General features: G+C 38.5%; 5 protein-coding genes across 7 annotated transcripts; 4 read left to right on the top strand and 1 right to left on the bottom strand.

Annotated features, from left to right (window-relative positions):
* Window positions 1-2,218: 2,218 nt before the first annotated feature.
* tax1bp1b (Tax1 (human T-cell leukemia virus type I) binding protein 1b) lies at window positions 2,219-20,771 on the bottom strand. Of its 2 annotated transcripts, XM_032557937.1 has the most exons (18): window positions 20,649-20,771; window positions 16,717-16,910; window positions 12,442-12,544; window positions 10,748-10,938; window positions 10,490-10,648; window positions 9,494-9,642; window positions 9,295-9,385; window positions 7,327-7,512; window positions 6,915-7,166; window positions 6,551-6,721; window positions 6,341-6,413; window positions 6,003-6,121; window positions 5,768-5,893; window positions 5,169-5,255; window positions 4,513-4,711; window positions 4,291-4,439; window positions 3,214-3,299; window positions 2,545-2,966 (listed from the first exon to the last, which is right to left on the bottom strand). In XM_032557937.1, the coding sequence occupies exons 2-18, from the start codon at window positions 16,891-16,893 to the stop codon at window positions 2,768-2,770; spliced, it is 2,517 nt and encodes an 838-aa protein (XP_032413828.1). In that variant the 5' UTR covers window positions 16,894-16,910; window positions 20,649-20,771; the 3' UTR covers window positions 2,545-2,767. The 2 variants fall into 2 exon arrangements, with proteins under 2 accessions (XP_032413829.1, XP_032413828.1); XM_032557938.1 differs by lacking the exon at window positions 5,169-5,255 and having other exon boundaries at window positions 2,219-2,966.
* A 2,689-nt stretch (window positions 20,772-23,460) lies between these two features.
* On the top strand, window positions 23,461-33,884 carry hibadhb (3-hydroxyisobutyrate dehydrogenase b). The gene is made up of 8 exons (XM_032558914.1): window positions 23,461-23,588; window positions 24,040-24,200; window positions 24,302-24,411; window positions 24,501-24,622; window positions 31,806-31,939; window positions 32,129-32,205; window positions 32,299-32,455; window positions 33,228-33,884. The coding sequence occupies exons 1-8, from the start codon at window positions 23,519-23,521 to the stop codon at window positions 33,384-33,386; spliced, it is 990 nt and encodes a 329-aa protein (XP_032414805.1). The 5' UTR covers window positions 23,461-23,518; the 3' UTR covers window positions 33,387-33,884.
* Window positions 33,885-39,870: 5,986 nt separating this feature from the next.
* On the top strand, window positions 39,871-43,457 carry hoxa13b (homeobox A13b). 2 transcript variants are annotated; one of them, XM_032554909.1, is made up of 2 exons: window positions 39,871-40,614; window positions 40,776-43,457. In XM_032554909.1, the coding sequence occupies exons 1-2, from the start codon at window positions 39,984-39,986 to the stop codon at window positions 41,015-41,017; spliced, it is 873 nt and encodes a 290-aa protein (XP_032410800.1). In that variant the 5' UTR covers window positions 39,871-39,983; the 3' UTR covers window positions 41,018-43,457. The 2 variants fall into 2 exon arrangements, with proteins under 2 accessions (XP_032410800.1, XP_032410808.1); XM_032554917.1 differs by having other exon boundaries at window positions 39,874-40,602.
* A 2,521-nt stretch (window positions 43,458-45,978) lies between these two features.
* On the top strand, window positions 45,979-48,012 carry hoxa11b (homeobox A11b). Its single transcript, XM_032555840.1, has 2 exons — window positions 45,979-47,000; window positions 47,768-48,012. The coding sequence occupies exons 1-2, from the start codon at window positions 46,274-46,276 to the stop codon at window positions 47,998-48,000; spliced, it is 960 nt and encodes a 319-aa protein (XP_032411731.1). The 5' UTR covers window positions 45,979-46,273; the 3' UTR covers window positions 48,001-48,012.
* A 3,711-nt stretch (window positions 48,013-51,723) lies between these two features.
* Window positions 51,724-55,346, top strand: hoxa10b (homeobox A10b). The gene is made up of 2 exons (XM_032554426.1): window positions 51,724-52,741; window positions 54,751-55,346. The coding sequence occupies exons 1-2, from the start codon at window positions 51,967-51,969 to the stop codon at window positions 55,023-55,025; spliced, it is 1,050 nt and encodes a 349-aa protein (XP_032410317.1). The 5' UTR covers window positions 51,724-51,966; the 3' UTR covers window positions 55,026-55,346.
* Window positions 55,347-56,588: the final 1,242 nt, after the last annotated feature.

Below are 56,588 nucleotides of genomic sequence, written 5' to 3'. Positions count from 1 at the left end.
GCTATAGAGAAATTAGGCCACGCCCACCAAATTTTGTTATGAATTCCTGTCGGTGAGTGGATAAGGATCCATCCTAGTGAGTTTGGAGCAGCTGGGCCCGAAATTGTGGAATTCAGAGCCAAACGTATGGCAACGGCGTTACAGGTCACTTCGCCACGCCGCCACGCCCACCTGCTATGTCAAAGCCGGTCAGGGTTGGAATCCTCAACACACCAACATGTCTTCTGTCTCTGGACACAGTTTCATATTGATGAGGTCAAAGGGCTAAGATAGCGACCGTTCACAGTAAAACATGACACTTCCTGTTCTCAGGGGGCGTGGCCTAAGTGATGTCATCATTTGACCATAGGGTATTGTAGGGCACCCGATGACGATCAATCACTGAAAGTTTGGTCCCTCTATTTGTTTTTGTATAGGAAATATAAGAGTTTCGTGTTTCATGGCGAGTAGGTGAACTTTGACCCCTGCTAACCCCCCTTCAACATGCTCCAAAACTCACCAATTTGATAACTTTAAATCAAACATGCCTTATGATCAGACTGACCAAGTTTGAAGTCGATCAATCGAAATCCCTAGGAGGAGTTCGATCAAATACGAAGGCTGTAAACGTCAAAATCGAGGTAAAAAATGGACGTTCAATACAAAATGGCCGACTTCCTGTGATAGTTGGCTTATAACATTAAATGTAAGTTCTGAGTCTTTTGGTGAGCTCTACATGTGTACCAAATTTCATGTCTCTACGATGAAGTACGTTCATACCATTGTGTCAACAGAAAATTGCTAGTTGCCGCCGTTCAGCAATTTTTTTTGCGATTTTTGCGACAACCTTAAAATTCAAAATTTTTAAATTTTCTAGTCGCCACCGCCAAGTTTGGTGAGTTTTTGAATATGATAAAGCCCCCAAAAAGGCGCCTCTTTGGGGGGGCAGAATCGTAATAATAATAAGAAACAGTACAGAAACAATAGGCCTTCGCAGCGCTTTGCTGCTCGGGCCTAATAATAATAATAATAAACAGTACAGATACAATAGGCCTTCGCAGCGCTTTGCTGCTCGGGCCTAATAATAATAATAATAATAAACAGTACAGATACAATAGGCCTTCGCAGCGCTTTGCTGCTCGGGCCTAATAATAATAATAATAATAAACAGTACAGATACAATAGGCCTTCGCAGCGCTTTGCTGCTCGGGCCTAATAAACAGTACAGATACAATAGGCCTTCGCAGCGCTTTGCTGCTCGGGCCTAATTAATCTCAGAAGAAAAGTACGAGTAAATGAGGGGTTGACTTTTGTTTAGTGTAGCCTAACTTTGCCTTCAGAGTGAACTAACGAACCCTCCGACGCTGGCGTTTGAGCTGTGCTCTTCTAAAAAGCTCAGAAAGTCTCCTTCCTTTATGTCTTTCATTTCCAGGACAGGTCATTACTTCAGCGCTCTCCTTCCTAAATGAGCTCGGCCTCAAAGGAGCTGCCATTTCTGGAAAGTGTTTGTTTTTTCCTCGTTTTTGAGGTGAAAGTATTTGTTCGTGCTGCTGAACTGTCCGCCGACAGTCATCGTACGTGTTTATCCAACCAGGCCGTCGTTTCTACACATTTCTATTTTCGTATAGGACAGAGTGTGAATAAATTGCCATTCAGTTTGTGCTGTGCCTCCAAACCTTCTTGGTGCCACTGGATTAAAACCTGCACATCCTAAATAAGAATGAGAGATCTGTAACTTTTGAAAGAACTGCGGCTGTGCTGTACCGTCAATATATAAATAGTATACAGTGGATGTATCATCACCCTTTAAAGTGTTAAATTTATTTTTGTGTTTTTGTAAAGCAAACAAAAAAAGCATATGTACTGTATTTCTGCTGCTTCATGAAAACTTGGTATATTTTACAATAAAAGTTCACCTGTTCCTCCGACTCCTGCTCATTAATTATCAGACGGTGCAATTTCAAAGTAATTTTATTAGTTTATTTAGATACATGAAACTCACTAAACTAATGAAACATCTTAATGAATGAAATAACTTAATAGCTTCAAAGAGAAAGAAGGAAAATTAACAAAAGCTGAGCATGCACTGATTAGCTGTTGATATGAAAATAAGAGACAATCAGAACAACAAAAAAAAGGAAACCTAGCTAAATAAAATCTACATATTACACAAAGTATTAAGGCGGTCACAATATTGCCTTAAATTTTTCTAAAATAGATGATCTGATGATATACTGTATATTCTTGTACAGGTATAGTTACTTAAGATTTCTCCCTGACTGAATATAGTGCACCGATGCTGCTTTCTATGACAGCTGACCGATGACCTGTACAGCGATGATGAAGGAGGGGAAGCATATGTTCGCATGTGTTAAATGTAAGTTTGGTAAACACGTCTCTTTTTCCCTGACTCGTTACATCCTGCAGCGTTACAGATCTGAGAAAACCCATGTCCATTCGAAATCAGTAAGAATTATAGGGTAAAACAGTCTTCTCTTTCCAAATCCTAAAAGAAGGGAAACATTTAAAACGGTAATTCAAAAAAAAAGATTAATTCGCAACTGATTTTAAAGCCCTGTGATACACGCTAAATAATAACATTGTCTTTTTTTCTTTTTTTTTTTTTTCAAACGTCACCTCAGAGTGGATCTCCAAGTTAAAAGAAAGCAAAAGTTAGGATAGCTCTACAGAGAGGAGCCGAACACCACTACATGCAGAAGAGAGCTTAAAGTGATTCTTTTTCAGAGGATGGCAGAAAGTCTGCAGACTCCATTGGTTTTCAGTTTCTTTAGTCGAAGTTGAGCGGGTGCCCGTCGAAGTGAGTGAGCACGTGGTTCTCGAACACCTTCTGGTCGCAGTCCAGGGGGAACTGCTCGCTGCACATGGGGCAGATCTTCCAGTGGCTCTCCACGTGTTCCTCGAACTTGCTCTGGTCGTAGTTGGGTGGGAAGATAACCTCGCAGAGCGGACAGCGTTTCATATCCATGCTGTGGGCGGCGGGGGAGAGGGGGAGGAAAATAAAAAGACAGCGGAAGAAGCAGGGAGGAAGAGAGCGCTCGTGTTAATGGAAGTCGAGCAACAAACAGGAGCACCGGCTAATGAGGAACGTGTGTTTGATGCAGAGTGGGTGGCCTGCTCATCGACAACGGTAACACAAAGGGCGGCTATGTTACAGAAGCCGAGTGAGGCTAGGGTATGGCAAACACTAAAACTTAGCGGGAGAAGGTTTGTTACCTGGAGTCAAAGCAGAAGGGGGTTTGTCCATCATTCACAAATGAGCTGCGTGTTTCTGTTCCTAGCGGCTGTTCGTTGGTGTTAACCTTGAAGGGGGGAAAAAAAAAAAAAAAAAAAACATAAATATGAAAAGAGAATCAACAGCAATAAATAAAATGCCTACAAAATAACTGCTGGACACTAGAGTCACTTCCAACGTTGCCAACTTGCTAACTTTGCGTCATGTTGCAGCCACAAACTACTGCGTCTTGTTAGGATGTTTTACAAGAAACCAACATGGAGCAGTTCACATTTCTGAAGTTAAAAGAAAAAAGACATGTTTTTCAGTCAGTCCAGTCTAGCCAGTAAAATCAATTTTCCCCAAAATCGCCGTTTCAAGTTTTTTTTAAGGAATGTCTCAAGTTTTTGTGAATTCCTCTTTGCAAAATGGTTCAAACTTGGAGCCTGAGTTCTGCCAAGAGGCCAGCTGTGAACGTTGTTTTTCAACTTTTGCCAAACATTCTCAGACAAATTTAGATCTGAACTTTTATTAAGTTACCCTCAACTCAATAATAACCGGAACATCATTAACTGTAGTTCATATTCCAACTTTTCATTAATTTCCTTTATTCTGCTTCTACAATGTTGTGTTTTCATCATCTAAAGCTCTTTGAATTGCCTTGTTGCTAACATGTGCTACACATTTAAACTTGTCTTGCATGTAGGCAAATATGTTTTATCTTTTGGTCTCATCTGACCAAACTCCATCAGTTTGCCGAGACTCTCCCACAACTTGTGCCAAACTACAACCGGGACATCATCTTCTGGCGGATTTCTTTCAACAACTGGAAAGAAACCAACACTGTAACACTTTCCTTCCTCTTCACAGTCATTTATCATTTTGGCTCGGTTTATTAAATAAAATCCTATAACACATATTGAGGTTTGTAGCTGTAATGACACAAAATAAATTTTTGCAAGTATGGTAGGCAACTACTGGGATGAAATATGAATTAGGTTTTTGACCTAAAGTGCCATGCAGAGGACTTGGACCTCTGCTTTTCGGTATGGCGTGGCTAAAACAGACGAGAAGCTCACATTGTTGTTTTCCTCTGCCTCTTCATGTCCTTCTGGCCGGCTGAGGTTGCGGGAGGGCTGGATGCAGACCACGTTGCTGTCCCAGGAGGGTGGGCCTACGGGGGGCAGCTTCAGAGGCTGATCATCTGAGAACTCCTCCTCTGTCTCATCTGCAGACATAATTCAACCACTTTAAAAAAATAAAATCCCACATACTTTTCTAAAAAAAAAAGAAATATTCACCTTTTGAGTCTGAGATGGAATAAGGGTTCCCAAAGTGTAGTTTGCTTGGACTCTGAGAGACCAGCAGTGGGGTCGGGGTGTCCTGGACGTAAGGGACGGGGTACTGAAGAATTAAAGGCACACTGGTCTGGAGGTTCTCCAAGCTGGTTTTCTCACTGGCCCCTTGATCGCCCTTCTTGCCGCTGCTCTTCTGGAGCTCCTAGGGAAAACAAAAGCAGAATTTAAACTATTTTGCACCAAAAAAAACAATAGTGATATGTCATTTTTATTTTCTGCCCAGAAGCCACCTAGCTGTTTTGGGAATATGATGCAAGGGACCTTTTTTTTTTACTTCAAAGCTAAGCTTAGTTAACAGCTTTATTAAAGAAAAGAAAATCAATTTTTTTATGATTAGAACCGTTTTGTAATTAATGAGGTCAAGCTAATTGACTGTCTAAACCTCAAATGGGGTGATCCCACCTCTTTGAACATTAGCAGTTTTAGGCCTGCCAGGACCTTACTGTGGAGCAAAGCAATGAAACAGACAACATTTAATTTGCTTCTACAATTAGTGGTATTTTATACCCAGACGAAATGGCTAAGAGAAAACGTTATATTTTAGGGAATGTTTGGAGTGGCAGGAGTCTATAAAAGAGAAAATGAAAGCTGTTACTAACCCCCTCCAGTTTTTCCTTCTCCTTCACAACGAGTGCAAACGAGTCCCTCAGCTCCTTCAGCTCCCGACCCTTCTCAGCTACTTGACTCTGAGGTAAACAATGGACACAAAACCAAAAGGAATGAAAAGACCATCTTTTCTTACACTTAATGCGCTCCTGACTGAAAAATGTCTCGCTGAAATACAGGCAGGCTTCGGCATGTGACATTAATTGATCACAAGCATAAACGGCTTCCTTTGGCCGCGGCCTGATTTACGTTCGATACTCCTCAAAGCAAAACAACCTGCTTGGATTCTCCTGAGACACTAAGCAAATATCCGCCTGACCCCAGCCAAACACAGCATTAGCAGTGCGACTAAAAAGGATTCCTCCGAGCCAAACCTCGCTTGTCTCCAGAGCCTGACATAAACAGCAGTAAAACGCCGTCTAACAGATAGGCCGGCTCATAAACAACGCTGTCAGAACAACTATGTTCAGGGGGGGAAGAAAGTATCAAAGTCTCGATCCTTGAGCAAGACCAGCCATGGACGCCGATAAAAACAGTCGAGTCTGAAGACCAAACTGCTTTGAAGGCACCAGCGCCGCGCTCGGAGCCTGACCTTATAACGGTCCTCTGCGGCAGCCAGTTGCAACTTTAGACTCTCGTTGGTCTTCAGCTGCTCCTTTAATTTCAGCTCCGTCTTGGCCAGCTCGTCTGCAAACAAGCTGCTGCGCTCCTTTTCCTCCTAAAAGGCAACAGACACTCATCACCCTTTTTTGTTTTTGTCACACTTTGTCCTCTCAGGATTAGAGGACCGTTGCATATTTTGCGCAGAATGCAGACACATTGCTTACTATCAGCATCTGCTTGCATTTTCTGTATTTGTCATTTCTGTCTGAAGCTTCTCTGCTGATGCCTTTGAGCTTCTCTTGGATGATGGCCTCCAACATGGGGTCAGCAGAACCTGGGCTGCCTGTAGAGACGAGAATACAACCAAAATATGTAGATCTCTTCATTTATTACGGTTTAAAATAAAATGATTGCTTTTATGACTGAAAAGGCTGGGGGGAGAAAAATCAAAGGACATAAACTAAGACAGTAAACTACTGTGGCCTTTTCTAAGACATTTACAGTTTCTATGATAAAACCATCTACTTCTTCCATACAACCAGACAGAACTGGACATAAATACCCGGCACCGATGTGTCTGGACTCCCTGATGCAGGGATTGTGGCGACCTCTTGTGCTGTGCTTTTCCTCACTTCCTATGAACAGCAACACAAATGAATGTTAAAAGAAGGCAGAGCGTAACATAACATCTTTAAACCGTCTTTAATCCGTAAACCGAACCCATGTTCTGTTTACGGATAAAGCTCGGCGGCTGGTGTCTGCTGGAACCTACCCCCTGCTGTTCACATAGTTTGAGGACTTGTTTTTGCAGTCGCTGGCATTCCTTGTACTTCTCCTTGTAGTGCTCTGCAGCCATGAGCAGCCGCAGCTTCAGGTCCTCCACCTCTCTCTGCAGCTCTGCTACAACAGCTGGGTCTGTGCTCGCTTCCTCCTCCAATTTGGCCTGTTTTTACAAAGACGAGAGAAGAAGAAGAAGAAGAAGAAGAAGAAGAAGAAGAGTACCATTAAAACGACTGCATGAAAATAGGGTAGGAGTCGAAACTGGTCAGGAAAAGCCTGATCGGCTAATTACTGAACGAAAGTCATTGTCTAAAATTATTTAAATGAAGGCCTGTGACGGAAACGTTCATGCTCACCGCCTCCTTTTTGGCGTCTGCCTTCATCTGTTCGACTACGAGTTCCAGGTGGACACACTGGGCCTGAGCTTCGGCCTTGGCCTGGCGCAGGGCGTCCGCCTCGAGCTTCATGTGGTAGAGCTCAGACATGGTGCGATCTCGGGCGCTGGAGGCATCCCTCAGTTCGGCGGCCAGCAGAGAGGACTGCTGCTGGTTGGCCTGGAGCTGATCCTCTTTCTGCCGCAGCTGCTCCTTCAGGGCCTTCATGTCACCCTGGTACAACCACATGTTATTGTCACATTAGACTTTTAGGTCTAGCAGAGGTCTTAAAGTCACTATATAGTAGTTAAATATTAAAAGGCATCATCTTCTACCGTTGATGCTAATTTAAAACTTGGTAAAAAAAAAAAAAAAACAGTCTAGTAATTCATACCAAAGGAGAAACTTTGGCCAGGATTTCTTTGTACTGTTTTTCCTTCTCTGTGAGGCATGCCTGCAGGCGTCCCACCTCTTCTTTGAACTGGGCAATGGTGTTTTCCTTGTTTACATCCACGGACTTTAGCATCTGCAGCTCTGCACTCAGCTTAGTGTTTTCCAGCTCCCGGTTTTTCAGGTGAATCTGATGCGAGCACAAAGAGAAATATAAAGGAACAGAACACACACACAGTTTTTTTTTTTTTACTTTTTAACCTTTTGCCTCATTTATAAAAACACAAAAATTTAACATTTCAAAATTTCATGCTTTTCCAGACTGAAATTTCTGCAATTTTATTGTAGCTTTTCTAATATACAGAACAAAAACTTTAAACGATTGGGTTTTATTACCTGAGTTCAACAAATTACTAAACAACACAATGCCTAACTAGGCTTTCTGATTCACACCTTGTGAGTCTTTTTCAAACTCATGAATTTGCTTTGCTTTCCTATTCTCTCTATGCTGTGGTTATCACAGCTGCTAGCACACTTTTTCTACCACATTTTCTTTCCACTAAATATCTCATAAAGACGCTTGCTTGAAGGACTCTTGGGGTGCTTTCACAACAACCCTATTCAATCAAACTCTGATCCATCGGCCGGTTCGTATGTGGAGGTGGGAATGCATAATCGAACGCTGATGCAGACCAGAAAAAAGTGAAGTCTGAGCCGCCTAAAAGTCTCGGTTCGGTTCGGTTGAAGTGAATTCTGGTGCGGTTTGAATGCACATGTGAGACTGCGCGTGCAGACTGCAAGTGAGCATCTGCTTCACTGCGCCCCGTTGTTGTGTAGATCAAAATGGAAAATGCCTTTACTGGGATTAATGTTTTTATTGCTCTGAGGTAATATTGTAATTTCATGAGCAACTTAAATTTTGAAGTTTCTCATGAGTTTCAAAAGCTAAACACCCTAATCCTCAAAATTAGCATAAAAACCACTGGAATAAATAACTGAATTATTGAAATTAATTAACATGGATTATAATCTAATTTTAGACATTTTGTCTCGTAAAATCTTGATTGGATTATCCTACTCCAAGTTAAGATTCTTTAACGGTACAGTTTGTGATTTGCTTGGCACCTACGCCAGGCCCAGTCTAATGGCCACAGTGCTAATTTAAACTCATGATTTAAGATCATCCAGAGACCTTTCCCAAAAAGAATTAAGAAATAAAAATGCTGAATTGGTCTTCTTTTTATTTTTCAATAAGTGCCCATTTATCTGTGTTCTGCTAGTTACTAAGCTAAAATCGGAGTGAAAAGCCTTTTATTTCTTTTTTCTTATTTTCAGAAATTCAAGGTTTTAGATTAAATATTGGACACTCAGAGACTTCTTCCACGCTCTACTTTCTTCTGGTTAGACCTATTTGGGTTTTTCAAGACTCCGTCAAACCCCTGCTAATAAATCAAATGTTGTGTGACCTCATTAAAAAGAAACAGAGATTAAGATAGGTTTTAAAATTGTCCTTCGGCAACATCCTCTGTGTGATGGTGCAAGCTAAATTAGATATGAAGGTTTTGGGCTCCATTTCTGTGGCGACACTACAGTATGTGGCCCTCCCACTTCCTGTGGAGCACCCACCACAACACAGGACGCACAAACACCAGACGGACCGGGAGACAGAATAAGGCATGCCCCGTTTAGACTCAAATGTTCCACTACACAAAATTATTCAAAGAGCACAAAGTGGAAAAACAGGAAAGAATTGGGAAAAAAACAAAAGCTAACGAAGGATGCCTCCAAGTCTGGCATGTCTCAAATTACACAGCAAATGATTTAGAAGGTAAAGCTGTCACCAAGTGTTTTTTTTAAACAAACCAGTAGGGTGATACAGATATATCTGGCTGAAAAGTTACTTAAGCTCATTTTATGTAAATTTTGATATTGTTATTTCTAAAGTTCAATTTTTAAAATCATTAAACATCACCTTGTAGAGTTCCTTCTCATCTCTCTCATTCTTTACGTGAGATTCAAGAGCCTCTTTCTCTAGAGCGACTTTCTTCAATCGATCTTTAAGGCTAGATGGAAAAAAAAAAGACATAAAAAAATTAGCACATATTAACGAATAACGGAAAATTTTGGGGTGTATCCATTCCAAAAATCTGAATTCGTCTTTAACAAGCCACCTGTCCAGCTCGGTTTCCTTTTGAAGTCCCTTCTGTGTGACTCCAATCAGATCCTCTTCTAACTGTATGATCCTGGCCGTGGCATCCTCCAGTCGCCTCTTGACCTCTTCCTTCTCCTCCTGAAGGGCCTGAGACGAGTGCAGCACCTCCTGGGAAACAAACCACCAAATAAAAAGAGGTTGGACACTTGAACTTGTTGATTTGCACAATGGCTAATTGAAATCGTACTTATAAAAGCTACGGTGGGTTTTGTGCCAAGAGATAAAGGATCTAAATGGGTTAAAATCTGAAATAACAGAGTCCGTTCCATGTCTGGCTTTGTCTCAAAAGGTTTGGAAAATGCTTGTACGGCATTAAAATTTACTGTCGTTGAAGTCTAAATCATAAAGAAAGTCACAGCTCCACGTAGAGTTTTTTGAACTCTGAAGATGAATAAAAAAAAAAAGCAAAATAAATTTTTTACAATTTGCTTATGAGAAGAGTTTTGGGATCTTTATATTCACACCATATAAAAATTTCATATAAAAGTAAAGCAATAAAATTAACAACCACAAAATCTGTAATCATATTTACATCTGTAAAACCTTTAAAACCAGCAGATTTATGACACACAGCGGTACACCAGATTATTACTGACAATGCTCTTAAGACTTAATGTTATGCTATAAAAAGTGGAATGACAACCTTGATAATGCAGGCATTTCTATTTGTCAGAGTGTGATTTACTACTTTAGTGTATTGCTGGTTCGAGTTACTCTGCATGTTTGGGCTGCTTCACTAGGGGGTGCTAGCAGACTGTTTGGCCATAAATTAAAAAAAGGTTAAAACAAGAACAATCGTTTTATAAATTATGTGTTTTAGAATCTGTAATTACTTCAAAGCAAACTCCCAGTTCAGATCAAAGCTAAAAGTGAAGATTTGGTTTCATTAAATTGATGGGAGTATTAAAAATACCGATTTGCATGGAGCTGGCAGGCCTAACCAGAATAAACTTACTTGGATCTCTCTTCTCAGCTGGGCACAGGTCTCTTTTTCTTGCTCAAACTCCTTCTGCAGACTCTCCTTCTCTGCGTCAAGCTGCTCCTTCTCCTGCTGGATGAGGGCCATGCTTTTCAGCAGCTCATCTTTCTCTCTCTGAGCTTCTTCCACTTTTTGCTGCTCAAACAAGAAAAATGTTGAAAATTTTGTCGCTTTTACAGCAACCAGATTGAAAGTCTGCGCAGTTTAAATGAGCGGTTTTATGTGATCCTGTACCTCAAGCAAGCCAGCCTTGGTGGTGACGACCAGAATGTCAGAATTGCATTCGTCTTCAACAGTCAGCAGCTCATCCTCGGAAGGGCTGTTTGCACGAAACTGGAAAGGCGTGCTTGCCCCCCGGATCTCCCCTTTGTGGGTCACATAGCAAAACTGGTAGAACTCCCCATCGTCATTGGGGACATAGTAACCTAGGGAAGTATTGCAAACAGTGATTAAAGAAGGATGCAAAGAAATCTAGATTTAGTAAAGTAAAAGCAGGTAGGAATTTGCTGCACTTAGCCATTTAAAATAGAAATGTGTATCAAGATGTTACTTTAAATCTAAACTCCCAATTAAGCATGTGTAGTTATATTTATTCTACCTCATATCTGAAGGATTGTTTTACATAAGAGGAAAAATGTGCTGGCACTCTTGGGAAAGAAGCCCAGAGCCTTAAAACTTTAATTTATTTTATTAAAATAACATAAGTATATGCAAAAATAGAAAATGTTCCTTTATTTTTTTCCTTTATTGGTGCCTATACTGTCTGTGCTTTGCTCTACTGACATTCTGACAGCAAGACAACACTTCATTTTGTCTACTCCTGAAATGTTTCATAACATTTTTCTTTAAACCATATCGAGATCATTCCAGAATCTGGTTCCTCTGAGTGTGATGCCAAATAAAGAGACAAACGCCAACAAAGTTCCCAGGGTGTTTGGACCAGGAACAGCCCACAGCCCCACAGAGTCTCCACCCTACCCAACAGCAGGACGAAAAGCAGGTGTAGAATGACAACGTCAACACTTCCGGTAACATTTAAGGAAGTCTCCCCAAACTGTTCTTTACTAAACAATAATAGCTTAAATTATACAGGTAACCTTCCTAATCTTCTTCTCAGAAATTTCTTGTTTATGCTGTAAATTCTGATGCTGACTGGTTGCACAAACAACAACCTATGAAGTCGGCTAGTCCCGATAATAGTCAGCCAATGAGGGACTGTGACTACCTAGCTTAGCAAGTCAGAGGCAGACTGAGCTCTATCCCCACTACCATCTGTCCTTTCACAAGATGTCATCAGCCCAAAGCACATGGTTCCGGCCCAAATCCCAGAAGAGTTTAGTAAACTTTTTGTTTTTAAGTTTGTGTTGGTGGGGCAGTAAACGAGGACTTGATGAAACATTAAAGCTTTAAAGATTTTTATCCTCCCTTGAGGACAACATACATACGCCCTTTTTTTCATTACATAATCCAAACTAGTGCATATATACTCCAAGATAACAGGAGTTTATTGATACCTAGAGACCCTGATCTACTTGAATAAGTACAGATAAATCAACAATTCAGCTACGTTTATTCTGAAGGAATTTTTAGAAATAATATTTGATCCACCAGTTATTTTATGAAAAATTATGATTTTTAACAGAGGAAATCGGTGTTTGCTATATAACAAATGTACACAACTTAAAGCATTACTTAAAGCTAAGTAGTGTGAGATTTTTCTACAATAAGGACTGATTAATATGACTTGTAGTCATCTCTGCCAGCCAGGTGTGTAACATTCTTTCTACATCTGTAGATCTGTGGAGATAGACTGGAATTTTAGTGCACTTAATGGTTCTGTCCTGAATCCGTACAATCCTCTGACCAGCTCCTTCATATATCTTCATTAAAATGCGTCAGAATTACAGAAAGCTACAGCACGACCTTACCCTGAAAGATCACGGTTCTGTTGACTGCTGTGCCTTCCACGTAGTTCTCTGGGAGAGGCGACCACAAGAATGTGTAATAATCCCTCGCTGTGCTCCAACCAACCTGTGACACATTGAGGGGAATCCATTTAACCAGACGCTCCAACCACATCAGTGCATTATAATAACAATGGGGAACCAACAGTAGAGATTTTTTTACATGAATCTACAGGCACTTCCAAATTATCTCAAGCTGGTATATTGAAGTAATGGAGGGGCTTTTAAATCTATGTTACCATGGCAGCTAGGAACATGTCTACAATTGCAATTTGGCCCTCAAAGAGGAAAGACTACCATAACGCAACCACCTCCCGGAGGTTTCAAGATGCTCATCGTGAAAAAGCCCGAGTGCGGAACTGAAGCAACAACTCACTGTTAACAGGAAGAGGAAAATAGGTGAAAATTTTATACATAGGCAACTTGAAAATGAAAACCAAAATGTAATTATATGTATTTTATGTCTTGTTAACTGATGTCTGCTGAGGAGGGGGGAGGCGGGAGAGCAGAAAATACATCCACGACTTCAGACTGGTGCCATAAAAGTGTCAAACTGAATCAGTGTCACATTGAGAGGGCTGCTTTTAGGCGTGCACACATGCATCCGCAACAAATCCAGTAAAACCAGACTGCGACACCAGCCTTTGCGACAAAACCAAGGTCAGTCATTTGATGCAAACTTTGCCAAAATTTATAATTCATGCAAGCTGACACAACAGCAGATTTCGATTTTAACTTTCTTTTCCTGACTGGCCAGTTTATCTTCTCAGCTGTGTACAAACAGCCCGCAGCTACAGTGCAGTGTGTTCAAGTGAGTCACGGATAGAAGGGCTCTGGAGTTCCCAAAAAAAAAAAAAAAGAGAGAGAAACCCCAATTGTTGCCTGTGCAGGTCCAGCCTCCAGCAGTTAAGAACAGGAAGCAATTAAAACATGTGCCTCGTTAGTGAGTGTCATTACTGAGGGGCTAGCTCTAACCGGTCCACTCATTAGAGCTGCAGAGGTGGTGTTTGGGGAAAACTGAGAGGAACTTAAAGCATTCTGGTTAGAATATAAATAAGCAAAAACAGAGACATGGTGTTGAGCTATCTTAAACATGTTTAAATTAGTGACTGGGAGTAAAACCCAGTGAAGAGAACAAGCTTTATATTATAGATGACGTTTTACTTTAAAAACATTTTGCATTAAACCCGAGAGGATAATGCTGAAGGAGGTGAAACATTGTCAATGCGCCAGTAAGGCTGCATAGAACCAGGAGTGAGCTGTTAATGAATCACACAAAGAGGTCGTCCTTAGAGACAGTTTAATTATAAAGCTAAGTTTGCTTTCTCTGACGCCTTTCCTCAACAACAATCCTTTATGAACCACAGAACCACCAGCAAGTTGCAGTGTGGTTAATGTTCACAGAGTCACGAGTCAAAGTCTTTGTTTGTCTATAGGCAGACAAGATAAAGCAGGCCATTTACTCACTACTAATAATATATTTAGTTTTTTTTTTTTTATCTATTTAGTAAACTTTTAAAACTGTACAAAAACTGTATTTCTTGTTAAAATCCAGGAGGGCATATTACACAGAATTTTTTTTTTTAAATCCGCCATTTATTACAATCCTATATAATTACAGGGAACAAGCTAGAAAACTGTAAAATACAATGAAAAACTGATCTAGATGACAGTGACAAAACACTAACAAATCAATAGATTGAATTTTCAACAAAAACAACAGAGAAAGAGACCTCCACCAAATGACTCGCACGTCAATCACAGGATTTTAAAGGTTTACAAACCTGTGCTCAGCATTCTGAACAGCTACTGGCTTAAAGATCAAACCTTGAACCTAGACTGAAACAGATTCAACCTAACATAACCCTTTTTTCCTGATCTTTGCATTTGGTTGTATACAAAAGCCTACATGACTTTTGTAAAATGATTTGACAAAAAATACATTCATCATGAGTTTCCATCCTTTTTCCTCACTACTTTGAACAAGTAGTTCAAAGTACTTGTTCAAGTACTTTGAAGTAGTTCGAACTACTTGTACGAACAAGTAGTTTGAACAAGTAGCGAACTACTTGTTTGCTACTTTGAACAAGTAGGTCAAAGTAGCGAACTACTACTTTGAACTACTACCAAGTAAATTTTGCATACTCAAAGATACATCTTTAAGTATGCTAAATAGGTGACTGCACAAAATAAGATAATTTCCAACGTCCGACCTTTAAGCATGGAGAAATAGAAGGCCTGCTAAAGTTCTTATAGGACAAGACTTTCAAGCCAGACCAGATGCAAAATCTAAAGAACTGTTTGTGGACTTGAGAATGACCCCTGCTGACATTCAAAGGGTCACAGTAGACAGGGTGGAGGAGTATAAGTACTTGGGAGTGTACTTGGACAATAAAGTAGACTGGTCAAAAAAATCCAAATCCAGAAGGGCCTCTGTTGTTTCTGAGAAGACTCAATGTCCGACTCAGCATCTGCCAGAAGTTGTTACGGACATTGTGTGAGTCTATGGTGGCTAGCGCCATCATGTTCGCTGTTGTCAGCTGATGCAGCCTGAGGGTTAAGGAAATCAACAGGAAGGCCAGTCACGTCACAGGGGATGAACTAAACTCTCTGGACATGGTGTTCGAGAGGAGAACATTGTCCAAACTTGGGACGATGTTAAGCTAGTCTTCACATCCTCTCTATTATTTGCTGAACAGTTTTAGGAGCTTGTTTAGCAACAGACTCAGACTGCCACGATGTAAAACAGGGCAACATAGGAAATCATTCCTGGCTGTCACAGTGAAACTATACATGTTCAGCCTATGACAAAACTCATTTATACCAAAAGGTTACCTTAAAGATAATTTAATTCTTACTGTCTTACATGACTAACTTTACATCAGGTGTCTGGTGTTCCAATGTCGAGTAATTTCCCCTTTGGGATTAGTAAAGTATTTCTGATTATCAAAGGGAAAAGCAGAGGATGGAAAATATGGCAAGGATTCACATCTGACCTGGCAGCAGAAGTGGTTCCAGTGACAAACAGACATTTGTTGCATTTGTAAAGTGGAAAGTACATCAACAACACTTCTGTCAGTCTGCTAATCCTCAAATGCCAGCTTCAGATATGAAAGAACATAATGATAGCACACTGAGCTACCTGTAGCTGATCTCTGGAAATTAGTAAAAAGTAGCATCTTAAGAAGGAGAGCTTGTATGTGTCAATAATTTCAACTAATGTTCCAGAAGACCTAAATGTGTTAGCTACACATTTAGCTCTCTTTATTTGTACTTTATTCTCTGCTGTGATAAACCATTTAAAAAGGTATACATACATGAAAAGATAAATCAACTTGGTTTATTACTCGAGTTCCTTTCAAAGACAAACACTTCAAACAGGAAGAGAAGTTCAGCAGGAAGCAAACTAAACAGAGCTGTTAGTTTGTGCTTTTTAACTTGTTGTCAAGTTGTCTAAACTTTCATCTCATCCCTGGTAGATAAAAAGCAAGTTAGTTGAGAAGACGATCACTAAACTTCAGACAAAACTCAGATAAATTACTGCCACTGTACTGGATTTAATGTGTTCCTATAATGAGATCCATGTGGGACACTTAAGTTTGTGGTGAGGGCCAAGACGCTTCACTCCCTCTGACCAAGCTCATCTTTGAAGTACATGTGAATGGCTACACTTGCAATATTTTAGTTTTGTAAGGCCTGACTTAATACTTCGTTTCTATGTTTTAGGTAAATCAAAAATCCCTCCCTTTCCGCAGTGTAAAATTAAGTCATACTCTAAAGGGTAAAACATTGTCTCCAAAAACAGACTTTATTCTCTCTCCCCAGGTTGCAAGAACAAAACTATGTGATTCTTGTAGCCCTGGTTTGAAAGACACATGTAGAATGTTTTTTTTTTATTATTATTTTGCTGTGTCTGAAAAATATGAAATATAAGTGATGTTGTGTGTCAGCCCTATGAAGACTTTTGGGAAATTCTGCACATTAACCCTTGTGAAGTATGAAATGTAGGCCAGCAAGAACTTTATTATTGCAGCCTTGACTGCAAGGGTGACTTTCTCCGTTCTTGTGGAGTGTGCATTGGCCTTAACATGTAATTAGATACCCAAGATGTCAGCAAGTTCCAGATTTACGATGCACTAGAAAAGCCTTCAGCAAAGAAAAACTGTGCAACAATAATGTTTATTTGCATCTTATACTCAGTTTTAATCCTTTCATAAAGCAGTGTTGATGCTCCCTCACCTTAAATATACCAACCCAGTCCTTTGGATGTGGTTTGATGAACTGTGTCAGGGTATAGTGACAATCGAGCGCAGCATGGGGCAGGTAACTCTTCCCCACATTCTGGAAGATGACGTGGGCAAAATTTGATGTGTCCATGTTTCTGCTCAATAAGGTCCCATCCAGGAACAAAGCCATATATCATTCAGCAGTGGCTGCACAGGAAAGGACATAAAAAAAAGGATTAGCCAAAGGAAAAACTTACCCCAGTGTTGGTGTTTACTGTGACCAGGAGCAGTAAAAAAAAAGCAAACTGGAACAGAATAAAACTGAATAAAATGTGAGGCGCTAGTGGTTTAGGAAATTGGTTGGGCACTATAATGCAACAAACAAGAAAGTTATAAAAGAGGAAGGCAGATTTCATTACGTACATTTATTGTCATTAAAAGGTTTAATACAACACAAACATTTTATCTTAAAATGTTTATGCTTTTGTTAACTCAGCAAGGAGATTAACCACTGTTACTCTGAACTAACCTTTGCGAGATTAAAAGAGCCCAATAATCAGCCAATAGCTGATGACATGCTGGACACCGCTGTTACTTTCTATCAGGTTTATGAGCTAAATATAGCCAAACAGCTGCTATAAAGTAACTACTAGCACAACTCATGTAATAACCGACTTATATTTAACATCACAACCCGAGTAAAATTCAGACATTTTACTAGGGCAAACACATATTGAGTCGATACATGTAAAGCTATAGATTTAAAAAAAAAGAGAATTCAGAAGTATTGTTTGTTTTTAATAACCCTTAGAGCTACACAAGAATAATACAAAACTTGAAAAAGTCTGGCTTTTCATGATTTCACAAAAATTTGTGCTAGTTCATTATTCTCAGGAAATTTAATTTTCTACCAAATTAAATGTCATTGGGCTTAAAACTGTTTTTAAGAAAAGTACAAGTAGCTTCAATTGTTTTTTTATTTGTTCTTCCGATGTTCGTCATTCATTCCACATGGTTAAAAGCACTCCTATCTCAGCCCCCATTTCCTAGCAAAAACCAGCTGCTGTTTGTGCTTAATGCGTTCAGTTTCTATGTAAATGAAAGGCTTTTACACTGCATATAAAAAGCAGAAACATCAACTAACATTTGACTTTTCCTACCATGAAAAGCCAAATGTTAGTTGATGTTCCAGAGAAAAAGTACAATTAACACAAAAAGCTGTTGCTATACATCGACTTCTATTCTGATAGAATAGGATGTGAAAAAGTGTTGGTAAGTCCATTGGTCCAATCAAAATCTATATGGTAGCGGATCAATTTTAAAAGCCCCTAATCTCTTTGAAGTAACTGAATATCACAACTTCCTGTCTGAATAAGTTTAAAAGGTTCCAAAAAGAAAGAAAGAAACCAGCAGGGTTGGGATTTTGATGACATGCATACCTCTGTTTAAGCAATCCCCAAATGGCAACAAAAAGGCCTTCAGTAATTTACATGTCTTAAGTTTTTGCTAAGATGACACCAATTACTGCAAGAAATTTTCTTCAAAACTGCCTTAAGAATAGTCAACTTGCTTTCAAACCATAGTCTGAATTGGGCAATATGTATGTAACCATATATATTTGGTGAAGGGTGTATGTGTTTCAGGAGCATATGCAGTTTTTGTTTAGTTATGCAGTGTATATAAATCTTACAAGCCAAAGCAAGAGAGCAATAAATTAACATTTTGCAAAAGAATTGGATGATCTGCTAATCAGTTTCTGACTGGTTAGACATTTTTGTTCCTACTGTATGAGTTGTTTGCATTTGGGCCTGGGTTGATGGCGCCAATTTCATATTGGTGCCACTTAATGATTTCAAACTAAATAAGTGACTTTATCTGCACATTTCTAGATTAATTAATGTAGGAATCGATAAGGAAATGTTTCCTATTTTAAAATGAATGTTCATTTGTTAGGTAAGATACTTAAAACTAGGCGTGCACCAAGAAATCAACAAGCTGATAAATCTACCCTGATTTCCTTAATTTTGGAAGATTGTTGATCGCCCGATACTTACATGTGAAGCCGATCTGATCTACCTCAGCAAAGGTCTAAAAGTCAATGACTGTTTTCTTTTGATCTGCTGTAACAGAGGTTTGACTGACAGACCCGCCCACCACGTCATGTCTGCTGGTTGGTTTATTGGTGCACCGCTAGTTTTAAGTTTGCCATTAGTGATAGTCATCCCTCTGTTGTCAACTGAGCGACTTTCTTGCTATATTTGCACTGTTTCAGACAAAAAAACAATTAGTTATGCACAAATTAAGAATCGCCAGGTCAGGCTTTTTAAAGATTAGTAATCGTGATCGGCCAGAAAACTGTAATTGGTGCACCCCTACTTCAAACTAGCAGTGCACAATTTCAGAATCAATATTTAATTTCAATCCTATTGCCGTTATTGGCAATAATGTAACTGATAATAAACCCTCTCAGTCTTCATGAGTTTTAGCATATGAGAAAGCAAAGGAATACACCTCTTGTGGACATAATGTGCAGCTGTGCTTAAAACAATTTTAGCTATAAAGAAGAAAAAAAAATGTCCATAGCTCACTAACATCACTTGTGGTTAGTTTTTTAAAATATACATGCATCAAATTTATAAGTACTTAATTAAATTAGAAAAATAAACCGCTTATCTTTAAATCATCACAACTGCATTGCGATATAATCCGCAAACGTTACGATTATCCCAAACCAAAGATGAATGAATTGTATATGTTTCACATTGTAAATCTTTATTTTATATGATCAGTTCATCAATTCCAATGTGTGTATTTCATAAATTGCTGTCCGTAGGAATGATTCATTATGTTTCAGCTTACTTTAAATGGTAAAAAATAGTTATGTAAACTTTGACATCTGAAAAGGTTTTACATGGGATGTTCTGAACTTACAATTACATAAATTACAGGGGACTGAGCCACTTGACGTTCCTCATCATTAAAAAATACGATAAAAATGGCAAATATGTCTTTCAATGTTCGAATAAAGGTGTTTATGTTTTTTTTTCGTCTTTGCAATTGAACCTGGCTTGTATCCATGTGGCACAACTTATATTTAAGTGATGTCCTTTGTCATCACTCAAATACATTCATAGAAATGTCACCAGTCGGGAATCAAAGGTCTTGGTGCAACATGAAACCTCATTCAGGAATCAATAAATGTATCTACACTTGTTCAAATCCAGTTTTCATATATATTTCTTTGTACTCGATATAGGCAGAGCTACAGCTTGCCGTTGTATCACAAACATAATCGAGTAACAAAACACATTTAAACGTGCATTGAATTTGCTTATTTTAAACTCTACCATTAAAATCAACACATGATTAGCGAGAACGAAGGCTAAAGCCTTAGGGGGAGTTTCCATTTGGGCCTCGGTATTTTTTTTCGACGTAGTTTGGCCTGGGACGGAGAATTGACAAAAACAGACCGCAACTATCATTCAGAGTAATCACATAATTTCTAGCGTTACAATAAAACCAAATGCTAGAGAAAATAAACATTAAAATGACCAGTTTGTAAGCAAGTTTCGGACAAGGCCTACACAAAACAGTATTCATATCTGGTTAGCTTAGCAATGTAGCTAGCTAGCAGCCAGTTGGCCTTAGCGACATACTTTATGAGACACTTTAACCATTCATCCACAGGCACGTAGTCTTTAACATCTCAGCAAAACATTTACGTAGTGTGTTAAATATTACGTTTTTACATAACGTCCTTGACAAATAAAAAGCAGACACGTCAAGAAAAAAAGAGCACAGCTCTCAGTTGAATACAAGGTTATAGCTAATGTAAACAGTTAGCAACTTTAGTGGTACCAAGCTACTTTCGAAACGCACTTCGAAATGCTCACAAAGTTAACACTCGTATCCTTATTCTATTCATAAAATACACATCAAACATACCTTGTGGACATGTTAAACATCAGCCAACATCCAAATGTATCATAAAAACGCAGTTGACGCAGTTCAGGGTTTTCCCGTGTCCTTTTCCTGGAATAATAATAACATAACGTCACTTCCGCAAAGTGTCTGAGATAAAACGTGTTACACACCCGACCTACCTACACATAATTTAACTGTTTTCTTACCTCGAAACTCACTGTTTAAGCATTGTTTTACACTACATGACATTTGTCATTTGAACTGAATATTAATAATTCGCCAAAATCCGTAATTTTCTGAATTTCTAAGAACTTTTCTTGTTCAAATAGACTGGCAACATAATAAGCTGATTTCTTATTTCATTCATTTTTTAAGTTGTCATGTTTGTTTTTTGTTGCTGTTCTTGTTCTTATTTTTCTTTCTTTCTTTTTTGTGTGTTTATATCTCAGCCAATTTTAAAGAAAACATTTCTTGTTACAATCAACAAGGGAATATCCAAAATTTAGGGGCTTTCCTACCTTTCAAAAGCCAAGCATTTTGAGTCAAAGAGAAGGTCTTTCACAGCACCTATATTTAAATACAAAGGCACAGTTGCCTCGAAAAAAATTTACTCTTGAATAGAAAAACTGCCTGCAACAGACTGGCGACCTGTTCAGGGTTGTACCCTGCCTCTCGCCCAAAACGTTCGCTGGAGATAGGCAACAGCACCCCTCTGACCCCACTAGGGACAAGGTTGTTAGAAAATGGATGGATGGATGGATAGTGTAATCTGTAATGAAGACTGTCAGCATTTATTTATTTATTTAAACTTATGAGTAAAATTTTTTGCTTAGGAATTTATCAATATACAATTCTCACCTGCATCTTCTATACAGAAATTGCTTACAAAATATAACAGATCATTAAAGCTTGTTAAAATCAAATTAGCAAAGAATTACAGTTCAGTATGCATGTGATATATTCCCCTTTATTTCCACAGGGTTTTCACACAAAAATGAAATTTAAACCTGGAAAGTGAATGGTGAGAAGGGTGAAGGTCTAATGATGATACACACCACTCTTTTCAGAAATGCGTATCTAAAATATCTGTAATTTTTGGTATATGTAAACCAATTCCTCCCACCTTGCTCTGTGATGGTATATCACATTAGATTCCCCAAAAATACATCGAAATTTGCGTTTGTGATGTGACGAACAGGAGAAAAAGTTAAAGCGGGTTAACCAGAACCAAAGCCGCCAAGATTAGTATCTCACGACTCCTCTTCTCTCTTTACACAAATGACTGTACCTCAGCCTGTGAACTCCTGAAATTGTGAGGTGACACCATTGTTGATCTGATACAAGGCTATGAGAGGCCCCATGGGCCAAAACTTACAAATTCTTTTACATGTACTTTCAAACTCTCTCACACATACTATCAAACTCTCTAACAGAGTTTGATAGTATGTGCAAGAGGGTTTGGTAGTATGTGTGAGACTGTTTGATTGTATGTGTAAGGGTTTGATAGTACAAGTGAGAGAGATTGATAGTACATGTGAGAGGGTTTGTAAGTTTTGGCCCATGGGGCCTCTCATACAAGGCAGTGATGAGCCTGCACACAGACAGGAGGTGCATTGGCTAGTCCTCTGGTGTGGTCAGAACCACCTGGAGTTTAACCTGCTCAAGACAGTTGAGATGATGGTGGACTCCCAGCCCTCACTATCCTCAATAACCCTGTGTTTACTTCAAATCCCCTCTGGCCACTATGGGAACCACCCTTTCTTGCAAAGTAACTAAGATGGACCATACACAAAGACACAGTTCAGAAGAAGGCCCAGCAAAAAAACTATATACTTGTTGGAGCAACCCAAGTAGTACAACCTCCCATGAGCTGGTGGTCATCACCATTATTCAATCTGTCCTGAGCACATCCATCATGGTGTGGTTTGGCTTGTCCACAAAACAGGAAAGATCCAAACTGCAACAAACAAGAAGGTCAAGAGGATCATCAGGACTGACCTTCCCTCCATCAACTACTTGTACAGGTCTAGGTTTAGCAAAAGGGGAGCCAAAATCCCTGTGGACTCCAAGCATCCAGAAACTGTATGTAAAAACAAGCAAAAAACATTTGTGATCATGATAGATATTAACCCACTTTGTCGTGGAGAATTGGATATCTCTAAAATGTATTTTACATGTTTTTCTTGCAGAAATTCAGAGTACCGTAGTTGTCTGGTGTATGTGACAGTTGCAGAAATTTTGAATTGTACTTTTGCTGTCATTTAATAGAAATTCAACTAAGGACAGGGTTTGCAAATTAGCCTGTGACTAGAAAACCTTTGCTGCAACAGACTGGTGACCCTGTCCAGGGTGTACCCCGCCTCTAGCCTGGAACTTTAGCTGGAGATAGGCACCGGCACCCATCCCGACCCCACTAGGGACAAGGGTGTACAGAAAATGGATGGATGGATAGATAGAAAACCTTTGCACAAAATAACAATTGCTCTGTTTTTCACATGTAATATTATTTAATGTGCTGCTCTTATTTAAATAAATTTGAATTGAATTGAGAGCAAAGCGGAACCGAAGTAAAACAAAGTAAAACAGAATACGAATTCAGCGGGTCCCTATTCTGATTATTAATTTGATCTCAGCGAAACGATGCTCAGCAAAACACACACTCCCACTATGGCGTCAGACGAAACCGAATTTATGTTAAAACGGCTTGCCATACTCCCACCACCTACAGGAAAGAAACATTGTAGTTACGTAGTACGTCCTAAACCCTTTCCTGGTGCTCATTGGCTGAAACTGTAGGGCCGTGCTGCGTAATCCTGTTATCTGATTGGACAGACCAGCTGTCACTTATGAACGTACGTTTACGTCCCCCTTAAGGTCAAGAGGAAAGAAGCATGGCCGCTGTGCTCAGAGGTTCTCTGTGCCTAGTAGGAAGGTGTTGGAAACATGTTGACATTGCGTGCGGTACGGAAAGTTAATTAAGACTTTTGTACATTTGTGCTGTCCTTTGCTACTTTTTTAAAAAGTAGAGCAGTTAAATGAAGGCTATTTGCGACACAACAGTGGTTTACCTTGACATGTTTTGGATAAAGTTCGGGATATTTTCCGCTGAAATGATTGTATCTGCTATTCTACGGCCTTGTTTTACAAATTAAATATCGCGTTTTTGTTCATATTTACCTATTAGACTGTTTAGGAAGGTTAGTACTAGTATTTCTTGGTTTTAAAAGCCTATGTGATAGAAATCGTCTGCATTCCATCATGTTGTCCTACTGTTAGATCATTTCTTAGAATATTTTGTCAGTAGCATAATTCGTAATTCTGTACATAAAGTATCAAACATGCGCGGTCTAAATTAGCATAATATGGGATTTTATGCATCTTAATATTTACCCATTTCATAATTTTGTTACAGTTTTCACACGGTCCATGGCCTCAAAAACACAAGTGGGGTTTGTTGGTCTGGGAAATATGGGAAACCCAATGGCAAAAAATCTGCTGAAGCATGGCTATCCTGTTATTGCAACAGATGTATTCCCAGAAACCTGTAAAGAGATGCAAGAGCTGGGTGCTCAGGTAGTGTATACTGAATATAGACTCACATTTATATTTCTGTATATATATATATTTCTGTGACATGTTTTGTAACATTAAAAGATGTTACTTTTGTTGTACAGATTGTAGACAATCCTGCAGAGGTTGCAGAAAAAGCAGATCGTATTATTACCATGCTTCCCTCTAGTCCTAATGTCATTGATGTGTACACGGGACCTAATGGCATTCTCAAGTACAATTTAATTTCTCTTTAAATGTTTGCACTAAAGATCACTTGGTCTTAAAATGAATTAATCTAATTTATTTATTTTTTCTCAACAGAAAAGTAAAGAAAGGATCCCTCCTGATTGACTCCAGCACCATTGATCCATCTGTTTCTAAAGAAATGGCTGCGGCTGCTGAGAACTTGGGGGCAGTTTTTATGGACGCACCTGTATCAGGAGGTATATTTTAATCAGATTTTTCTTATTTGTGTTGTGTATAAAATATTAAAGTCATTGTCCAGTTGTTTAGGAAAGTTAGTACTAGTATTTCTGGTACTAGCTAGAAATACTAGTACTTTTTAAAACAAGATTCACACTTGTTTAAAAAAAATACAAGCACTGAAACATTTCCCCCAATGTGATGCAGAACATATAGCCAAATATGTCCAGAAGCGAGTGAGGCTACTAATACTACTACTAGAAATACCGGTATTTCTAATACTAGCTAGAAATACCGGTATTTCTAGTACTAGCTAGAAATACTAGTACTAGAAGCTGAGTCAGGCCAGGTATTTCACACAAGCGATTTGCACACAAGCTCCTTGAAATAAATGAAGGGGTCTTGATCCAGACACAATTATTAGGTTAAGAGGCTGGTAGGATATGTCATTTTTTGGTTTTGCATTTAAAGAAGAAACTGTCCAGTCTGATAAACATTTCAGTAATAATTATATTATTTATTTTTCATATAGAATTGTTATTTTACCATGATTTCTTTTAAATAAACAGATGTGTAGGTATGCGTAACCTGTTAGAATGGAACTGAATTTTTAGTGCTGTAATTTGTCAAGTCTCTTTTATTTGAAGGAGACCAAGACTGACAAAGCACACTGTAAAACATAGGAAGATACTGAATGAAATATGTGTTGTGAAAAAACAGACAGACACCTGTTTGGGCATAGATGCTTATTAGGTTGACCTAATTCTCCTGTAGTCTACAAATGGGCATAGCAGAAATTTGGCTTCAAAAACCCCTTCTTCACACACCTGGTATTGTTCTTCAGCCCCAGTCAGCTTCATCTTTATTTGCATATTCTGTGTAGTTCGTCCCTGTTTTTTTTTGGAACCGCCTCAGTGGTGGTAGAAGCTGAGTCACACAAGCGATTTGATTGGCACCATTTGTTATTTGGTCCCTTGGATTTACGTCACTGGATGAGCAAAGGCTGTATTTGTGGAAGAATGCGTACAGCACCAACTGGATGGGGCAACCCGCAGCAAACAAATATACCACGAGATTTTTAAGAAACTGGCAGGCCCACGGTAAACGCATAAAATTAAGTTCTTGGACCACCGACCACAGCACCTGCACTCTCGTAGCTTGCACATGTTTCCACATTTCATGCTTACATGTTGCCAACAGAGATACACCCATCTTGGCTAGAACCAAACCAGACATAAACCTGCTAGAGTGAGACTTGATAATGTAGAAAGTGCCAAATATTCTTTTTTTGGTTAGGTAGCTGCAGCTATCTAGGTTATGTAACATTTGAATTTTCATCAGTGTTTGTCAGTTTTTTTTAACCATAATGTTATTCTTTTGTTTGTGATTGTGATGTTTTTTATTTTATTTTATTTATTTATTTTTTTATGTGGAATGATACCACTTCTGCACAAAAATGTGTTTCTGATACTTTTGGGAGACTATAGAGGGAAATAAGTCCTCAGTGAGTCTCCAAAATTAGGTGATAATGTTGTGTCAAAGAACTTTGAGTGATTCACAAATATAGAAAATGTTATGTTCTTAGTGCCTTGCAAAACTGTTGGTACTCCTTTAAACATGTACATGCTCTCACTTTACAACCACAAATTTTAATTTCTTTCACTTTGATCTTATGTGACAGACAAACACAAAGTGGTACATTGCTAATTGAAGTTGAAGGAAAATGATACATGGTTGTAAGTCTTTCAAAGAAATGTGTGAAATGGATGTGTATTTAGCCTGCTTAAGTCTTGCAATTCAAACAAAATATAGAACAGCCACTTCAGAAGTTATCTAATGAAGACATGTAGTCCACCTGTGTGTAATTCTGTCTGAGTAAATCGAACAATTATATTAGGTCCTTGGAGATTTTGTAGAGAACATTAGTGAAGTAACACCATCAAATCAAGGAACACGCCAATCAGGTCTGGGATAAAGTTGTATGGAATGTTAGTTTGGAACTATATTATGAAATAACTTCTTACACAGTCTTGTTGAGTCAACTATTATACATAGAAAGGGGTTTGGTACGGCTGCAAACCGACCAAGTCTGACGTCCCACCTAAACTGACAGGCATGGATAAGGAGAACATTAGTCACAGAAGGAGTCAAGAGCTTTGGAGAGCATGTTAACAGGACAACTACTTGTTCTGCACTCCAAAAATCTAACCTTTATCAAAGAGTGGCAAGAAGGAAGCCATTTTGATAGAAATTGAAGAAGACATGCAGGCAGTTTGGAGAAGCCATGTAAGGGACACAGCAATTACTTAGTTGTAAAAGTGTTGAAGGCTATTAAAGCCCTTTGAATTGCCTTGTTGCTGAAGATGTACTATACAAATAAAATTCCCTTACTTTGCTTTGATGTTACTGATAACAGAGGTTACAGTGGAGCCACACTGAAGCTGACAATTTGAACAGAAACAAGAAGAACCTAAACTGCAACTGTAGTTGATTCAGCTCCTGCTGAATATATTTACATGGACTAAATCCTTGTTCACACTGTAGAAAATGTTTTGTCTTTGTCAGATCCATATTTCCAACCAATTTATCTCTAAAACATTTTCATAAACAGCAAATGATTGTTTCAAGGCGACCTATTTTAGAGTAGAATGACCTTTAATTGCCAATTTCCATTTTTTTATTTTTGTACCTGCAACAAATTGAAAAGCAAATGAAAGCACAAAGTGGCACTCCAGCATTTCCCCTATCATTATCCAGGGATGTTACCCGATTGCAATTTTCTGGCCGATCACCGATACCTAAAAAGCCTGGCTGACTTTAGCCTACACCGATTTGTTTAAATATATAAATGTATAAACATAGCAACATAGTTGCAAATTTGGCCATTGTAAACTGAATATTGATAATTGCAGCCCTCTCTCAGTCCCTTGTTGTTATAGAAAAGATTGGTGGATAAAATTGGCTTCACATGCATGTACTGGCTGATTGCCAATGACCCAGAATTAAAAAAATTGGAGCAGATTAATCTGCTCACCCCTAAAAATCTATCCGCTGCAGTATTCCTTTTTGGGAAACACTGCACTGGTTACAAACATAGTTTCTTAAGTTTGGAGCCAAACTAAATCAAAAGTACCAACATCCATAAAGGATATTGACATCTTGTCTACTGTTTTTCCAAATACGGATGTCACACTTTTAAATATTCTTTTTTTTCTAAGTGAGGGCTGAGTTGTCTTCTACCCAAATTAAATGCCCAAATTAAATAAAATATGATCATATTGTGATTTACGTTTTGCTCTAAATTAGAAAGTATCCCATGCCTTCAAAAAAATTGCAGTATCAAAAAAATAATATTAGTAACTCTGACAAGATTGAAATTTTATTATTGTGACAGCCTTACTGTACATACATTTTAATCAGGGTAGACTGCACAGTATTTTTATGTCCTGACATAAATCTCTGGTTCCCATGGCTGCTTTGTCTTGTCAGAGTAGTCTCTTTATGTTCTATTGAGGTTGGTCTGTTTTATGGTTGGCCCCTGAAGATTAGTAAAAATTTATATCCTTCCTTCCCATGATGGCCCACATGAATTGGCATTTGTCCTGCAAATGTCTCTTTGTGGTGGCAGTGATTTAACCACTGGAAACTAAAATGCATGTTATACTTGCATCAATCCCAAGGTTTTGGTCCTTTTTAATAAAAATGTTTGAACAACTCAGTTTGTCACTCAGCGATTAAAAGAAATACAGTGGCAGTGGTTAAAGCTTAGACATAAAAGAAGAGACTGCTATAATTAAATCAACATGTGTCTTAAAGATGTTTTTGTTTCATGTTTAGTAGGCAGCTGTCTCTTTCTGTCGTTGAACACAGCTGGTAAAATAAGTTTTGAACACAGCACCGATTTTCTAAGTAAATAAATTTCCGAAGGTGCATTTGACATAAAAATCTCAGCACATGTTGGTAACCACCCATTCAGCCCACACATGGAGACGAATAAACCACAGATTCCCACAGATTATGATTAAGAAACTGGAATGACTGGAAAAGATTGAGCACATGAAGAAAAATGGGTGGAAAATGGCATTGATAGTCATTACCCAAGCTGAAATATCTCAGTAATCAGAAATCCTGTCACTTAGTGCAAATTAATATAATTTAATATGAGTGGGGCCATAATCTGGAAGTGGAAAGAATATCATAACACCATAAACTGCCCACTACAAGGTGCTCCCCACGAGATTTTAAGAGAGGGGTGAAAAGAACCATTTAAAGAGTTGAATGAGAGAGAAGTATCATTTGTGGAAAACTCTAGAAATAGCTGAAATTAGTAGGTACAATAGTTTCAAAGGAAAATGAGCAATGCACTCAACCACCATGGCCTGTATGCATGATCTCTGCAGACTTCACTGGGGAGGACAGAGTCTGGTCAGATAAGATAAACAAACTCTTTGGATATTAAAATACACACCATGTATGTTTGGAGGTCAAAATGCACTGCAAACTATCCCAAAAACACAATACCAACAGTAAAGTTTGGAAGTGGCATTATTATAGTATGGGTCTGTTTTTTGGCACATTGCACTGGGAGAGAGTTCATATAATTGAAGATCATCTGTGGTACGACTTATTGGCATTTATGGACTCAGTAGGTTGTTACTGGTGATGATTTCATGTTTGTTGCACTTTAGGAATATTTTTAGGGGAGGTTATGAGAGGTATTGATCATGTGTTAAATACTTATCCTACCTTCTGTGTCTACTTTACAACATGTAGTTGCTATAAAATGACAGAGGATGGTAAAAGGGATCATATTATTCATTTTGTTCTGCCAAACATATACATTCATATATGTTTGAGAGACAGTCATGTTGAATGTACTTTCTTGAAAACTCTAATAACTAATTAAATTGACTAAATTACTTATTTTAACAAGACCACCAAACAGGTTAGCAGTTTTCCATGACTCTGTTATAGCTTCTCTATTTATCAATCCACCAGACTTCTAACATTTACATCATTACATGAGAAAAATATTTTATTAAGGAATATCTCTAGTGTATGCAATGTAAATATTTTACCCTTAGACTGTGTCTCTGATTTAAATGAAGGTGGCAATTTAAAAAAGTAAAATACTTACATCCATGTCAGTCCCTTTTCTTGAAGTTAGTCCATTTTATAGCAGGACTCTACAACTATAATAAAGATTTATATGCATATTACCCCATGATTGTGCACACTGGATTTAGGTTTTCCTGTTTCTGCCTTGAACTGCTGTGTGCTGCAGCAGGAGTTTAATGTCTGCAAACCATACGTTGATAGTCCTTTCAATCACAAGGTTGTACATCTTCTAGATAAAACAACACATTAAGCCTTTTCCAGGAGATCTGGTGCAACCCCATGCCATCTGAGTGCCTTTTGGACTTGCTGTTACTACTTTGTCTTTTTTTCCCCCTTAAAGGAACTGGTTCCTTTAAGGAAAGATAAGAAAATATGATTAATTTGACCAAAAGACAGATTGTGTAATTGTTTTTTGTTGTTGTTTTTTTCAGGCACTTTTGAGCCCAGAAACACAATCTATGATACTTTGCTTTTAAGGCTAAGACTTTCTGGAATTTAAATCAAGGATGACTTCATAATTTATTTTTTTTCCCCCCTATTACCAATTAGAGTGAATCAAGATTGTTTTCTCATGACTCATTGACCATTTGGAAACTAAACTTACTGATTTAATTGTAATTTCTTTTCCAGATTTATTCCGTGGAACTATTGTATCAGAAATCTGATTTATTCCAACTAATTGTAGTTTCTCTTATATAAGAACATTTTTTTAGTGCGGGTTCCATACCTGCTAGGTTTGACAGGGTGAAATGTTCCAAGTCTCTTCATTTATTGTTGTGTTACTGACTAGACTCTTGCATTCTTGATTCATTTGTAGAATCTGATGTTTTTTGTTAAATGTAGATGTTGAGGATAAACTCTGAAGCTGCAGTTGATCCTTCTTCTTTCATCTGCGTTGCCTTCTGCAACACCTAGCTCATTGTTTCTGTCCATTAATGCAAAAATGCTTCGAGCAGTCTTTGTCTGAGGATTAGGGAAGGGGAAACTTTTAACACTCACCTTGGCACTTCTCCACTGGCTTCCTGTAAACTTAAGGATTAATTATAAGACTGTGCTGGCTAACTCTTTGGCACCCATATGTTTTGCACCTGGTTATTGTATAGTGTCAAGATTTTAACCCTGTATGAACCTGAACCAGAACCAGCTGTTCCTACATCTAAATGAAAAGCAGCGTGAGAACAGACAGTCAGATTTTCTTTTCATGCATCAGTTTTTTCAGGGCTTCCACCGACTGCACAGACTGCACAACTGCTTAAAAAATGGTTTGAGTCACTGAGTCAAACCCCTTATCTACAATAGTGTGTGTGTGTGTGTGTTTTATTGGCAATGACTACATCTAAACTCAATAATTGAGATTGAATTTGGATCACAATCTTTAACTTCAATTCATGCATATATGTGTATCTGTGCTTACAAATGCTACAAAAATGTTTTTCAATTACTGGCATGCTTAGACTTATTAGCAACATGTGGTTATTATTTTACTAGCATTATAAATGTAAAAGTATTTCTGTTTTTAAAATGAAAGCAATGCTTAAAGTAAAATTGTGTTAATTTTGCTGAAGGTTTTGTTATAAGATTCTCTTACACCTTTGTTTTTTAATAGACAATTATTTTATTCTGAAAAATCCACTGTCAGGAAGAGACATGTTTTTTTTTTCTCATTTTAGATTAAGACATTTTTGCACAGTTTGTTTTTCTATGTTTTCTATAATGTATATTTTCTTTTTTCTTTCTCTAGTACATTACAAAATTGTTGGATATGACTATAACTTTCTAATAGATTAAATTACATAAAATTAATCTGAAGGATTAAAAGCATGAAGAGAGAGAGAGAAAATATGGTTTGTGAGTTAATTCGAACGGCTTTGGTGGTTTTTATGAAATGTAAACTTTTATATAAATTAAATAACCATGCAACATACGAGACTTGGAACTGCTCCTTTAAAACTTTTATTAGCAATTTAAGTTTTACCTATTTAATGATGTGTGCTCCATTTTTCATTCAATGTTAATTTTGGCTAATGAAACCTGGCTTTATCGTCATAGCAACGTGTGCAAGCATGCTTTATTTTTCTTCTCTAGGTGTGGGCGCTGCCAGTTCAGGTAAACTGACTTTCATGGTCGGAGGAGCGGAGGAAGAATTTACTGCAGCCAAAGAGCTTCTCAGCTGTATGGGAGCTAATGTGGTTTACTGCGGTCAAGTTGGAACGGGACAGGTGTGATTACCTTTATAGTGTTGGTCCAGTTTCATGGCGTTTTCCTGTTCACATAACAATCTTTTAGTAAGATAAATATGTAAAGTACGTGTGTGATAGTCAGTTATTGAACAAGAATATTTTCTCACAAACACCAATAATCTGAGTATTTTGGTTTCTAAATGCTTTTATGTGCTCATGTAATTACAGGCTGCAAAAATTTGTAACAACATGCTTTTAGCCATAGGAATGATTGGGACCTCAGAGACAATGAACTTAGGAATCAGGTAGATAATAATGATAAACCTTGAAATGGATAATTAAGTATGTTCATAAGTAGCTGAAATATAATCCCTGAAGCACATTCTCTTCACCCACAGACTTGGACTAGATCCAAAGCTTTTGGCCAAAATATTAAACATGAGTTCAGGCCGCTGCTGGTCCAGTGACACCTACAACCCTGTGCCAGGAGTCATGGAGGGAGTCCCATCTGGAAACAACTACCAGGGAGGTTTTGGCACACAGCTGATGGCTAAGGTCAGATTATTCACCACGCATTCACAAGTAGGAGGGATGGGGCTGTTTTTATGGTTGTTTTGGTAACCAAAAATAACCTCATCAGTCTGTGAACATAAAGATGCTGGGTTTGAGCTGTAGGGTCAAATATGTTAAATTTAAATTATTATTTTTTTGTTTGCATTCTCACAACTCTTTGCAACAAGTAGTCATACATCGTCTTTTTGTAATGATTTTTTTAAAGTCAGAAACTGAATGAAAACTGATCTGATGAGATGTAATTATGCAACAACTTCTATATTTTTATATTTTGAATCTTTCCACAGGTTCTGGTATTCCTAATTCTACACATAGATTATTTTAAGATATTGTTTGATTATCTAGCATCAAAGTTATAACTCAACCCTGCTGTGTTAAAACAACCTGACTGAATCAGTGCATTTTTCACTACAGTCACCAGAATAATCTAGACGGGCTTATAGTTTTGTTTTTTTTTTTATTTTATTTTTTTTATAGTTCTTTACCGTAAAAGTAAACATTCATTTGATGCATAGTCGATTTTTCATTTTAATATGTCTACTCTATATTTCTATTAAGAATTGAATTGAATTTGCTCTGGAAAAACACTTGAAGCCATCCAGTAAACTAGTTGAGCTACTTTCAGACAGAACATGCTGTGGCGTGTGTGTTACGGCTTGTGGTTTTGTTTTCTGAATGAAATTTTAAGTCCTGTTGGTTTTTCTAATGTATGTTTGCCTTACATTCTTTCTTTCTTGCTTTCCTTCTTTCTTAGGACTTGGGTCTGGCACAGAACACAGCCACCAACACGAGGACTCCTGTCCCCCTCGGCTCCTTGGCCCACCAGATCTACCGTATGATGTGTGCGCGCGGTTATGCCAATAAAGACTTCTCCTCCGTGTTCCAGTTCCTGCGCGAAGAGGAGGGCCAGTAACATCCGCTTCCACCACTCCGTCCACGACGTTGCCACGTGCCTCGCCCTGCACAGGACTAACATAGCGTGTAGATAGGGTGTATTGTGACACAGAGACTTTATTTTTGCCCAAAGTTAGGAAATACATGAAGCCCTATAGAACTACAGCACAGTCTGATGGGTCACTTGAGCACTTCTGTAATGTTGGAAGTTAAACTTCAGCTGTGATTAAACTTTTTTTTTTTCTATTAGACACTCCTTTCTGTTTAAATCCCATGTGAATTGTCACTTACATGAAGAGGAAAATCCCTGAAACATTGATTATATTACTCTGTGAATCCTGAATAACTGCAATATGGCTTTATTCTCTACATTTTTATCATGTTTTTATTTCTTTACAATGGTCTTTCTGTTCACACTAGGTTTTTCTGTTGACAATGGAGTTGTTACTTTTAAATGTAATATGCTGTTGGAGAATAAACACAAAGTACTCATTGTCTTGAGCTTCCTACCAAATAATTTAGTCCCTGCCTTCTTCTATTAATGTTTTTTTCTTAAGGTGAACATGACGGAAATAAGTAAGATATTATTAATGTAATTATTATTTCCACAACTAAAATGAACTTCAAAGAATTTTGTTATTGTTGCTACAAAATTTAAATGTTATTAGTTTATTTCCAAAAATAACTTCATTTTTAATTAGAATGAATTTAGCCTTTAGCATGTCTGAAATGCGTGCAGTTTTGCAGTGAGAGGATACAGTATGTCACGCCCCTGAAGGTATCCTCACTCTCTGCCACGTTTGTCCACAAACTGAGTGACAGCTGAAACCGTTTGGACAATCTTTTGTAATGCTAGAAGCATAGCTGCTACATTGAAAATTGCATGTAATTTCCATGTTGCCTCCCACTGTAATCGGACGCAGTATTGCATGCACACACACACACACACACGCACACACCCGCACACACACGCACACACACACACACACACCCACACACGCACACACACACACACACACACACACACGTGTTGGCCAGAGAAGAACTGCAGCATGTTTCTGATCTGCTTTACCAATAACTGCTGAGGGGCCAAGGTGCCAAGGGTCATGCGATCACAAGACAGAGTCATAAAAAGTCCATTAAGCACTGTAGGCTAAGAGCTGTGCTGTCATCTGCTTAAACAGAGAAGTACTTTGGTCTCAAGCCTGCAGCAGATTGTGACACACGGATCATCTGCTGCCGCCATGGCACGTCAAGCCAAAACAACTTCCCTTTATAACAACCTAGTGCACTCAGTGGTATGTGTGGGGTTTCAGATAAAAACGGCCCTTTTGTTGTGATATTTGGGACTTTTGCCATATGTATGAGATTGTGCTCACAGACTGATGAGATTTAGGGAAATGAACATTAATGCAGCTAATTTCTCCCCCTGGTTTCTGTGCAGTTCCCTGCCATGTGTTAACTTGCTGTGGGGAAGTTGCTGAAATTGGCTTCGTACACTGGGCTGTTTTTCTCCTATGTCCAATTCTCGCTCAAATGACTTCTAGTTTAAAAAAAACCAACTAACGTATTTAAAACATTGTGGAAATAGTAGAGAATATACTTTTTTTTTTTTTTGCAACTTGGTCATAGACAAAGTAGGTCAAAATACTCTGTATTTTTTTATGTGACTTTTATAGATATCCCAATGTTGTAGAACCCTCTTAGTCGAATTTGTTTTGGGAGCCCCGTTGTGGTTTACATCATACATATATTTAAATAAAAAAAACAGCATTGAATAAATTGTAGACACACACACTGTTATTTCTCTGACCTTGTCTAATACGAGTTGTAAGGTTTTCTGCCGAAAGCAGCAAGATCCTGGGGGCGCATCAGTGTATTAAAACACAAACCTCTTTGCATCTTGAAGAAATTTTCTGTTACTTATTAACAAATCCAGGAATGAGAGGCATGCTAGTGTGGTGTGCTCACTGTAATTAAATATAGCTGTATGTGTTACTTACCAGATGACACCACCTGATGACCTGATGCTAGATTAAAGGGCTTTTTAGGTGTGTGTGTCTGTGTGTTTCTTTTTTAAGGAGTTACTACTTTCTTGTCAGACTTCATCACAGAAAATTGTGCAGTGTAGATAATAAAGAGAATAAGTACAAGTAATTAGAAAAAAATTTAAATTCAACTTTTACGTAGTGCATTTGTCTGGAATAAAAATACTAAAAAGAACATGTGATGAAACCTGGAGTGAATTATTTTACAGTGATTAAAGCCATCCAAAATAACTACGATCACATCGACATATTTTAGCTTCTTATGTTTGTGACATATTTTTTTGTTTGTTTGTTTTTTGTTGTTCCAGAATAATGTTATTTTTGGGGGGGTTGAAGGGGTGGAGTGTGTGTTTGGACAGGCTCGTCGAGGAAGTCATTTATTCAAGAACCGCCTCTGGAGTCCAGATTACAAAGTTTCACTGTAGAGTTGGAAAACTGGGGCAATTTCTATTTCTCCATTAATCAATTTGCAGCTGCACTGTGACTCAAATGTGGCTCTAGCGCAGACAAAAAGCAGCAGCCAATGTTGAACTAGCAACATTAAAACATATCCATTCTGCTAAGATTACAGTTATATATAAAATCAGAATCAAGTATGAATTTCAAGTTTAAACAAATTTTGCACTAATTAAATTTCTATTCAAAAGGTTTTAAAACAAATGTTAAAGTAGACTAATTTCTGACGAACGTAACAACAAATTTGGAGTTTTGCTATTCTCTGTGAAGAGTCGAGCTCCTTTGAGGTCCCCTCATGGTCTCGGAGCCCAAAACAACACTTTTGCATGTGTTTTGTGCAATCTGTAGTTCTGAAGTCCCAAAACGCGCCAGTTAGGTTATAAATTTACACCATGAATTTAGCCTTTCTCACGAAACTAGACTGTCAAAAGCTCCATTAAATATTTTTTTTTCTTCCAGTCTCATCTATTTATATTTTTATTCATAATCATATACGGGTCTTTTTGTGCAGACAAATCTGCACATTTTCATTTGAACGTTTCGGTTGGCCTGGATATACATAACAGCTTCTAAAATAAATAAAGAAAGAACTAGAGGAATTGGGACTTAAATTAAGTGGGTCAATTCAGAGCCAGCCCAAGGCACTTGAGAACTAAGCTCCAGCTTATAACCCCAAAAAGATGACTCAAAAAAGATGACTCAAAAAAGATGACTCAAAAAAGATGACTCAAAAGTGCTTAACACATAATATCTTTTAAAAAGCTTAATTTGTACTTATACTGGCCTTTTGATAAGTCTGCTTTTGAGCTGGTTTCGAATGTTTATAGTCTATTTAAAATAGTTTTTAAATAATATTTAAAACTATTTAAATATCCATAAATGTTGAATACTTTTAAATCCAACATACATGTTGGATATAAACATAAGTCACAGTCATACGGAGAAAAATATTTATGGGAGATTTATATAAACATTCGCAATTTTTTTCCACGCCAATTTAACACTGTCTGCTTTTTGCGTCTCCGTCGAAGTCACGTTTTACACTCACTGTTACTAATGATTAATAAGCTGCAGTTTTCGGTGGTTGTTCGAACGCGCAACCAATTAAATACCAAATCAGATAGGTCAGAAACTAGAGATTTATTCGATTTAAATTTATGCTGCTAAAACATGAAACCAGGGGTGTTCATTTTAATTCTCTTCTTAGGATCCCGTTCAGCGGGCCAGATGCAGATCAATTCATTTTCCTTCCTTTTTTATGTTCTGAACGACCGTTTTCGTTCAGAACACCGCAAACATTTTATGCATGCAAAAACTACATTTTAAAACTGTGAATAAATTACTTTATCTTTTAATCAGTTTAAGTGGCAGCTCAAATAACAGTTTTCAGTAGCTGCTTCGTTCATTTTTAGCTGAATATATAATATATATATATATATATATATATATATATATATATATATATATATATATATATATATATATATATATATATATATATATAGTATATATATATATATATATATATATATATATATATATATATATATATATATATATATATATATATATATATATATATATATATAATATATATATATATATATTTATTTATTTATGAACGTGGACCCAGCACTATTCCTCGACTGCTTTTCAAGCTTAGATATATATATTAAAAAAAACAAGAAGAAAAAAAACGTGCGACTTTCTTTTTTTATTCCAAAATGAAGCGTTTAGGTTGTTAAATAAAAAGAAGCAGGTTCAGGGCCATTATCGCAGTGCAATCGAAATCAGACATAAACCGATAAAGAAAAGAGTATTTAAAAAGTTTCGCCTCTTTCGCCCCTCATTCCCTGAAATGTGGGCTACGCCTTCCGGCCTACAAGCTATGAACTTGAGCCATAAAGATTTACAGCCTCAAAAGGTGGGAAAACTCCATTAAAATAAAAAATGGGTGCTCACATTTATTTGGTTCTGCGTTCCCCTGCTTGTGTGCTCTGGGGAGAAAATTAACTTTGAAGGGACAAAGTTAATTTGTCCCTTCAAATTAACAGAGCAAAGATCTCTGTCAGATCTTTGCTTCACTTCTCCTGATATTCATTTATCCTCCTTCTCCCCCCCTCCCGACTATGTTAACTTTGCAGATTCACCCCCAAATGAAGAAAAGACAGGAGTCACTGGCTTTATTTTAGTGTCGATCTGAGTCACTTCTTTTCACTTGCGCGTTTTCACGACTCACTCCTAAATCTGTGTTGAAAAAAAAAAAAAGAATAGGGGCTGCATTAAAAGGAGCCTAACCTGTTGCTCTAATCGCCTCCTCGGTCCTTCCTGACTGGTCTGCAACTTTCAACTTGACCTTGGCCTCCGGTCGCGTCTCTGACTTGCAGGGGGGGGGGGGAGGGCGACCATTTGTGTAATGTCTTGCATACACTCTTCCTAATCCCAGAGCCACAATAGCGGATAGTATTATTATATTTAAAGAAGTATTTTATTGACGTATAAAATCTCCCAGGCTCTGCCCCCCCCCGCCGCCGCCCCCTCTGAATAATGTAATTAAAGAAACACAAAAATTGGCCAGAGAAGCTGTAACCAGAGGAGACTGTAAGATCCCACACAGGAAAAACGCCTTTGGGGATATTTAGAAGACCGAACCCATATAACTGAGAAACAGCACATCGTATAAACAGTTCTCTGGAGGTTTTTTGTTTAGCTATTTAGTGGATGTCGAGCATTTTATTATTATTATTATTATTATGAGATTTTGCAAGTCCAGCAAATCCTGTCAGGTTATATCTATTTTTCCGTCAGATGACAGTTTGTTAATGTGCTTAAATCTGGGACAAATGTCCATGACCCTTTTGAAGAATACACTAAAAATATGGATGAAATTTTGATGCAAAAATTTGGCCATAATTAAGTGGATAAGTTAAGTGTGAAACTGATATTTTACTCTTTTTTTTTAATGTACGTAACTGTTCTCGTTTTTCATATATTTTCATGTACAGTAGATTTTGTTTTGTGTGTGTTTGTGGAATAAAGATGACAAAGCCATACCAGCAAAGTAAATGTTTGCATTTAAAAGATTGTTTAAGTTATTTATATATGTAAAAAAAAAAAGACAAAAACAAGCCCACATTTTTTCTTCTGTTTAGATCGTGTGAAACAGTGTGGCTGTATATCTATTTAAAGCTGCATTCAACCTATCACTGCTGCACCCAAACAAATTACACATTTCCTTCTGTGAAAGTTGTCTGCAAACTAAAATTGCGTGTTTGGTGGTCAAACTGGAAACGTGCCGATATACGCCTAGAGCATCGCACTATTTTTTTTATTTGTATTTTTATTTTTGCTACAAAACCGTATTTAAAATTGATTTAAGACCGTTGCTTTTGATGTAAGGCACGAGCAAATGGTCGATAGCACCAAACAACTAAACCCATGATATCACATCTTGATGGTTCGCTCCTTAAAACAAGAAGATGCCAAACTGCTCATATCAGTGCGCACCGATTCCACCGAGCACCACACATCTGTGCGCAACACCAAAAATGGAACGAGTTTGATTTAACGCTTCATTTTTATTGTATGTATATATATTTTTTTATATCTGTCTTAAAAATCGACTTTAAACCTAATATATACAGTGATGTTCAACGAAACCAAAATCAGTTAAACACATGGCATATTTGGTGTTTGAAATTTGAAAAAAGAAAGAAAAAAACCCCGAAAAACATAATTTTCGCTCTTGGCACACAAAAAATAAACTGAATCTCAGTCAATAATCATTTATGTGATTAAATAGCAAACAAATTAAAACCTGTCGATCGGCATGAGATTTCAAAATCAATTTCAGATCCTAATAAATAAAAAACATTGTGTCTTGGCATACAGATTGAAGAAGTCAGTGTCTGTAGAGCCCTATCGGCATTATCAGATGTCGAGACGTTTATCATCTCCTTTGCATATCACGTGTTTGGCCTTGGCCAATAACCTCCCGATCTCGGAGCACTCTGGTGTGCTGGTATCGTTACTCAGCCCTGGGTCCCTGTCTCGGCTCAGTCGAGGGGATTTATGAAAAAGAGCTGCTCCTCTCCTCCCATGTAGGACATGCTATGACCGCCTCATTACTCCTCGGCTCGCCCTGGATCGACCCGGTCATGTTCCTTTACGACGGCGGCTCGCAAGAGGAGAGAAGCAAGAACATGGAGGGCTTCACAGGTGGGAACTTCGCAGCAAACCAGTGCAGGAATCTGTTGGCGCATCCAACCTCGCTGGCTCCCAGCACCACCTACGCTGCAAGCGATGTGCCAGTCTCTGGGGTGGGGGAGCCTGGCAAGCAGTGCAGCCCCTGCTCTGCCACTCAGAGCTCGCCCAACGCTTCTCTGCCCTACGGATACTTTGGCAGCGGGTACTACCCGTGCAGGGTGTCACACGGCGGCGTCAAGGCGTGCGCGCAGCCCTCCGGTTACGGAGAGAAATACGCGGACTCTTCAGTCTCCGGTGAGGCGAAGGAGTTTGCGTTCTACCAGGGATATTCCTCCAGCCCCTACCAGACCAGCTACCTGGATGTGCCGGTGGTACCTGCGCTGAGTGCGCCACCCGAGCCAAGAGAGTCTCTGCTGCCCATGGAGCCCTATCAGCCCTGGGCCATCACTAACGGGTGGAGTGGTCAGGTTTACTGCACCAAGGAGCAATCGCAGGCAAATTCTCTGTGGAAATCCTCATTACAAGGTATATTACTAGGTAAAGATTCAGTTCAAATCAATTGCATGGGTTGATGCAAAAATTTTATTTTCAAGCAAAAAACAAAAACAAACAAACAAAAAGACATTTGTTAGTTTTACATTTAATTCTGCAGTCGTATGTTTTCTGAAGTATAATGCTGCATTTCTTTTCACCCACAGACTCCTTATCTGGTGGTATGGACAGCTCGGTCCGTCGTGGGCGAAAGAAACGCGTGCCATACACTAAGGTGCAACTCAAAGAACTGGAGAGGGAGTACGCCACCAACAAATTCATCACCAAGGACAAAAGGAGACGGATATCCGCGCAGACGAACCTGACAGAGAGACAAGTGACGATCTGGTTCCAGAACAGGCGGGTAAAGGAGAAAAAAGTTGTCAATAAGTTCAAGAGCTCTAGTTAGCTCTGGAGACATTCCCAAGACGTGAAAGGCGGACATGGGCGCACTTTCAGCAGTGGAAGAAAAAAAAGAGAGAGAAAAAGATAGAAAACTCTGCTATAATTTATTCCATTTATGAACTGTTACACACTGTCGCCGGAACGGCTCTGGTTTGAACTATAACGTTTCCTTCCTCGTTTTAATTGGAACCAGTCCGTGGGGCCTGTTGGCAGAAGGTCGGAAGAGATCTAGAGTTTGAGGCGATTTTGCGGGACGTTTCAGTAGTCACCATCCTGACGAGCATTCTGACAAATATTCTGCATTGAGATGGGTGAGCCACCAGCAAATCGTGCGCATTTTCCTTTTAAAAAGAAAATATAAGGCTGAAGCGCACGAATGAAAACAACAAACAAACAAACAAAAAAAAAAACAACTTTTGGTTTCAGACTGTGGTAAAGAGTAACAAAAGCAGGTTATTATCATGAAATTATTAAAACACATTTGTAGTATTTGTATCCGAATATTTAGCTCCATCCCCAATTTGAGAAAAGAATTTTCCTATAAAATCAGCTTTCGTCACATCTTTCATTCTCAGCGGGTTACCTATGAAACTTTACCAAGCGTTTCATTAGGATTTCCAATGTTTCAATCACAGGCGCCTTCGGAACCTTTTCAGAGGGGTGGCCAGATGGTCTCCGCTGATAAACTTGGCCTGGGACTCTGAAACCAAAAGCTTCAACTGAATATTATTTTTATTGTGCAATCGTTAGAAATCGGGGAGTGGGAAGGGGGCAAGGGGGTAATAATCAAAGATGGCACACAATGAAACACCAGAACGGACATAAAAAATAAATTATTTATAAGAATAAACAAATAAAAATATGTTTTGCTTTTTCTCTCTTGTGCGGAATTCATTTTCAAATAATGGGGGGGTTACCCGCAGACATGTAAAGAAGGCCTCCGGCACCTTTGCCTCCACTCCTTGGTGGCGCCACTGATTTTAAGAGTTTGTCAGTTTGCCTGAAAAAGGCATGTAAAGGCATGAAAAAGGCTTTTTTCCCTATTGCTCTCGCATTTACATTTTGTCCTCCTGCTTACTTTTCAAGAAGAAGAAAAAAAACCTCTACATGAATGGATGAACTACAACAAAACATGTGTAAATATTTTATGCGCAGCCGAGTCAGTTTCCTGTTTCTTATTCATAAACCAACGGGTTTTTTTTGTTTTTTTTTGACAATATATGTTTGACAGACACTATAAGTGCACTGCTGTCGCAGGAGTTTCATTTATCTTTCTGTTTCATGAGAAAATTCGAATAAAGTGATTGACTGCGGTTTCAATTGAAAATATGATTTATATTGCCTAGTATGACGATGGACGTGTTAACAGGCCAACAGTTTGATTCAGGTCCCAGTATTTATCACAGAGACTTTATGTCGCCATCTAGCGGCGAATCTTTGTCAGCGCAGTTTTCCTGCCTACGGGCTGCGGTTCTAGAATCTGTAGCTGTTTTTGTTGGGCGCTCCTCAATTTGCCACTTCTTACTCCACTTAAGGTCTTTCCTATAATGGGGAGGTTTCGCAAGTTGGTTTACTGCATTGAAATGTAGTTACGTGACCTCAATAAATAATATATATCAGCAATAAGTTGCTGGGATTTATTGTGGTTTGACCAGGGTTTACAATGTAACACTTAAGCGTCGACCATTTTACACGACTCTTACAACATAACCAAACATCAAAGGTACGAATATACAAATGACGAAATGACATTGCAACACCTGAACTACAGTCATATTGAATAAATTGCAATATTATTGGAAAGTTCATTTTTTTCAGTGACTCGATTCGCTAAGTGGAACACATTACAGCAATTACACACAGACTAAGTTAGACTTGGTTATCGTCTATGACGATTTTCTTCTTACGGTTAATAAAACACAACATTTAAGATTAGAAGATTACATTAGACTGATACAAATATATTTTATTCATAAATGTGGGCTTTATGGAAGGCATGCTTGAGGGTTGTTATTTTTAAAAATGTAGGCTACTTGCAATCTGACAAACGTCGTCGGAACATATTCAAAAAAATTACAAATACATTCATATATCCTATAATTGAGATTTTTTTTTTAGCACTATGATTCAACACACTATAACCAGCCATGAGTGACACACGAAGGTTTGGAACATGGGTGTGAAACGATTGTTTTACAAGCTACATAATGGAAGCAGAAAGAAAATGGCAACATGCAAGCATGAACTCTAAATAAAATCTGTAAAGAGAGAAATTGATTGAGTCACTCATGTTATTTTTGGAGATTACATTGACATTTTTTCTTCAGTGGCAACAGTATTACTAAGATTTATTTTATTCTGCTGCTTAACCAACTGTATGTGTATTCTAACATATATTTAGGCTAAGAAAACCGCCATTAAGAAATAAAATGAACAAAACTCTGTCACAACCATTCATTCTTCGGGTATAGTGAAAATAAAAGAAATCTTAGATTAAATGTGGCTCATCTCAGTTTATATAAAAACATGTTTGATAAGGGCACATTGCCGTTCATCTAAACTCAGAAGAATGGCCTTGGACAGTGACACGGATCGCTTTTATCACAGTGTGGCGCTCAATTATAAACACACTGGCAGGGTGTTTTATATTCGTCCTTCTTATCAGAAAACCTCGACATAAATACTACATCTTAACTGCTTTCACTTAAATCTTGATGTGACAACGTTCCTCTTTGACCTTGCTGCTACGTTATTGTTTTGTGTCATTGCTCCCCCTACTGGCAAATCAGGTAATTGAATCTCATACCCAAACATGTAGGCCTTAGCTCTCCAAGCACTGGACGCCCATGAACATGCTTTTATGGCCATTTCAGGTTGGTCAGTAGCTCTCTCGATGTAGCCCAGAAAAACATTCTGAAATCTGACTTTTTAAGCTGTACACACATTGTTCAAATTAGGCCTCAATACAGATGTCGAAAGAAAGACTTGAACAGCCCATTTGACCACCCCCTTAACTAAGTTTAATGATCGGTAAATGCCATTAACTTTAATAGAAACTTCATCTTTTCTATGTCTGTCCAACGTCTTGAGCCTTAAAACCAGAATTGATCATTATTAGGATACAGCAGCAACAGAAACGTGTCTAAAGATAAGAACCAGTAAAATGCTTCAATGTAACTTTTTTTTTTGGTTTCCTCCTATAGGAGAAACAGGACACATTTTTATACCATTCTGTAACCAAGACATTTCTTAATGTTTTGCGTTTTTTGTTGGTGATTCTGAGAGGACCAAAAGGCTGATCTCTTCAAAATACAAAAAAGCGTTCTGAAAATTAGTCACACTGTTTAGAGAAAAGTGGGGTTTATTTATTTATTTATTTATTTTTTACTTATACAGTGCTCGGGAATAAATCACATCTTCAGTATTTTTCAGCTCGTTTCCCTGCGTTTTTCTTCTTTGCAACACCTCCCATTCAGCTTTTGTTTCCCTTCACTAGTTTCTATAAAATTATACAACCAATTAGTCTCTAAGATTTTAAACAATGTGGTTAGAGCATAACAAAAAGGCGATAGTTGACTAAATAAAAACGAAGTAATCTAAAACTAAAAAGATTTCAGCCTGTACTTAATTTAATTTAATTTAATTTAATTTAATTTAATTTAATTTAATTTAATTTAATTTAATTTAATTTAATTTAATTTAATTTAATTTAATTTTCAATTATTTACTTAGCAATGGGCTTGGTTGCCCATAAAGTGCATTTTATTTGTTTTGAAATATTTCTGACAAGAACACTTGCCATTTACTTCTCAAGTGGGTCTTCGCAAAGGAGGCGCACAACTTTTCGGAAGGTTAGACGGAAATAAAGCGATGACTAGTAAACCAGCAAACTGTCTTGAAATCTAATTTCAGCGGCCCCCGAACAGCAAGTCGGAGCTTTGGTACTGTTTTTGTCCCCTTTATCCTTATTTTAATAATCACACTGGGTTAGTAAGAAGGCATGATTTTGCTCTTTTTTCATTTAGCACGCATATTTGACTTAATGTAGTTAAATATAACTAACTAACTAAATAAATACATACATAAATAAATAAATGTGGCTTTGTGCCTTTACTTTACTACCATAAATTTTCTATCTCATAACTTTAAGGGAATCAGAGCTTTTCTTTCTTTTTTTTTTAAAGTTTTACCCATAAATGTCAAGATATTGTAAATTACAATAATGAATGCTTAGCAGCACACCAAAAATGAAGTTATGCTATTTTTTTCCTATACAGATCTGACAGACATCTGTGCTCAAAAAGTGACCCTGCACGCGCAAAGAGACCAGTGTGACGCATGCGCCTATTACGGCTCTGCGTGTGATGACAAATAAAAATGGATTTGTTTGAGGCAAATAGGCCGTGTCCAAGGGTTTATATCGGGGCGTTGCAAACAGAGAGAGCGTGGCAGCCTCCTCTCTGGTTATTCATAGCTCATGACCGTCTGCATTGAACATGAAGCTCAAGTTTTGTCGTGACCGTGTAAATAATCCTCGTGCAGTTTTTCCAGACGTTCACATAAGAAATGAAAATAAAACACTTTCTATTAGAGGTGAAACTTTTCCCGCAGAAAGCTCCAGATATAGTTCAATTTGCAGGTGAATAAAAAAGGATACACACTGACAGCGGTTGTTGCGTGAAGTTTGTCACGCAGTTTTGGGTGTTCTTAAAGAACTGTTGCTGCAAGCAACAAAGTGGATATAAACTTGTCATTACGATCCACTGCCATTTTCCCCATTAGAACATGCAGCCTAATTCCGGTTACTCTTCACAGCTTGATTGGTCTATAAATAGGCGGAGGCGCTATCCACTCTGTCCTTTCCAGATATATTTTACGCATGAGCGACTCGCATTAGTCACATCTTCGCCGTGATGCTCCGATTTAAAAGAGACGCCGGGGGTGAAGGTGAGGGTGAAGGTAAGGGCAGGGGTTTTGAACAAAAACGTCAAAAGTGGGCGATGCAACAGCTTGTTGTGCAGCTGCCCATTTGTCGTGATTACGTGGAAATCAAGACAGAAGCAACCCTGACAGGAGATCCGCATGCGAACTCACAAGACAAGTCAAATATGCTCCAAAAACTCTCGGCGTTTTCCCGTTTCTATATGCGAAGGCCGGCTTTCGCAGCTGAAAAACTATTTGACTCATATAGCCAACACACGTCGAGACGTAGGCTATTTGTCATATTGTGCCAGTGGTCACATGGCTTTGGCCCTCAGGAATGGATGGAGATGGATCCCCCACGTCAGCTTGTACGTCTAAGGCTTTCTGCTCCAGCAGTCTGTCTCAAAGTGACTGGAGCGCAGAGTCGCGCAGGAACAATGCGAGGATTATTACCATAGAACGACCCCAGCAGCAGAATATGGATTTTGATGAACGGATGCCTGGTTCCAGTATGTATCTACCAAGCTGCACCTATTACGTCTCCGGAGCGGACTTCTCGGGTCTCCCTCACTATTTAACCCAGAACCAGTCCTCCTGCCCCGTCACTTACTCGTACCAGTCCTCAGCGCTCACACAGGTTCCGTCAGTGAGAGACGTGGCTTTCAGAGACTATGGCATTGATGCTTCCAGTAAATGGCACCACAGCAGGGGGAGTCTCTCGCACTGCTACGCCGAGGACGTCGCGCACAGGGACGGCTGGGCACCCCCCACCTCCAGGGGGCCAGAGATCCTGGTGAAAGGCGGCCACTCCGGCCCCTCGAACCCGACCCCGGGATTCTGCGGTAACGTCGGCAGGAACGGCGTCTTGCCGCAGGCGTTCGATCAGTTCTTTGACACGGCGTACGGGAGCGGGGCGGGCGGCGCCGCTCCGGCTGCAGCGGACTCAGACAGAGGCGGCAAAACGAGCCCGGCTCAGGCTCACCCCGGGTCGGACACGGCGGAGAGCTGCAGCCCAGAGTCACCATCCGGCCACAGCGAGGAGAAGCAGAGCAAGAGCAGCAGCAGTGAGTGAGGAGGACGAAGAAGAAGAAGAAGAAAAAAAATCTAACTGTGCTGCATGCTCTTAAAGCTTTTTATATGCAGTTTTATAAGCACGCAAGGTTTATGGAGGTCTCGGTAACAAAACTATGTTATAAACTACAATATCACGTGCTTGGAATTAAAATCGCCCGAGAAGACATTGGCGTAAAGTTTGATTTAAAATTTTGAGAAAGATTTCTACTCTTTTCCGCGAAACATGCGCCTTTTACAGCTCATTTCCCTGTAAAAACGTCTATTTTATTGTTTTGTGTAACTGAAAGTCAATGCGATGTCATGTAAAAAAGCCGCCATATAACATTTGCTATGGGTGGCCGGGGAATAAATAATCTTAACTGAGCTGAAATAAATTTGGTAAATTGCTTTTCTGATAGCCTGAATTGCAACAGCTTCATGACTAAAAGGTGCGATCTCTTTGTTTATGGTGTCCATAATCAATTTTTAAGTTGAATTAATGATTTTTTTAAGAGTAAGTTTGCCGTATTCAGTATGATTTCAGAACTCCCGATGTGCCTAAGATGCTTGACTCTCAGGTGCAATCTTTATTTACGCATGTTGCTCCTGCGGGCCTGAGAACAGGAGGGGACACTTGAACTCCAAAACTCATGTACTGCAGGATCACCATGCCCGGCGGTCATGTCGAAAGAAGCAGCCCGATAATTCCACATTGTTGCCATGGGGCGAATCAGTGGTTTTGACTATTATTTATTTATTTTTTGTCGATGTGTTCTAGGTGGCCAGAGGACGCGCAAAAAGAGGTGCCCGTACACAAAGTACCAGATCAGGGAGCTGGAGAGGGAGTTCTTCTTCAGCGTTTACATCAACAAGGAGAAGCGACTGCAGCTCTCCCGGATGCTTAATCTGACGGACCGCCAGGTTAAAATCTGGTTTCAGAACAGGAGGATGAAAGAGAAGAAACTGAACAGAGACCGTTTACAGTACTACAGCACAAACCCTCTGCTCTGAAAAAGTCCCAAACAAAAACAAAACAAAGACTGCTGCCGAGCGCCCTCACATCAAATCAGGACAAAGGACTTGTTTATATCTTTATTATTTTGAAAATCTAAAATCTTTAAATAATCCGGAGCTCTGTACTATTATTATTATTATTATTATTATTATTATTATTATTATTATTATTATTATTATTATTATTATTATTATTATTATTATTATTATTAAGGTTATAGGCACACAAAAATGAAACCAAATTACTGTAATTTTCTAAAAAATAAAAAACTTTTTTTACCCCATAGAAATAAGACTACAAATATTTCGCAATGTCTCAATTATTTTATTTTATTTTATTTTATTTTATTTTATTTTTCACATTCCCCTTCACGGAAATCAAGCGCGCACTGTCGGGTTCTTCAAACAAAACTTTGGCCGTCATGGTTCACCCTCCCCGCCCTCCGCCTGTCGTAACCAGAAACCATTTTATATGCTTTGGAGTCATAACAGTCCTCATTATGATAAAGTTGATAGTGGTCATTCGACGGATTTTTTCTTCTTCTTCTGTTTTTCTTTTCTTTTTTCTTTTCTTTTTTATCTAAATGTGTTTAAATGTCCTTAAATTCTGAGCCATAAACGTGGGTTATTTTTTCAGCTTCCTGCAAAAGGGCAAACAACTGATGAATTAGGTCAATGTCTCCAACTGAAACATAATCTGATCTGTTTTTATGCCCCAGCTCACAGCTTGTGGATGGTATCACGGTCTGGTGTTATTTGATAGTGAAAGGAGTCGCTGCAATTATTACTTGATACCTGTTAAAAAGACTCCCTTGATTTGCTGGGGGCGGAAGAGGAAAAGCTTATGTTTGATATAACATGCTTGTTAGGACCACTCTGATTCGGATACGTGCGCACATGTTGTTTTTAATATGCTCACAATGAGCGGTGCTGGAGCACAATATGTGGCTAAAATAGTGTAATTTAGATGGGAGAAGACGAGATTTTTCCTCTTTCGGAAATATTGACAAAAGTTAATCAAAATTACATTGATTTATCCATCATTACCAATATTTGCCTCCACCAACTTTGGATGTGGAGCACGACGGCCTTTTTAAACTTCATCAGGGAGACGACCACGTGTTTGACAACAACGAAAGCTTCGTATAGACCACCAGTCTCCTAAAAACAACTTGAATAAGGTAGTAAAGGTCCTGAATGAATGTGTCTTTACACCGTACATACATCATACTAGGAACAGAAAGAGCGGTAAATAAATTAATACCACTGCCATGATTTTTTTTTTTAAAGTTTTGTTTAGTTTGTCTACAATCTTATAATTCTAGGAACATTAATAAATAAAGAAACAAATGAATTAATTTCAGTCCAGATGTGTAAAACGTGGGTCTATGCAGACAGCTGTATTTCCACCACCGGACCCCTGAAAACAACCCGAATGGCCTGTCATAAGCTAATAAGGGTCCTGGATGAGGGCTTCACCTACACCGAGCATCCTGTTGGGCTCCCAGGAATTCCGCTTTGATTGCTGCACATCCTCCCAGTTGCTCCAGTAACTTGGCCATAAAAGGGCGGATTCGTCTGGACCATTTGGAGTGCAGTGCCATAAAACGTCTGAGACCAAGGTTATTAACTAGGACTTTACAGGAGGAGGCTGAAAAAGCATTGAAACGTGTGTTAGCGGACCTTCCCTGAGTCATTTGTTGCAGCATCTCACCACCTATGGTGGGAATACTCATGCTACGCTTTTGTTGTTGTTGTTGTGAGTCGAGACCGCCTCTTACCACTGGGGGGCGCGCCTCAGATCAATGTCATTGCCGTGAATTGAGATTTCATATGTAAGAAGTTGGGACTGCAGCGCTCAGATGCCTGTAGAATATGTTGCCACCAAAGGATTTAATGAAGGTAGGCCAAGGAATATTATCATGTGCTTGTTTTTACGACACGATGACTTTGCTAGGTGATTTAAGAGAGAGCCATCCCAGAACATGTCCATGTGAGAGTCACAAATCTGAAGGCGCTGTGTTTCATGTAATAGTATGATTTAATGGAGGCATTGCAGGAATACAACCAACAGATATTTTCTAACGGAAACATTTATTTTTGAACAGCATACATAATGTTAAGGCATGTTTAGTTCTGGTCATAAATAACATTTGTATGAGGAACTTGTTTTCTATTTCAAATGCAGAATTTATATATATATATATATATATATATGTATATATATATATATATATATATATATATATATATATATATATATATATATATATATATATATATATATATATATATATATATATAATAATAATAATAATTATTATTATTATTATTATTATTATTATTTATTTACTTATTTTTTGACACTTCTTGGTCACTTTGAAGCCGTTCCGTGCGCGTGCATTCAGACACCAAGGTGGCACTTTTGTGCCCCTTTGCAAAAAAAAATTAAAAATTAAAAAAATAGACCTTTGCCTATAACAGTATGTTTTATGAGAGAGGTGATTCAATGATAATAAAAAGAGCATACTGAAACATGACAGGAAATAATCCGCCGGGGGTTAATGGATATTTTCTTCTTCGCTGTTTGACTGGAGCAGGTCTGACGCCATATAAAACCGGGGGCTCTTATTTCTAGACTTTACGGCTCCAGACTTTAAGGGGGGAGATAGACGTGACCGCGGTGGAGTATTTCAGGGCAAAGCCCATCTTCAGAAACGTTTCCAGGAGGTGTTTTTTTTTTTTTTTTTTGCTTTGGTTGTTTTCTTTAACTTAAACGATCCAGGAAAACGGTCAATGTTTACTGGCTGTATGTGCAACAGCCGAAGTGAGCATCATGTGAACTGATCCATGACAGATACTTAAAGTGGAATTATGCTAAAAAAAAACAAACAAACAATAAAACATTTTGAACAGGAGAATCATAAAAATCAATGTGGAATACAAAAATGAAGATTTTATTCTACTTAATGTAACTTAATTTTCTTATTTAATTAATAATTCATTTTCCTAAGAAGAAACCTTTGTAACCTTTCTGTACAAAACAAATGAATAAATATTGAAATACATAAATGAGATACATAGATAGATAGATAGATAGATAGATAGATAGATAGATAGATAGATAGATAGATAGATAGATAGATAGATAGATAGATAGATAGATAGATAGATAGATAGATAGATAGATAGATAGATAGATAGATAGATAGATAGACTATCAAGTAGTTCATTCATACAACAAGCTGACTCCCTTGCAGCCTCGCCTGTATTAGATCTGCAATAAATAAATGTCCCTCCAGAGTATTATTCAGCTCTGGCGGTTATACATCCAGTGTGTAGTAAAAGTTGTGGGCTATTGACACCATCATGGCATTTGCACCCACAATGTTATAGTTAAACTTTATACCACAACTGGCTTTGCTTTGGTATGTGCAGCAGTGCGACCGGGTGAAACACAATGCAGGCCCAGATGCTGGAAGTTTTAACAGTGAAGTCCAACAATGATGTTCAGAGCTGTAGAAAGGTGGAGAGTTCTTCCTCGACTAGAGATTGTTTTGGGTCTTTCACTCTTACTTCCTACAGGCGCCTCTCCAACCCCTCATTTTTACAGTGCTGTAAAAGTGGCTGTAAAACGATGCATTGTGCGCCGTTATTGGGGACAGCTTTCAGCAACTAACTTGTTAACCTCGGGGTTCTGGTTACTTGGAAGGCGTCGCAGTCCTCGGTAATCATTTGCAAATTATCGTGATACTTCTTTCTTTTTTCCCCCCAAAGCTAAAATGCAGCACAGGTATCTTTAAGAGTTTTGTCTTTACTTGGACTAAAACAAAATATACGACACATTAGAGTTGGCTGCTCGGTCTGGGAGGAGTCTGCAGTCGGCTGGTGTTTTAATTGGCTGCAGTCTTCGGTGAGAAGCGTGAGTATCAGTAATTATTCAGCAATGTTTTTGCACAAGAAATGTCAGCCAGAGAGGGCCATCTTCATCCGCCGCCAAATAACAGCGCGACGATGTCATGTTCCAACAACCAGGCTGGGAACTCCTTCTTTGTGGACTCCTTAATAAACGTGAGAAGCGACGGCGCACCGTATTACCAAAGTAACAGTCTGTATTTGCCACCGGCTTCGGAATATTCATATGGGATCTCCAGCGGCTCCTGTTTCCCGGCAGTCGGGAAGCGCAGCGAGCCAACGACCCACAGCGTGATTCCGTCCTCGGTTCCGTATGTTCAGGGGATGGAAACGTGGCTGGAAACGTCCAGGTCCTGCCGAGTGGATCAACCCTGTAGCGGGCAGCATTTGGCTCAGTGTTCATTTTCGCCGAGCATAAAGGAGGAGAGCGCCTGCTGCCTTTACGAGACAGACAAATGTCATAAAGGAGCGTCAGCGGATGACATATCCTATTCTACTGCGTCCTGCCCCGTTACCCCCGGCAACACCGTGCCAGTCCCGGGTTACTTCCGCCTGTCTCAAACCTACACGTCCTCCAGGTTATATCACGATGTTCAGCCAGACATGAATCACTTCAGTCTGCAGCGACCCAGCCGCTTTGAAGGCCAGCCCTCACAGCCGCAGTCCGCCTCTGCGGAGCCGGAGCGCGGGGAGAGCCACGAGGAGGCGCCCGGCTCTGCGCCGTGCGCTCCGGCCAGGGAGGAGGAGGACACCCGCCTTTCCTTGGAGAGCTCGTCTTCCACTGAGCCTGCAGAGACGGAGTGTAAAGACAAGTCCGTAAAAGGTGAAAACTTGAGAAGCTGCTGCAGAATGACGCAAAAAAAAAAAAAAAAAAAGATAAACCGGACCGGACAGGACCGTGTTTTTTTTTTTTGTTTTTTTTTCTTTAAGTGGGCGGTTATTGTTTTACAGCCAATTAAGGTTTCAGATGTATGATAGAGGAGTAGTTTCAGCTTTAGCTGAAACAGGAACTCTCATGTCTGAGTTTGTTTGGGCTGAGACAAATTTGACCATGACTTGGCCAATCACAGCCTAGGATTGGATCTATTGTGCCTGTTTGGCTGTATTTAAAATGGAACCAGGCCTCAGTTAGTTGCCCCTTTGTGTGGCATCATTGCTTTTTCATTTGTTTTTATTGGCACCATCCCTGACCTCAGTAACTGAGCGAGGAAATCATTAATTTAAAACATTACATTCACGAGTAATGAACAGGAAGGTTTGGCTCACGGTGTTCATACCTAATTTATACACTGTAAACACATTTCATTTGTTTTAACAGTAAAATGACTGCATATTCACAACGGCTTTTGTCGTTAAAGGGATGAACAGAACTGCTTACATCATTTTGCTTCATAGAAATATTCTGAGATATCAGCATTTAAATTGTAGTAACACTAAAAGGGATAAACAGGCAGAACTCAATTACATTCAATTTAATTAATTTGTATTGCTTATTTTCACAAGTGATGTAACTGTAAGGCACTTGCAGCACAAAAAATGTAATCTGTAAGTATATGAAGTTAAAACTATTCAATATTATCCAACCATATAATCTCAGATTCATTTACACACACTCCAACTTGATCTTAGACTGCATTGGAGTCAAATTCAGATTTTAATGGTAACTGCTATAAAACTGTCCATAAGGAAGCTCAGACAACTTCAAGGAATCAATGAATTGATCTTGAAATAAAGCAGACTATCTTCTTGACTGAAGTAGAAAAACTTGTACGGATTGTTATTCTTGAATCTATCTGAGCTTAAACATAACATTACTCCCCTGGTAAATGGATTAGATCGCACTGTAACATAAATTATAGCAATAGTTCTGAGTTTTTGTAACAGCATGTCTGGAATTGTCTTTACTTTTATTTTAAACTAACACGATTTTCCCGTTTGTAATCATAGAGTACTGACATCATGTTGTACTTCAGTTTAACCTTAATTTTACTGCTAAATTAAAATAAGAGAGGAACTGTAGTTCAGTGCCGTAACAACAAAAAATCAATCAATGTTTTTGTTGTGTTAACAGTCAAGTTAGTTCATTTGTGCCACTTCTTCTTAGTGCTGAGACAACGTACAGTCTGTCACTTATCTGCACATATATCATTTATTGTAGATTTGCAATAAATTCTGATACAAAAAGCTCTATGTTGTAATCCAAATTACAATAAATATCAACTAAAATTAAAAACAGCAAGTGGTTCATCTTGAAATGAAGCGGGCAACATAAAGCAATAATGTTGATTGATTATTATTCTTTAATTTTAACGCCAGCTAAAGACATTTCTTCCTGTAATAAAAATCATGAATAGGTAATTGATCATTTAGTTTATATGGTAATTTATCAACAGTACATTTTAAAGCTGTTACAGTTAAAACCTTTAACTGATAATTGTGCCGTAGCAGGGACTTTATTTATTGTTATTTTAGCTATAAGAAATGAAGTTGTCTGTCGAAAAAACTTACAATAAATTAAAGACATTTATTAAATTTTGAGAGATGTGTTCCTGGTATAAATGAACGGCTGAACTGGAAACATGTTTGGCTTTAGTCACAGCTGTGTGTAAAATTGCAATGAAAACCAAACAAACAAAATTAGTGTAATAGTTTTGGTTTTAGTTTTTTTTTATTTTTATTTTTTTACTCAAATTCTAGCATTTATGACAATAAATCTCACACGTTCTCAAGCAATTTAGTGTTTATGTTTACTTTTAATTTCCACAACCCACACCTTATCTTTTATGATACTTGTTGCCTAGTAACACTGCGGTCCATTTCCCGCCGTTGCAGGAGATGGCAAAATGGAGAGCACGGCCAACTGGCTGACAGCAAAGAGCGGCAGAAAGAAGCGGTGTCCCTACACCAAGCACCAGACTCTGGAGCTGGAGAAGGAGTTCCTCTTCAACATGTACTTGACACGGGAGCGTCGCCTGGAGATCAGCCGCAGCGTGCACCTCACCGACAGGCAAGTCAAAATCTGGTTCCAGAACCGGAGGATGAAACTGAAAAAGATGAGCCGTGAAAACAGGATCCGGGAGCTCTCCAGCAACTTTGGGTTTTCGTGAGACTTTGATGAGAAACGCCCTTTTCCTGTTCCTCCTTCCTTCCTCCTTCTCCTCCACCCAAACTGTGAGAGTGCCCTTGGAGAAACAGGACCCAACTGCTAACTTATTGATCAGAGCTGTTCTTGTCGTGGATTTGTATTTATACATGGTCACATTTGATCCATCCAGTTGTTCAGGCTTGTACATAATTATGCGCTCAATCTGAGTGATCCATTGGATTTTGCATGCTGGACTGGCCACTGGCTCATGTGTGTTACAGTTACATGTAGGCCTTAATGTGATGACTAAAAAAAAAAAAAAACAAAAAGAAAAAAAAAACAAGAGGTCTGGTGAATATTTGCACATTAGCTGCTCAGATTAATAAAAACAATATAACCGCACAAAACCACAGGCTTTGTGCGTTGTTGTAAATGTTTATTTCGTGCAGTATTTTCTTTTTTATTATTATTCAGCGGAATTTCTGCACAGCAAACATATTTTTTAGAAAACCGACATGTATTAGTATTTTTACGGTTGCCTAATTTTGACCAGTCCCGATTTAGCAACATCAAATATGTTAAATGCAACTTTTTTCAGCCCACAGGCTAAAGAAAAACGTTGAAACCAAGGCTTTGTTAGCGACTTGTCTCACCACTAACAGCTTTTAAAGCGAGTTTAGGCAAGCATCAACGTCGACATCGACCAGCCTTACAGGTAGTTTAGACGGACGGGAGCCTCGGCTTTTCCATGTAATTTGGGCGCTATTTTACTGGGGGAGGAAACTTTTTGTCCAGAGTTAACTATTAAAATAACAGCAGCATCTCATGGAGGTTAACCAGTAATGACGGTAAATGTTCTAACGAGGAGGGGGGGAAAGTGTGAAGATGTCTGGAGATCCCTGAGCAACAAACTGTGTTCAGCCCACTGATGTTTTGTGGAATTGCTTCAAGTTAGGCTTATTTAACCTAAATGAGGTTAAAAGTTTTCAACAGCATTTTGACTTCATTACGCACTCTTATGTTGGCTAGACTTTTTTTTGGGCTTCACTTTTCAGTAATGACGTAAGCAGAAGGAAACGCCACGTTTTCCATGTTTATCCAACTCCGACACTTATTTTGTAATGGTTACCTGTGGTTGGGTTGTTTGACATCTTATGTTTTTATTTATTTGGTTAATGAATGTCTTTCATTTATAAACTACTTCATGGACAACAATAGCCCACAATGATCTATGCGCGTAATCGCAGACTGGGTGCTTTTCAAGCAACATACGGATAAAAACATGTTTTCACTCTTAAAATTATACAGAGAATTATAAAAAAACAAAAAAAAACAATCGTTTTGCAGGAGAGCAGGCTGTTGCGTGGTTTAGGTAGTCTCATGTTGTTGGGCTATTTATTTTATGTTCCCACAACACGAAACTGCCTTGATTACCTCAGTGAAATTCGTCTTATAATTAAAAGCAAATCACGTTGGATTATGTTCATTAATAATTTGGGACGAAGTGCATCGGCGCTTTAATGCTGCAGTTCAGAAGCATTGAGCTGGGGAGGGGATTTGTCTGTGCGTAAAATACAACAATCAG

The sequence above is a fragment of the Xiphophorus hellerii genome, chromosome 3 (genome assembly GCF_003331165.1).
Source record: "Xiphophorus hellerii strain 12219 chromosome 3, Xiphophorus_hellerii-4.1, whole genome shotgun sequence".
NCBI lineage: Eukaryota > Metazoa > Chordata > Actinopteri > Cyprinodontiformes > Poeciliidae > Xiphophorus > Xiphophorus hellerii.
Note: the sequence above shows the minus strand (reverse complement) of the source record. Positions and strands in the feature narration are given on the sequence as shown.

Excerpts from the sequence above, each read along its gene's own strand:
- hoxa13b (XM_032554909.1), top strand. The coding sequence starts at position 39,984 with ATGACCGCCTCATTACTCCTCGGCTCGCCCTGGATCGACCCGGTCATG. Across the intron at positions 40,615-40,775 it reads ATTACAAGGTATATTACTAG|ACTCCTTATCTGGTGGTATG; the intron begins GTAAAGATTCAG and ends TTTCACCCACAG.
- hibadhb (XM_032558914.1), top strand. The coding sequence starts at position 23,519 with ATGGCCGCTGTGCTCAGAGGTTCTCTGTGCCTAGTAGGAAGGTGTTGG. Across the intron at positions 24,201-24,301 it reads TGCAAGAGCTGGGTGCTCAG|ATTGTAGACAATCCTGCAGA; the intron begins GTAGTGTATACT and ends TTTGTTGTACAG. Across the intron at positions 32,206-32,298 it reads ACAATGAACTTAGGAATCAG|ACTTGGACTAGATCCAAAGC; the intron begins GTAGATAATAAT and ends CTTCACCCACAG.
- hoxa10b (XM_032554426.1), top strand. The coding sequence starts at position 51,967 with ATGTCAGCCAGAGAGGGCCATCTTCATCCGCCGCCAAATAACAGCGCG. Across the intron at positions 52,742-54,750 it reads TAAAGACAAGTCCGTAAAAG|GAGATGGCAAAATGGAGAGC; the intron begins GTGAAAACTTGA and ends CCGCCGTTGCAG.
- hoxa11b (XM_032555840.1), top strand. The coding sequence starts at position 46,274 with ATGGATGGAGATGGATCCCCCACGTCAGCTTGTACGTCTAAGGCTTTC. Across the intron at positions 47,001-47,767 it reads GCAGAGCAAGAGCAGCAGCA|GTGGCCAGAGGACGCGCAAA; the intron begins GTGAGTGAGGAG and ends GATGTGTTCTAG.
- tax1bp1b (XM_032557937.1), bottom strand. The coding sequence starts at position 16,893 with ATGGCTTTGTTCCTGGATGGGACCTTATTGAGCAGAAACATGGACACA. Across the intron at positions 10,939-12,441 it reads CAGAACCGTGATCTTTCAGG|GTTACTATGTCCCCAATGAC; the intron begins GTAAGGTCGTGC and ends ATACTTCCCTAG. Across the intron at positions 6,122-6,340 it reads TCCAGACACATCGGTGCCGG|GCAGCCCAGGTTCTGCTGAC; the intron begins GTATTTATGTCC and ends TCGTCTCTACAG.